The following is a 70998-nucleotide window of genomic DNA, read 5'->3' as shown; positions in this document are numbered from 1 at the left end:
TCACAGAATGAGGAGAAGCTTGCTTAGTACGCCGTCTCCCCCGTTCCTAAATATAAGTCTTTGTAGAGATTTCACCATGAACCACATGCGGATGTATATAGATGCATTTTAAGTGTAGATTCATTCATTTTGTTCCATATGTAGTGGAATCTCTACAAAGACTTATCTACTAGTAATAGCTAGCCCCCACTACTAGGAATTCTCTATCCTCTCGTTGAGCCACATCATCAAAATTGATGTAGACGTTAGTTGAAGTAAATCTGTCCATAATAGCCGTCTAATCTAGACATTGAGAGGCTCCGCACTAAGCCACATGCAAGCATGCAGAAATACCGTGGCACATGCATGTGAGTGGGTTTTAAATCAGATCAACATGTCTGCATGCAAGCATGCACCGGTAGCATGCATGTAAGTGAGCTTTTAAGTCCCATTAACATGTCAAAAAGAAAAATATAATCCCATTATGCAGTAGGAGTTGGCTGATCTTTTTTCCTTACATGGGATGATCTAAATGATGATGGGAGTTTATTTAGTTTGGCTACCACATTTGTCATGCGGTTATAGAGTTTTTTTAGTTCTATGAAATCGATAATTTTGCGCAGAGAGATATACCGCTGTTCCGCGGCAACGCACGGGGACTCATCTAGTAATATTTAGGAACGGAGGGAGTACTATGTAAAGAGTTAGGTGTCGCACGGTGATAGTGTGAGGTGGGCCATGTAATCACTGAGTCTGTGTGTTTTCACTGCTCTTGCACACCTCCGCTGTAAGAATGGAGAAAATTGTAATCTAGTAGTAGTACCTCCTTTCACCGAAAGCGTGGGACATCTAGAAGTCCTACCACCTCAGTAATAAAGACCAATGAGCCGTCAAATCACATAGACCCAGCAGTAAGTTGGACGGATGAAGCAACCATCACTCTTGTGCCAGTGAGAGGTCGCGTCCGCTCTACCCGGGCATGAATGCAGCACCGATTCTTTAGAGCGGCGCTGACCTTTTCAGGCCGGAAGCACGCGGGGGCGATGGAGGGGCTTTGGGTGGGCTAGGCTGGTCAGGAGCGGGCGTGGCAGTTGTCCGCATGTCCCTACCGGACACGCCCGGAAACGAGAGGATGCACCGACTCTCGCGGCTAAAATCGTACACTACACAACATCTCTCTGTAGGAGTAGGTTGATATGTCCCTCTCTCTAACACACACACATGTTGTTAAACACACACACACACACACGCACACACGCACACACCTTGGTCCCGTTGCACCTTCTAACGTGACTTATTACACCTAGACGGAGGGAATAGTAAGTATACGATGGCACACTGACTTAAGTCGAATACAAGTGCCCAAAATTTGTGTGCATGTTATAATAAGGATTCACTTAAAATAGTACGTGAGTGAACAGAGGGATCAATTGGACAGTGTTCCCGAGCAGTAGTGAGATGTGTGAGGTAAGAAACACCGCTGGCGCTTTTAATTTTTCTTATTAATTTGTTTGTTTCACCCTCTGACTGGTGGGACCCAACGTACTACGTGGAGAGAGGTAAGGTGACTAAGGCTGCATTATTTCTGCACCACTGTGGATAGTCTTACCACCAAAGCCACATGACACGATTATGATTGAAATCCCAAGGACTCCCACACACAAAAAAACACGGCATGCTTGTCACACGAATGCAGGAATGTATAAAAGGTTATTTCCCTCTCGTTGAACATAATGGGAGGGTTGTGTAGCTGGTTAGCCTGTTCACTCATCAAACTTGAGGTCTCGGGTTCGATAACTACACTTGAGCATAATTTGTGCCAGGAGGATTCTTTGACTGGTCAAAATGTTTTCTAGGGTTTGCACGCTTCACACTATCTCTCCAGTATATATATACACGCTGGAGCCTCAGCGCTTGTAGTTGCTCTCTTCACACTCTCTCGCCCTCTCCCGCTGGAGCCTCAGCACTTGTAGTTGCTCTCTTCACACTCTCTCGCCCTCTCAGATCTAAACAAGACTTCGTTGGCCTCTCTCTCCCCTCACTGCTGCTCAAAGAGCCGGCAGGATTCGTCCGCTGGGAAGGGAAGGAGGCTTAACGATGTCGCCATCGGTGAGGGACTACCAGCGCAGTTGTTCACTTTCCACCCAGCGGCGGCGCGGGAGGGCCTCCGACCCCTTCTTCTTCGCCGCCGTCCCATCGCCCACCGAACCACGCCCTAAGAACCTTAAGGTATAATTTACTTACTCCACATGCATTTCTCTAGCTGCATGTATACCATGAATCTAGGACGTGGTTCAAAGAGGAAAGGAGTGGGGGAAAGTAGTGGGAAAAGTTGTATATAGCATGAATCTAGGACGTGGTTCAAAGAGGAAATGAAGGGGGGAAGTTGTATAGCATGAATCTAGGACGTGGTTCAAAGAGGAAAGGAATGGGGGAAAGTTGTATCGCATAAATCTAGGACGTGGTTCAAAGAGGAAAGGAAGGGGCAAAAGTACTAGTTCAAAAAGGAAAGGAAGGGACAAGGCTGTATAGTTTGAGCAGGACTAGATTTGCTGCGCTCACATAGGGAAAGGTGTCTAAAGATAACAAAACTGGGACCAACACAAATATGCTCCTTGGTTGTTTGTTCTTTGTTGCAACAGACTGTGCATGACCACAGTACATTGGTAGATGCACATGGTGCTGGTGCGTCCACTGTCCCGTGCAACTCATTAGCTGTTGTTAATCTAAGGCCATGTTTGGTTAAAAACTCCCTAGTACCTACCGGCTTGATTCCAGGGACTAAACATGGACTAGAGGTTATTAAATGACATGCTAAAATACCATGTTACCCCTAGTAATGAACTAATAGAGACAAGGTGCGATGCGTGGCAGGGGCAACTGTTGGAAAAATTCCCAAAAAGACTCCCTCGGGGTCTTCTTTCTTTAGTCCCAAATGCCCACTTTTAGTCCCTAAAAGTCCCTCCTGTTTGGTTTAGATGGGACTGACATGGAGTTTTTTTAGTCCCTACACCAAAATGTCCCTGTAAACAAACACCCTCTAATAATGCCGCTGGAAAATTGATGCAATGCCACAGTTAAAAGCAAATTACATGTTTAACGAATTTTATTGTTAATATAATCTCTATGTTAATATTAATCAATGCCACCATTTGAGAAATGCTACTGTCTTGCTTTATTTCCCATTTAGATAAGGTAGATGCTTCTTTTTGTTGGCTTCTGTGTCATCCACCGTTATTGACCACTAATTGTTTCCTTTGCACCTCTGTGTAAACAGAGTTATCTACTTCACCTCGTTGCCATTGTGACCTTTTGTTGCACTACACAGAACACTTTTGTTTTAAGAGTGTTTTGTGTAGTTCAACCAAAATGTCACACCGACAACGTTGCTTGATTGCTTGATCTTAGTGGAACTACACAAGAAGATATCTTACTTCCTATCCGTTAAGGAAAATTTGGTTCAGATCTTCTTCTTGTGAGTTGTTTGAATTCCGCATCATGAGAGGTCAGTACTAGCCTTCTTTCACATGATTCTGTAGTGTGCTTTCATATGTTGTGCTACTTGTACGATAATGTTGCTTGATTTTAGTGAACTGCACAAATGGAGACAAGACTTCCAATCTGTATGTGCACCGTAATATCCCGTTGAGGTAAGATAAGGATATTTCACAACTGCTGGCCTGTATTTTTCCAATTTCATCAGAAAATTAAGTTTAGTACTATACTTGTGCTCCCTAATTGACATGCCAAATCTTACATTGAAGGCGGAGCTTGTCTGTTATTGAACCAAGTGATGAAGGGGAAGAACAAGTGGAAGAAAAACAAAAATCAACTCCCGGTGCTGTAATGAAGCACTGGAACTGTGATGACACAAGTAATGATATAGTTTTGCATCTTAATTTATTGCTATGGCTAGAATGAGCAATTGTTTTGCCACTTATTTGATGCCACTCTTAATGTAATATGTAATTATCTCAACTTGTGCAAACAGGGATCTTGTTTGAAGATACCATATATTTTAGTGGAACTGCACAAGAAGATGTTGGAAACATTAAACTAATCGAGGAGTATATAGTAAGCATGGCCACAACCGTAGATAGCAACAGATGGTTCCGGAGAAGTGCTTCATCTGTATGCTCTACACAATAAGCCTCTTGACAAAGGTTGGTACTCGCCCACTGATTTCATCCATATAATTGAGCTTTGTCATCTCTATTGGTGTTGTGCTACTGTTTAGATACTGTGATGAAGAAGTGATATTGTCCTTGAGAAGTGCTTCATCTGTGTTGTTTTAAATATTTCCTTTCCTTTTTTTGAGCAAATAGGGATGCTAGCATTTAGTAGTCCTCTTGTCTTTGCACAACAGGATCATCTTCCTCTGAAGAAGAATATGGAGTACGTGAAGTGACTAGTTCCGGTTATGCCAGGATGAAGAAGCCATGTCTATCTTCTCATCAGAAGGAGTAGTTGAAGGATGGTTACATTACTCCCCACAAGACCAAACTAACTTCAGCTCAGAAGGACTGACAAATCTCCATTTTTTGCTGTGATGCGCGAGTACAATGTTGTTCTAGGATTCTTTCTGGTGAGTTCCATTTTTCTAAAAGTGTGCTCTACATGGACCATGTATGTGCCTGCTGAAACTGTCAATTCATAGTACAGTCTTCTTTATACTAATCACTTTTTTGTATTTGTGTAAACAGGGGTGCTCAGCTTGATTTCAATGGGAACTACACAAAATGTTCATGAAGACATCGAATTATTCATTTCCACCACAAGAAAGGAGGTGCCAATAAGTTCAAGGTGTTGCAACATATAAGGGTGAAATCATACAAGCTACGCGTGAATTTGGTTGATTTTGGTGGAACTGCACAAAAAGAACAGCTGGTTTATTTAGCACGAGGCGCCATGTCAATGTCCGAACTGATGGCAAACCCTGCCCATTCCACAATCGTAGGCATTTGATATTTTGGAATGGGACAACCTTGTAAAATTTTGCTCATTGATTTTAGCAAGACATGCGTTTGATATTTTCGAATGGGACGCCCTTTGCTGTCAGCAGCGTCGATCAATTTTTTTCTTTATTCTTTACTTGTGAAGTAAATATTGCCTCTGACATGTGAGTCGCTGAGATGCATAATCATCGATTGTTTTGAATGTTCTCTACGAATTGCCAGGCCTGTGTGTTTGATTGCAATGTACAGAAACGCTAAAAAGCTGCTCAAACTCTTTGTACTCCTTCTGTTCCTTTTTACTTTGCACATTGTGAAAGTGCATACTTTTTTGTATAAGATTGGTCAAAGTAGAGATACTTTGACTGCAGACAAAACTTGTATGCAGACTAGAAAGGACCGGAGGGAGTACATGTGAAACTGCTGCAAACGAGGTGATCACCCTGGGAATAATGCTAGTACGTATTGTTTTGCATGTTCATCCAATGCTAGTGATACAGGAATTTGAACTAATCGAAATAAATTCATTCATACACGGTCGGATTTCATATAAACATGCCGGATTTCATTACATTTCATACATTCTTCAACTAAAAAGGGGTGCGCTGGAGGTATAATTAATTAACCGAAGCTACCCACCTGTGTCCCGCTGAGCCGAATAGAAGCTTCGGTGACTTAACTATAGGTGCAGTTGCGTAACTGACATGTGGCCTGTTGGGCCCACGTGTCAGTCAGCCAACTGCACCAGCAGTTAAGTAGAAGCAGTGTTCTTCTCCAGCGCAGCTCTCCGACTCCACGTCGCCGCCAAGAAGCTAACCGGCCGTCAATGGTCAACCCGCCTAGCTTGGCTTCAACTGGAGGGTAGCAGCGGTGGCCTTACTTGGACCCGAGCGGCGGCGACCTACCGTATTCTACTCTTCCTCGTTTTCTATGTGGCGCGGCCTCGGCGGAGCCGGCGATGTCCTCTGTCTCGTTGCCGGCAGGGCGGGGCCTCGGCTGAGCCGGCGATGTCCTCTGCCTCGTTGTTGGTGGGGTGGGGCCTCGGCGGAGCCGGCGGTGTCCTCTGCCTCGTTGTTGGCGCCGCGGGGCCTCGGCGGAGCAGGGCCTCATCGACGTCAGCGGAGCGGGGACTCGTCGGAGCCGGCATTGTCCTCTGCCTCGTCCTCGGTCTCGCCAAACAGCGCCTCGCCCGCTTCATCGCCCTCTTTGCTAGCCTCTTTGTAGGCGGCCGCAGCCTCCGCCACCTGCATGCGGTACCGCCAGCGCTCGAGGCGGCCCTTGCGTGCGGAGCGGTACGAGTCGAGTAGCGCCTCCTGCTCCGCCCGCTCCGCGAAGATCTCCTCCTCCGCCTGCAGGTGCTCCTGGAGGAGATGGTGGTTGTAGGCGGTGTCGGCCTGTGCCTCCCGGAACTGCTCCTCACACATCTGCCTCACCCTGTCCATATATTGGGCACGGGCCTCGCCGATGGTCATGGTGCAATGCACCGGCGAGGATGGCGCGGAGGAGGGGGTTGGCGCCGGATCGTCGACTACCATGTTCTCCATTGGGACGTCATCGTCCTCTGGCTGCCTGCCGGCCAGCCGGTCGGCAGCAATGGCTGCCATCTCCTTGTGGTCCGTCGTCCGCCCGTCCCGAAGAGCGCTGGAGTGCGAGGAAGCCATGGTGGGCAGTAGTGGTGTGGACAGGAGAAAGGGAACGGATGCGGATGACTACGACTATGGCCGGCGCAGCAGTTTATATAGCAATGGTGGCCGGGCGGAGGGACGGACGTGTGGCACCGGAGTAGCCGCCTCGGCAACCGCGTATCATTAATCTGGGAGGTAGATGGACGGACGGATGGCACTTGTGTCATTTGAAGGCGGAGCAATCGCCTGCACCGGGAAGCAGGGCGGGCGGCACTAACTATTTCGGGCGAAAAGCGCGCGTGGGCGAGGAGATGACTTTGCTTGGAGAGGATGACAATGGGGACCCACCAGGTCCATAGCCTCACGTACGCAAATGCCTCCTTATTATATATATATAACTATAATTTATTTTGCTTCCTCCTGGTTTCCTGACATGACGGTCCCACAGCATTGTCAACCTATGTAGTACTCCCTCCTTTCCGGTTTATAGGGCTTATCTCAAAATTTTAGTTTTTCCATTTTATAAGGCTCAATTTGGTTGTTCCCCATCACATGTTCAGACTTCAAGGTGCATTAAATCATTGCATGCAAGTATTAAGAGAAAACTGACCAATGCATGCATGCATGCATTGCAATTAATGCATTTGTAAACATAATTTTTTGAGGAAAACAAGAGCATTAATTGCGTGCTTTTGCAAACTACAAAAAATATTCCACCACTCATCATCTATCTTGGTTGGTGAGATTTTTGAATTGAGCCTTATAAACCAGAAAGGAGGGAGTAGTCAATCAATGAAAGAATTGCACAAGAAGCGACAAAAAGCTGGGACCAAGCAGCTCGAGCAGTATTTGTGTTTTTGAGGTGTGAGCACTGCAGAGTTTTTCAATGTTTAGCCCAGATATTAATTTTTCTCCTTTGAACAACGATGAAAACATCGCTGCAGGTATTAACTGGGCGGGCTATGGCCCGTCTAGCCCAGGTAGATATCCAACCCTGATATTAAATTATTTTTTTCAAGCTGAAAATGGCTAGCCCAGCTATACTTTTTTTTAGGAATACCCAGGCAAGGTCAAGTTGTTATTCTCCGCCCCGCTGGGTTGCAAATCTTTACTAGGAGGGATGCATTAGGCTTAACAAGAAAATGGGCTTTAAGAAATAATAAATGGGATGTAATTATAAAAACTGGGCAGTAACTATAAAAAAATGCACCAAACACGTGATTACTTTATAAAATATTATTTTTGGATATTGAAAATTTCAATTTCATTAATTGTTGCGAGCACAATGTTTCGTTGGATTTTTACGTAATATAAATTTATATTGAAATTTTATTTAATCTGACTAGAAATTTCGGGATAAAAATATTTCGGATCCCATCAAAATGTGGGAAATTTTATTGAATTCTGTTTTTGAACGGTTGGTTGAAATGGGTTGTACTTTTAACAAACTGTAAATGGGTTGTAGTAAATTCCATTAGAATTCAAAAATGGGCTACACATTCTTACAAATCTCAAATGGGCTATAAGTTCTCTGCCACACACTTCTGGCCTTACTAAGTTGACGCATCCCCTAAAAAAACAGAGTTGATGCGTATGCAAGGCTTTGTTAACTTATAGTCAACACACGGTTCTAGCAGCAGTGGCCGTTGGATGTCCATCCAACGGATGCCGTGCTTCTTCTTCAATCTCGGATATTCTAGCTTCACCCGCCCAAAAAATGATTCCTTCCCCTGACATCTGGGGCGCACCGTTTTGGAAGCTGACCTGTGGGCCTACTAAGTTGATGTACCAAGGGCTTTGTCAACTTAGTCAATATAAACGATTCTAGCTTCAGTGACCGTACGATGTCCATCCAACGGCCGTCGTGCTTCTTCAATCTTTGGTCTTCTTGCTCCAGCCGCCCAAAGTAGCGCCGGTCGTGCCGCCTGCTCCTGCCTCCCATGGCCGGCTGTGCTGCCGCGGAGGCCTCACCGCCCCCTACTACTTCCACCGCTGGTCAGGCCATCCCTCCACTCACCCACACCCCTTGTTATTCTGCGGCGACGGCAGCGCAGCCGAACTAGTGAACCCTCGTACTCCTCTCCGCGTGTGCATCCACTGTCGCGTCTTCCCCGGCTCCGCGTCGTCCCCTTCCTAGGCCTCGCCGTCGTCCATCACCCTGGTGCTCTCAGCGCGGCGTGGTCAACGTGGTCAAGGAACCACTTCCATCGGACGTGGAATGTATGTGGAGAGGCTGACAGTTGGGTCCACGGCAGCCGCAAGGAAGTGCCTCCTTATTACGCGCAAAATAATTATTTCTCCACCTGACAGCGGGGACCCACCGGATGGGCCACCGTATTTCGCAAAAAAAAATGATTCACCCCTTGACTGCTGGGACCCACGAGCTACATCTTCGGACGCAAGTGCGTCCGGGAAAAAAACGATTCGCCCCCCTGACTGCTGGGACCCACCAGCTACATCTTCGCACGCAAGGAAGTGTGTCCAGAAAAAAAACAATTTGCCCCTCGACTGCTGGGACCCACCAGCTACACCTTCGCACGCAAGGAAGTGCGTCCGGGCAAAAAAATGATTCGCCCCCCTGACTGCTGGGACCCAGCAGCTACACCTTCGCACGCAAGGAAGTGCGTCCAGGAAAAAAAATGATTCACCCCCCTAACTGCTGGGACCCACCAGCTACATCTTCGCAAGCAAGAAAGTGTCTGATAGTCGGGACCCACCTGGTCGAAGCGTACGTAGCATTGTCATTCTGGTCGCGAACGTGTACGTATATACTGATCGATGTAGAGGCGCGCACGTGTCGTAGTAGAGGTGCGCACGTGTCGTAGTAGAGGCGCGCATGTAGCATGTACACGTATGTACAGTAGCCAGGGTGCAAGAAAGAAAATACGGCCACATATGTGTACATACGGGCAGGGTCTCGAACGCCTACTCGCGCATACGTACGGCCAGGGCTCATGTACATGGCTGGGTCGGAACGGAGAAACAGCGTCGTTGTCGTGTTCATGGGGAGGCAACGGAATGCATCGTGTTCATGGGGAGACAACGGAATGCGTCGTGTTCATCGGGAGGCAACGGAATATGTCATGTTCATCGGGAGGCAACGGAACGCGTCGGAGCCAACCGGCTGGGTCGGAACGGAATGCGTGGTCGTGTTCATCGGGAGGGCTTGGACGAAACAGGCGATGGAAACGAGGCCTGGCGTACCGTAGAATGGAGGAAATGGACCTCCTACGGTCGAAACGGGGGTCATGTTGATCGGAGGGGTGTGGCGTACCGCAAAACGGAGGAAACGGACCTCCTACGGTCGAAACGAGGGTCCTGTTGATCGGGAGGGGTGTGGCGTACCGCAAAACAGACGAAACGGACCTCCTACGGTCGAAACGGGGGTCCTGTTCATCGGGAGGGGTGTGGCGTACCGCAAAACAAGACTCCACGGGATACTGCTCATCTCCACCGTCGACCTCATCCAGCCTCCACGGGCTACCGTCGACCTCCTCCAGCCTCCATGGGCTCCTGTTCAACCAGCCTCCACCGCGCACTACTCCACCGGCTACTGGTCAACCACCCCTCCACCGTCTACTGTTCATCCAGCCCTCCACACCACAGGGTCCTGTTCAATCACCCCTCCACAGGCACCCCTCCACCATCTACTGTTCATCCAGCCCTCTACCACACCACGGGGTCCTGTTCATCCAAAGGCAATGCCACCGCTCACTGTTCATCCAACCCCCCCCCCCCCCCCCCCCCCCCCGCAACACTCACTGTTCATCCAATCGATCGGCTTCAGTTAGCAGCGGTAGCGAAGGAATCGCTCGATCGGGTTCAGTGATCGCTCGGGTTCAGTAACGCGTAACCTGCAGTGCAATCGCTCGGGTTTAGTTAGAGCCCAATGCCTCGCTCGGGTTCAGTTAGAGCCAACGCCTCACACACACGCACGTACGTGTACGAGAGAAACGCGCATCGCTCGGCCCCCGACCTCCCACCGTAACCGGTAACTCCTCGAAATTTTCCTCGCCCTCGCTTCTACCATGGTTTTTTCCGTCATGGACGGCCCAAAGAATGTCATGCAGCTGTGTCTCCGGCCCGCCCAGGACGAAAAGCCCATTTTCTGTCATGATTTTTGGTCATAGAAGTAGGAGCCCACCACATCTATGATGATACCAGGTTTTGTCACAATTATCGTCATAGAAGTGTCATATCTATGACAGGAAAAAATCGTTCGGCCCAAAATGTCACGGATGTGTCTTTTTTAGTGGTAATTGGACACGGATACCCCGAAGACAGCGAGACAATAAATCAAGACATCGGGGCTAGCAAAGCCCCTCAGTCCACACTACCATGATGGCTGCTGGCTGCTGGCTGCTTACTGCTCCACCAGGCCGGCTGATGGATGCCGACTGCTGGCTGCTGACTGCTGGCTGCTGACTGCCCGTCGCCCCTGCCGGCTGCTGGCTGCCGACTGCTTCACCAGGCCGGCTGCTGGCTGCCGACTGCTGGCTGCTGGTTGCCGACTGCCCGCCGCCCCTGCCGACTGCTGGCTGCCGACTGCTCCACCAGGCCGGCTGCTAGCTGCCGGCTGCTGGCTGCCGACTGCTCCACCAGGCTGGCTGCTGGCTGCCGGCTGCTGGCTGCCGACTACTCCATCAGGCCGGCTGCTGGCTGCCGACTGCTCCAACCAGCTGGCTGTCCGAAGTCAACTGCAGCCTGACGTGACCCCGGTGTGACGACCGTACCCGGCACTGTTCACGTGTCACCCCAGCCATCATGTACAGTGTCCCTTGTCCCTGGGCACTATTTATGAAGTGACCCAGGGGACAAGGATGACACCCCATCATGCCACTAGCTAGCTAGCTACCATGCCTAGATGGCTTACATCCTAAGCTAGCCCCCACTATATATAGCTAGCCATCCATCCATCCACACACTCTCATGGGTCTCACGCATGAGCACACAAGCACCACCACGACCACTCCATTCAGCCACTAGCTAGCCACTCTCTCACTTGTGCTCATATGCATATACGAGGCCAGATGCCTACAGCACTGACCTCAGATACAGCTCCAGGAGCACCCTGTACCGGATATACCACATATATACTCAGACATGCAGGAGTAGGGGTGTTATCTCTTCGGAGAGCCCCGAACCTGGGTAAACTAGCGCGTGCTACTCGCATACCCGTCCCTGAATAATCCGGCAGCAGTCTTGCCCACGCACTACACCAACTTGTGGCATATGTCGTCCTGCACCCCCCCCCCCCCGGTGAGAATACCACGGCATTTGGCGCCCACCATGGGGCGGTACTATGCCACCGCGCTGCTACTAGTTTCGTAGTCTGGGCAGGACCATCTTCGCCATCACCGTCGTGGCGTCGCGCTGTCTCTCCGGTAGCACTCAGGGGCTCGACTTTGACCCGCCCCCGGAGTGGCCGCGCGGGACGGCGCGTCCTTGTCGTCGGCCTCGCCGCCTTCGTCACCACCACTGCAACGCCGGCGGCCGTCCGCGCGCGCGCCACGCGCGGGGCCTCGCTTCGGTCGGCCGCATTCATCCATGCGCCGCTTGCATCCGTTCCCCTCCGCGTTGCGCTTTGCTCCGGCCGGAGCGGGCGATCCACTACTCCATATACCATCTATGCAAGCTAGCTAGATGCTAGTCAACAATGGTCAAACCATTAGTCATACCATAGCCAGATCTCACCTGTACACTAACCAGATACGCCCCACTCTACGCTGGCTCGGCCCGGCCTCCGCGCATGCCGTCGCGCGGCGCCACGCCCGCATTGGCCAGGTCGCTCCATGGCCAGCCGCCCGCCTGTTCCGCCTGCATCACGTCGTCCCGCCGCTGCGGGTCGCATCCTTTGCCCACGTACGCTCGCGCGCCGCCCGAATGGCCTTGCTGCATCGCCTCTGTTGCCCCGCGCCCCCGCTTGCGTTCACCCCACGCGCGCGTCGCCCAGTTCGTCACCGCACCTCCAGCAAGAACGCGTGTGCGGCCCTACCCGCGGCCGCCTGGCCGCACCCGCCTGCTCCGCGCCCGCCGGCTTCTGCCGCCCGCCCGGCTCCGCCTTCGCACCATGCCGCGTCCGGCTCGCCGCCGCTACCGGGTCCGGCTCCGCCAGGCCCAACGGCGGAGACAGCAGGGGACCAGCAAGGGCCAAGGCCCGGGCCAACATGCCAAAAAAAAATTTAGAGCAGCGATCTTTTGTTTCAGAAGTTGTGTGTTATGCTGTTCTGGGCCTTGTGGCCCTTCCTAACCGATGAGCAACAACAAAAGTGGCACAATGAATCCTGTACAAGGCTTGGCTTTTCTCTAGTGTTATTCTATCCCAATTCCCAAAAGCTAATCCCAAACACAAAGAGGCAAAGCCACCCTCGTCTCCCAGCCACACGTGATTCCTCTTCCCACCTTTCCCTTTCCTTGGACCCCCTTTGCTCTGCTCATCCATGGAGACAAACCACTAGCCCCCAAATCTCCTAAATCTTTCTAGTTGCTCTCTCCTGTAGCTGCTGCAGCGCCGCCGGTCGGCTGGACGACTCATCTTTCTTCAAGCCGCTGCAAGCACACAAGAAGAGGTACATATTCTTGATTTGAGATCCCTCTTTCTCTGTCTCTCAGATCTGAAATTTGTTCTATAATTTTTGTTTGGCTTTTCAATTCTCTAAATTGGATAGTCTTATAGTGGTCTGTTTTTATTTTTCTAGGGTAACCGGTTGTCTCCATGGCCAAAAATAAAAGAAAGCTTGCAACACTACATTCTTTTTTTGAGAAGAAAAGAAGAACTGATGATGTTCCAGAACAGATTAATTTGGTTGATGCCCCTCCCTTGGTAGATGAAGAAGAGCAAGTAGATGAACAAGAACAAGTAGAAGAAACTCCAATATCAACAACACCACCTCAGGTTATGAGAGGGAGAGGCAATGATGATTCTACTATTTTGGTAGTCGAAAGAGAACCAGGTCTGCGGTGCCAAATTTCAGATTATCCTCCTAACGATCAAGAAAAAGCTCGAATGGCATATATAAAGCATGGGGCATATCATTTTAAAATGGATGAGTATCCTCCCGATGAGTCAGTGACCCATCCACGCAAGTTTCAGTATCATTGGTTTAAGAGCTTCCCTTGGTTAGAATATTCGTCGGATAAAGATGCAGTCTACTATTTTCCATGTTTTTTATTTTGTAAGAAGCCACTTGGAAAGAAAGGATCTGATGTGTTTACAGTGAAAGGATTCAAAAAATGGAAGAGAGTTAATGACGGAGAGAGATGTGCATTCTTAACTCACATGGGAAAGGACAGTAAATCTGCTCATAATTATGATGCAAAATGTTATGATAATCTGAAGAATAAGCCATGTCATATGGAACCATTAGTGGTGAAGCAAACAGATGGGGATATCAAAAGGAATAGGCTGCGGCTTAGAGTAACCGTTGATTCACTACGGTGGTTAGCATTCCAAGCTTGCCCCTTCTGAGGACATGATGAAAGTCTTGATTCGAAGAACCAAGGTAATTTCCTTGAAATGGTGAAATTGATAGCTTCTTATGATGAGGAAATTGGTGCTGTAGTGTTGGGTAATGCTCCAGGCAATGCTAAGTACACATCACCTACAATTCAAAAAGAACTTCTAGGTATCATTGCTTCTAAGGTGCAAAGTGAAATCCGTAAAAAAAAATAGGAGATGTTAAGTTCTGCTTGCTTGTTGATGAGTCAAGAGATGAATCCAAAAGAGAGCAAATGGCAGTAGTTATTCGTTTTGTTGATAAACCTGGTTTCACTCGTGAGCGTTTTCTTGATATTGTTCATGTTGCTGATACATCTTCGGCTACTCTAAAAGAAGAGATATCTTCTGTTTTGGTTCAACATCAGTTAGATGTGAACAATATTCGCGGCCAAGGATACGATGGTGGTAGTAACATGCGTGGAGAGTGGAATGGACTACAAGCAAAGTTCATGGAGGAGTGTCCTTATGCATATTATATCCATTGTTTTGCTCATCAGTTGCAGATAGCTCTTGTTGCTGCATCAAAAGAAGTAGCCGATGTTCACAACTTTTTTGATCATCTTGCTCTTGTTATCAATATGGTTGTGTCTCCTAGTAAGAGACATGATGAGTTGCAAGCAAATCAAGTTGCTGAAATGGAGCATTTGATTGAGCTTGGTGAGCTTGAAACTGGAAGTGGGGCTAATCAAGTCGGAACTTTACAACGGCCTTGTGATACTAGGTGGAGTTCACACTATGCTTCTGTTTGCAGCCTTGTGAAATTGTACAAACCAACATTTTTGGTACTTAAAAGCATTGCAACTTCTAAAGGATCTGGTACTTCACCTTCCACACAAGCAAAGGCTTCTGGTGCTGTTAAGTTGATGATGTCTTTTGACTTCATATTTATTTTGCATGTCATGAAAGAACTTATGGGAATCACGGACATGCTATGCAAAAAGTTGCAACAAAAGTCTCAAGATATTGTGAATGCCATGGATGATGTTAAGACTACCAAAATGTTGATCCAGGAGCTAAGAGATAATGGTTGGAACAAGCTTAAAGCTGACGTGCTTTCATTCTGTGCCAAACACGGAGTTCAAACACCACATTTCAGTGAGTTATATGTGGGTTTCATTAATTCTCGTGCGGAGGATGAGACTACAGTTGAGCACCATTATTGCTGTGACATTTTCATGGTTGCTGTTGATTAGCAAGCACAAGAGCTGAATTGTAGATTCAATAAACAAGCAACAGAGCTTCTCATCCTCTGTACTTCCTTGGACCCAAAAGATTCATTCCGTTCATTTAACATAGATAATATATGTTCTCTGGCTTCAAAGTTCTATCCTGCTGATTTTAAAGAACAAGAAATGAATAATCTAAGATGTCAGTTACGACATTATGAGAATATTGTACCCACAAGCCCAAAGTTTCAGAATTTGACAACTATATCAGAACTTTGTCAATGACTTGCATCTAGTGGAAAATCAGATGAATATTACTTGATTGACAGGTATCTAATGTTCTCTGTTCCTGTATTGGTTGATTTATTCATTGCTAAAAATTCCAACTACTTCTTAATGTACAGACTCATTCGGCTTGTTCTTACTTTACCGGTTTCAATGGCAACGACTGAACGTGCATTTTCTGCCATGAAACTTGTGAAGACAAGGCTTCGGAATAAAATGGAAGATGGATTTCTAAGGGATTGCTTGCTAATTTATATTGAAAAGGAGATTGCTGTTGGAATATCAACAGATGCAATTATAGATGAGTTCGATGAACACCACGTCGAGTGCCATTTAGTTGAAGGCCTGGAGCAAGTTAGTTTCTCTATCTTCTATTATCTAGATTTTTCTTTTGTGTGATGTACAATTGAAAATTTGCATATCCTCTTGTATCAATGGTGAATGGTGGTGATCAATGAAAAATATTATGCTATTACATCTGCTTCACTGTCTTTTTGACCAAAAATTTGTACGGAAGTGTTGCTGCCTTCAGTCGGCCCGTGTTATACATTTTTCCTGGCTCCGCCACTGGCCAGGCCTCTGCTTCGACCGTGCCCGGCCCTCCTCATCATCGGCTGGCTCTGCGCCCGGCCATGCACTAGCGCTTGCCGGCTCTACCTCATCTCCGCCGGCATCATCCGGCTGCCCACGACGCCCAGCCTCTCTGCGCTCGGTCGGCTGCTCCGCCTCGTGTCCCGACGGCCGGGGCCCCGCCTTCGCCTCGTCTTGGCCTCCCCATCGTCCGGATGGTGCTTCGCGAGGCCCGTGCGCCAGCTCCGCCACCTCACCGCCTCAACCATCCGGGTCCTCCACCGACTGGTGGCGCCTGCAGGCCCTCCGCGTCTCGGCCGCCTGCTCACCCCGCCCGTCCATCCGCCTCACCGGCGTCGGCCTCCCGTGACGCCGACTTCATGCATCAGCTCTGCCCCGGCGCCTCCGTCCAGGCGCGCCTGGCCGCCTCCGGGGCCCCGCGGCCTCGCCCCGCACTCCCTGGCCGCTTCGGCCGGCTGCCACCTCGTGCTGGCTCCGCACGCCCCTACCGGCTCCCTCCCTCTGCGCCTCGGTCGGCTCCCGCCCCTTGCGCCCTCGGGCCGGCTGGAGAAGAGAAGAGAGAGAGTGAGAGGACGGCCAGGACAAGAAAGAAAAGGGCCGCCTGCCCAATCGTCGGCGGGAAGAAAAGTCAAGCACCGATTGACAAGAAAGGAAAAGAGGACTGGCTGACCAAGTGAACAGTTGGCTGCTCGTGTTTAAAAAAAGGGGGAGAGAGAGAGTCCGGCTGCTACAGCCGGCTAAAAAAGGAAATACCGTGTCCGGCTCGAGAGAAAAGAGTCGGTCTGGCCAAAAAAAGAGAGACTCCGCGTCTGGCTGCCGACAGCCGGCAGAAGATAAAAGAAAATGGCGCTGCCAGACGCCTCGACACCTGCCCGGTCGAGCCTGACCGGTCGGGACCCCTTCGAGTACCCAGATCTGGGGGGCTACACCCAGCAAGTGCGCTGATGCAACCCCGCGAATAAGAAGACTAAGTAGTTGCCGGGAGATCCAGCCCGACTGCTCAGCAGTTGGCCCAGATCTCGGGGGCTACACCCAGCGGGTGCGCTGACGCGCCCCCGCGAAGAAGAAGACAAAGTAGTTGCCGGGAGATCCGGCCCAACTGCTCAGCAGTCGGCCCAGATCTTGGGGGCTACACCCAGCGGGTGCGCTGACGCGCCCTCACAAAGAAGAAGACAAAGTAGTTGTCGGGAGATCCGGCCCGACTGCTCAGCAGTCGGCCCAGATCCCAGGGGCTACACCCAGCGGGTGCGCTGACGCGCCCCCGCGAAGAAGAAGACAAAGTAGTTACCGGGAGATCCGGCACGACTGCTCAGCAATCGGCCCAGATCTCGGGGCTACACCCAGAGGGTGCGCTGACGCGCCCCCACGAAGAAGAAGACAAAGTAGTTGCAGGGATATCCAGCCTGACTGCTTAGCAGTCGGCCCGGATCTTGGGGGCTGAACCCGGCGGGTGTGCTGACGCACCCCCGTGAAGAAGAAGACAGAGTAGTTGCCGGGAGATCCGGCCCGACTACTCAGCAGTCGGCCCGAATCTCGGGGGGCTACACCCAGTGGGTGCGCTGGCGCGCCCCCACGGAAGATCGCAAACAAGAGAAGAGTTTTGTCCAGCTGCTAGCAGCCGACAAAAGAGAAAAAGAAGAAAAAGGGCGCTGCAAGACGCCTCGCCGCCTGGCCGGTCGAGCCTGACCGGCCGGGACCCTCCTTCGAGCACCCGGGGGCTCGAAGGCTACACCCAGCAGGTGTGTCGGCGCACTCCGCGAGCGCCGAGCCGCACAGACTGTCTTCGGCAAACTCCGCCTCGGCTACACAAAAACCAATGTGAGCTCCTCACCCGCATATTTTTTGCACCACGCAAGCACAGATAACTCCGAGCGATGCTCGGGGGGCTATCTCCGCATTTCATTTCAGTCGCATCACTGTTCACCCCGGCGCCAACGAGAGTTGGCCCGGGGGCTGGCCGCTTGGCCTGAGACGTTAGTTCCCGCAGACGGCTTAGCAGCGTGTGCGGTACCAAAGGCCCGCTCTTAGTCACAGACCGCAGAGCGGCTGTCCGGCTAGCAAGAGTGAACGCTGGAGGCCACCCACACGAAAAACATCCGGGAAGAAAAACAGATCGGGCGATCCAGCCGTTTCCTTTACAAGTATCTACTCGGTTGAATCTGCTCCCAGACTCTGAGTACTGTACACTCCACTTCGCGGCCCACTCTCAGCCACAGACCGCATAGCGGCTGTCCGGCAAGTAAGAGCACAAGCCAAAAAGCAGAGGGAACACGAAAAAGATTAAGGGGGCTCGGACGAAACTGAGTCAGCACCCTTCGCATAAAACTTGCAATGCTAAAAGCAAACATTTGATATATCTACGTGACTAACTTCGTCCTTTTCATGGGCATTTCCATGAACACTCGCCAAAAAACCTCCGCCCAACTTTGCCAAGTTGCCCAGAGGCTTGGGGGCTACTGTCGGAGTAATTGGACACGGATACCTCGAAGACGGCGAGACAATAAATCAAGACATCGGGGCTAGCAAAGCCCCTCGGTCCAAACTACCCGACCGACTGCTGGCTGCTGGCTGCTGGCTGCTGACTGCTCCACCAGGCCGGCCGCTGGATGCCGACTGCTGGCTGCTGACAGTTGGCTGCTGGCTGCTGACAGCCCGCCGCCCCTGCTGGCTGCCGACTGCTCCACCAGGCCGGCTGCTGGCTACCGACTGCCCGCCGCCCCTGCCGGCTGCTGACTGCCAACTGCTCCACCAGGCCGGCTGCTGGCTGCCGACTGCCCGGCCGCCCCTGCCGGCTGCTGGCTGCCAACTGCTCCACCAGGCCGGCTGCTAGTTGCCGACTGCTCCAACCAGCCGGCTGCCCAAAGTGAACTGCAGCCTGATGCGACCTCGACGTGACGGCCGTACCCGGCACTGTTCACGTGTCACCCCAGCCATCATGTACAGTGTCCCTTGTCCCTGGGCACTATTTATGAAGTGACCCAGGGGACAAGGATGACACCCCACCATGCCACTAGCTGGCTAGCTACCATGCCTACATGGCTTACATCCTAAGCTAGCTCCCACTATATATAGCTAGCCATCCATCCATCCACACACTCTCATGGGCACTCACACATGAGCACACAAGCACCACCACGACCACTCCATTCAGCCACTAGCTAGCCACTCTCTCACTTGTGCTCATATGCATATACGAGGCCAGATGCCTACGGCACTGACCTCGGATATAGCTCCAGGAGCACTCTGTACCAGATATACCACATATATACTTAGACATGCAGGAGTAGGGGTGTTATCTCTCCGGAGAGCCCCGAACCTGGGTAAACTAGCGCGTGCTACTCGCATACCCGTCCCTGGATATTCCGGCAGCAGTCTTGCCCACGCACTAAGCCACCTTGTGGTATATGTCGTCCTGCACCCCCCCCCCTGTGAGAATACCACGACAAATAGTTTGAGACAAGAATGCATAGATAGCTAGAGAAGGTGCTTAGCATTCTCGTACATCCACTTGGCCAGAAAAACCAAGACAATCAAAACAACAAATGGATGTCCTCGAATGAAGAAAATATGCAAATCAACATGCTCACACAATAAGATAGCAAATGAAATATGTGTCAAACATGCACAACAAATTTTAGCATCTATCAAGCAATTGGCGATGACTAGGTCATCTATATATGAGTATATTGACTTAGGAGTCAAATGACAACATTTGATCATAAGTCATACTCATCATTTAAGCACAAGTGGGGTTACCACTTTTACATAAAGCATTAATGTGTTCACACCATTAGATGCTTTAGCTCAATTTTTAGAGCAAAGATCCCCCCTAGATGTGATATCCCCCAAGGAGGGATTAACTAACCTTGGGTTTTTTCAATGATGACTTCATGTAGATAGTGAAGATGTGGATGCTCAATGTTGATGTAGTCCATCAAGAGTTCGGAGCAAGCCTTTGGAGTTTTGCACTTTCAATACCTACATGGGTTAGTCCCACAAGGAACATACAAGGATATCCATAGACATAGAGTGAATAGCACATATGATGATGTCCATGAATGCATTGAGTTACCTTGTCCCTTGTATTACCAACAAGAGGGTTTGTGATTCCATGAACTAGTGCAAGATGTGAAAGTTGGTTGCACAAGTACTTGCCTAAATGAATATGAGTGAAATATGTTGGCGGAGTCACCCTTAAGAACACTCTAGTTCTTGTTCTTTGGGACCCACATCAACTTGATTGGAATCCTTGGAGTTGTAGTTGAACTTGATGAAGTGGAGCTTGATGAAGTCTTGGGAACCCACTTGACCATGGCTTTAGGTGCTTCTTCAAATGAGTCAATCTCTTCTTGAAGTTTGTCCTTGCCTTTTAGCGTGCGGTCTTGTGGCAGAAGATCATCTTGATCTTGTGTTCCCTCAAAATAAGTGGGGTCATACTTCTCTTGTTGAGGAACAAACTTCGTCTTGGGGTATTAATCTTCTTCCCATTCAACTCCATTGGCATTGAACTTTCGTTCAAAACCAACACCTTGATTCTTTGAGTTGCTTACTCCCGGCAAGACTCTTGTAAGCACCTTTATCTATAATTCCCTTCAATAAGCCATTTTCTTGCTCAAGTATAACTTGTCTAAGAGAATCATTGGTGGAATCAAGAGAATTACTAGAAGCAACAATATTGGATTTAACATGGTTATTGTTTCTAGAAGAAGAATCTTTCTTGCTCTTGTTACTAGGTTTAACTTGTGGCATGTAAGTAGACAATAGGAGATGTTTGGCAATGTAATAAGAACTCTTCTTTTGAAAATTGTCATTGATTTCTTTTAGAAACTCAAGCTCTTGCTCTAAATTTAGTTTCTCGAAGCGTAGCTTCTCATGAGTTCTTAGGAGCTCTCTATGATCCTCTCGAGTTGTTTCATGGGCTAACTTAAGAGTGTTTAGTTATTTAGTTAAGCGCTCAATCTCCTTAAGCATTTTCATTCGTTTCATCTTGACTATTATGATTACTAGCAAGTTCATTATAGCTCACATCACTAGTTTTATCAACAACCAAATCATCATCACCTAGAAAATCATCTTCATCACAATTGAAATCAAGATACTTGGGATGTGATACCATGGGGCCTTTAGCCATGAAGCATCTTCCAATTCCTTCATTTGGTGAATCAAATATGTTGTGGGAGTTGGATGATAGTAGTGCAAGACCGGCAACACCTTCATCTTGAGTATAGTCGGAGTCGGAATGATAGCTTCTCTCGGAGTGAGTGTTAGAGTCAGAGCCGGAACCCATTCACCAACATGATCTTGATGTCTTCATCTTGTGTAGCTCTTTGATAACTTGCACTTCCTTTTCGAATCCTTGCTTCTTCAAGAGGGTCTTCGTTCATAACGATCATCTATACTACTTCTCTTTGTATGAGGTGATTAATCTATTCTACTTCTCCTTTTTGGTGAGTCTTCTCTTTTCTTGTAGGGAGCCGTACACTCATTGGAGTAGTATCCGGATCTTCCACAATTGTAGCAATTACGATCACTACTAGAAGATCTTTTCTCATTGTAGGACCTTGACTTGGAGCTTCTATCTTTGCTTCTACTCTTGTAAAATTTGTTGAAGTTTTTCACCATTAGACTCAATTCCTCATTGGAGACTAGCTTGTCACTTGATATTGTAGGAGCATCACTTGAAGCTTTGAATGCACCACTTGACTTGTTGTGGAGCTCTTCCTTATCCTTGACTGACATCTCATGAGAAAGCATTCTATCAATGACTTCCGCAGGCTTGAGATCTTTGTAATTGGGCATCATTTGGATAAATGTGCACACTTTATCATATTTTCCATCCAAGGCTCTAAGGATCTTCTTGATGATGAACTTGTCGGTCATTTCTTCACTTCCTAAGCCAACAATCTCATTTGTGAAGAGAGCAAGCCTAGAGTACATTTCAGCGACTCCTTCACCATCCTTCATCTTGAACTTGTCAAGTTGACTTTGAAGAACATACAACTTGGATTCCTTGAAGGAGTTGGTACCTTCGTGCATATCAACCAAAGTATCCCAAATTTCCTTTGCATTCTCAAGGCGGCTGATTTTCTTGAATTCCTCGGGGCACAATCCATTGAAGAGAATATCACAAGCTTGAGCATTGTATTGCAACATCTTCAATTCTTCCGCGGTCGCTTCACAATCCAGTTCTCTACCATCCTCAAAGAATTCACCTTGCAAGCCAATGCAAACAACAACCCAAACAGCGGGGTTATGACCAAGAATATGTATTTTCAACTTATGCTTCCAACTAGCAAAATTTATACCATCAAAATATGGACCTCTACGGTGATAGTTACCCTCACTAGACTCCATACTCTCCTAGGTTGTGAAACCAAGGCTATGGTCACCAAAGCAATGGAAATCAAGGCCTATGGAGACCAAAGCTCTGATAGCACTTGTAGGATCAAAAGTGTGTCTAGAGGGGGTGATTAGACTACTTAACGAGATAAAACCTAACCTTTTCCCAATTTTAGTTGTAGGCAGATTTTAGCAATTATGACAAGTCAAGAAACACCCTACACATGCAAGTCTAAGAGTGTAGCAGCGGAAAGTAAGGCATTGCACATGTAAGTAAAGGGGAGGGTTTGGGGAAGGTGGACGCAATGTGGACACGATAATTTTTGGCATGGTTTCGATAGGTGGTGCTTTCGTAAATCTACGTTGATGGAGACTTCAACCCATGAAGGGTAATGATTGCGCGAGTCCAAGGAGGGCTCCACCCACGAAGGGGCCACGAAGAAGCAACCTTGTCTATCCCACCATGGCCATCGTCCACGAAGGACTTGCCTCACTCGAGTAGATCTTCACGAAGTAGGCAATCTCCTTACCCTTACAAACTTCTTGGTTCAACTCCACATCATGTCGGAGGCTCCCAAGCGACACCTAACCAATCTAGGAGACGCCACTCTCCAAAAGGTAATAGACAGTGTGTTGATGTTGAACTCCTTGCTCTTGTGCTTCAAATGATAGTCTCCCCAACACTCAACTCTCTCTCACATATTTGGCTATCGTGGAAGAAGGATTTGAGTGGAAAGAAACTTGAGGAAGGCTAGAAATCAAGGTTCAAATGGTAGGAATGGAATATCTTGATCTCAACACATGAGTAGGTGCTTCTCTCTCATAAAATGAATGGTGGAAGTGTATGCACGTTCTGATGGCTCTCTTACTAAGTAAGAGGTGGTAGAGGGGTATATATAGCCTCCACACGAAATCCAACCATCACACACTTTTGACCCAACTCGGTGGCACCGATCAGGAATCTCGGTGGCACCGATCAGAAATCTCGGTGGCACCGACCTGTGTAAAAATATGAACGTTAGGAATCTCGGTGCGACCAACTGGAACAGCTCGGAGGGACCAATGTGCAATGGCTAGGGCAAACCTCGTCTTGGTGGCACCGAATGAATCAACTCGGTAGGACCGAAGTGAAGCAATAAGGCAACGGAAGTTGGCAAGCCATCTCGGTGGTACCAATTGCAAAACTCGGTGGGACCGAAATAATTGCAACTAGTAATAGAGCGTTGGCAAGGCCATCTCGGTGGGACCGAGATCCATATCAGTGGATCTGATTTTTAGGATTTGGTAGTGGCTAAGTCCAGATGAACTCGATGGCTCCAGATAGGAAATTTCAGTGCAACCGAGTTGGAATGTAGGGTTTGGACATATTTGGATGGAGAAAGTGGTTGAGGGTTTTGGAGCAATATCACTAAGCACTTGAGCAAAAAGATCATTAAGCAACACCTCATCCCCTTTTAATAGTATTGGATTTCCTATGGACTCAATGTGATCTTGGATCACTTAACCAAAAATGTAGAGTCTTGAGCTTTTGCCAATCCATGTCCTTAGCATTTTGAGGGGTCCACAATCACTAGTCCTTGCCATGTGAATCATTTAACATCCTGAAATCTTTAACTTGAATGGACATTAGTTCAATGGGATATATGTCATTATGAATTACCAAAACCACCCGAGGGATTAGTTGCACTTTCAATCTCTATCATTATTTTCAGGAAAGGAATCCTTTGAAGATATTTTCCATGGAGCTTGCCTCCCCTTGCGGTTCCGCCTCGGCCTCGCACACGTCCTTTGTGTGATGCAGCCCTGCCATCTGTCGGTGCCTCATAGGTCATGGGTCTAATTTGTGCTACCATCCATCTTTGCCACTTTTTGTCTTCCTCCTTCCACACCTCATCACCGCATTCCTCGTGGTTGTGCCCATCAAATTGCACACTTGTCAATAGAATGGGATTTTCTCATACTTCACAAGCAACATGTGCCTACCCACTCCTTCAATTGACAACACACGTGAATTGGTCAACAACTTCGTAGTTAGAACACGAGGACAAACCCTCACATAATCTCCCCATAGTATAGTGTTGACGGAGTTGTACCTCTATTACCTTCCCAATCATGCACGCCAGCTAATCAACCACCAAATCATGGCGACAGAGATTAGGTACCTTATGAATATGCCCAACACATATTGTCCATCCAGCATGATCGTCTCGGGATCAGCCTTTAATTCCATCGCAGTCCTCAATGGTCATATCGAATACCAAAAGATCCAAGGTCCCATGTGTATGACCTTCCTCTAGTCGCTTAAACAAACATCTAGAAATGAACAAGTTTTGTCCCGCCTCACAAAACTTTGGCGTCTGGGCCAAACCCCACACAAACTTCATTGTATCAGAAACATCGACAAACTGGAACCTATGTTCTTGTTGACCCTCGTGATTACCATACATGTAGCCTTGGCCTTAAATTCCTTTGCCTCCTCCTTTCCGACCATGTTACTTCTTGAGCTTGCGTTGATTTTTTTCCTTGAAGAGGAAAGGGTGATGCAACAAAGTAGGAGTCACAAGCAAGTCTTTCCGACCGTATTTCTCTCAGTTAAGAACCAAGGTATCAATCCAGTAGGAGTCACAAGCAAGTCTCCAATCTATGCACCTGCACAAACTAACAAACACATGCACACAACGCGAACAAGGGGTTGTCAATCCCTTCACGGTCATGAACAAGAGTGAGATCTAATAGAGATAGGTATAAAAGATAAATAAAAGAGCAAACTAAAGTAAATATAAATAAATTACATCAAAGTATTTTTGGATTTTTTGCTTTATAGATCTGAAAATAAATGATGGAAAATACACCCGGAGCCATAGGTTTCACTAGAGGCTTCTCTCTTGAAAGAAAACATACGGTGGGTAAACAAATTACTGTCGAGCAATTGGTAGAAAAGTGCATAGTTATGCCGATATCTAAGGCAATGATCATGAATATAGGCATCACGTCCGTGACAAGTAGACCAAAATGATTCTGCATCTACTACTATTACTCCACACATCGACCGCTATCCAGAATGCATCTAGAGTATTAAGTTCATAAGAACGGAGTAACGCTTTAAGTAAGATGATATGATGTAGAGGGATCAACTCAAGAAATATGATATAAACCCCATCTTTTTATCCTTGATGGCAACAATACAATATGTGCCTCGCTACCCCTTCTGTCACTGGGTGAGGACACCGCAAGATTGATCCCAAAACAAAGCACCTCTCCCATTGCAAGAAAAATCAATCTAGTTGGCCAAACCAAACCGATAGTTCAAAGAGAAATACAAATATATCTTAATCATGCATAAAAGAGTTCAGAGAAGACTCAAATAATATTCATAGATAAACTGGTCATAAATCCACAATTCACCCGATCTCGACAAACACACTGCAAAAGAATATTACATCGGATAGAACTCCAAGAACATCGAGGAGAACATTGTATTGAAGATCATAGAGAGAAAAGAAGTCATCTAGCTACTAGCTATGGACCCGTAGGTCTGTGGTAAACTACTCACGCTTCATCGGAACGGCAGCAAGGTTGATGTAAAGGCCCTTCGTGATCGAATCTGTAACGCCCCGGAAACAACTTTCCATATTTGTACTCCTACTCTTGCCTTTTCTGAAGATGCGATACGATATTTCTTTTGTGGTTGAGTTTTGTCTTCGTTTTGCATTTTGTTCATGTCATGCATTTCATATCATGTCATCATGTGCACAGCTTTTGCATTCGTGTTCGTCTCATGCATCCGAGCATTTTCCCCGTTGTCCGTTTTGCAATCCGACACTCCTACGTGCACAGGCGTCCCCTTTTGCCTCTTTTCGTGAGCGGGTGTTAAACGCTCTCAGAATGGACCGAGATTTGCCAAGTGGCCTTGGTACACCACCGATAGACCGCCTGTCAAATTTCGTCCCATTTGGAGTCCGTTTGATACTCCAACGGTTAACCGGGGAACCGTAAAGGCCTCGTGTGTGTTGCGGCCCAACACCCCTCCAAAACGTCCCAATAACCCTTCCAAACCACTCCCATGTCCTCCGTCGTCGGATCACAATCGCATGGTCGAAAACTACACCTCATTTGGACACTCCTACCTCCTCCAACCTATAAATAAGTGCACCCCGTCCAAATTCGCGGTCTAACCCTAGTCTTCTTCCTCCTCGCGCCACCGGACATGTCCACCCGCACTGGACATGTCCGCCGGACACGTCGCCTGACCAATGGGGTCGCGCCACATCACCTCCGCCGCCTCCCTCCTCCACTCCACGGGTGCCACGTCACCGACCCCGCCGTCGGTCAATGCCCACCACCGCGCGGGCCCGCCATGCCCAGATTCGACCCGTGCCGGTCCGAACCGGGCCCGACGGAGCCCCGCGTCACCGCCGCCCGGTCGCCGCTTCGCCCGCCTGCGTGCTGCCGCTCCTCCGTCGTCGGCCACCGCCGCCTCCCGCGACCTCGCCGGATCTGCGAGCCGCGTCGCCCAACCTCCGCTTGCTCCGGCCGCCGCCTCCACCACAGCTCCGCCCGGCCGCCACCCGCACCACAGCGCTCCTTCGCCGCCGCCGTCTCCTCCTCGCCGCGCCGCTCTCCGCCGGCCACCTCCTCCGCGCCTCGTCGGAGCCGAGGTTGCCGGAGCCGGATCCACAGCAGGGTGGATCAGATCCACCAATGCGACAAACCAAACAGTCGGATCCGTCCTGCACCGCGCCGTCCCGCTCCGCCCGATCCCGCATCGACTTTTTCCGGAGGTTGATTTTTCTCTAAGTCATTTTCCCCTCATATTGTATGCCCCTGTTCATTGCATCATAACTTCATGACCGTAGCTCCGTTTCATGCGCATGATATATCAAAATGTTCATTGAGATATTCTATTCATTTCATTACATTGTGCCATGCTTGTTTGAGTCCATCTTGATGCCCAAATCATCGATGCAAGAGTGCTATAAAATGTTTACTGCTGCTACTTATCAGTTTAGGGTGATTTGTCATTTTTGCCACATTTGATGTGTGCTTCATATGGGCATGAGCTCTACATGTGTTTTGAACTATGTCATGTCATATTTACAAGGGTGCTTGCCATGTATTTTTGTGATCAATGTGGTGACTAGAACAAGCATGCAAAGTAGCCTTCGTGATATTGCTGATTTCAGGGACTTCGGATTTTGCTAAGTCCTTGTTCTGCTGTTATTTTTATGCCATGTAAACATGATGCTACAGTGATATCCATGCTTGTTTTCAGTTGCTTCAGTAAGGATGTTTTGGAAATATGGTTATGCTATACCCATCCATGGCCCTGTTTGCAATTATGGAGTGCCCTAGTATGTCTTAATCTTGCTCTACTTTTGCTATAAAATGTTCCTGGCAGATTGTTTACATGTTGATCAATTTTGCCATGGTTGTTTCTAGTGATCCATGCATGCTATGAACTTGCTCTTGCCATGTTTAGCTTCATGAACATGTATTCTTGCTGGTAGTATGCTTATCTTGTCACGCAAGACTTTGTGATGAGTGATTTGAGCTCGCAAAGATGCCTTCATTTTTCTGTTTATGCCATGCTCTATTTTCTGCTAAGTCTGAAACTGTTAATAAAACTTGCTATGTTTACATGGTGCCATCATATCTTCTGTGCCTTGTTGGCTCATGATCAGTAAGGGTCTTTTGTTCTATGCATTTAGTATATTCATGACATGCCTTTTTCTGCTATGATAAGTTCCTTTAGCATGTTGTTTGATTGCTCTAAACATGGCCTCCTGATGTTATTTCTGGTATGTTAGTATTTTCACTAAGTCTGTGAAGCTGATATCTTTTGCACTTTTTCCATGCTTGTTTGAACCTGCTCTTGTGTGATTTAGCCGTAGCTCAGTGTTCATGTTTTGTCAAGCATCTTGAGTAGATCACTTCCATGTACTTTGTTGCTATGTTGGGGTGCAGTAGCTTAGTTTCTTGTTGCATTCTAGATGGCATCGTGCTGTTAATCGCAGAATTGTGCCATTCTTGTTTTGCTTGCCATTTGCAAATCGTGCCTCCGTTTCCGGTGATCTTTATATCGATTTCGACCGAAATCATCTCATCTTTCCAGTGGCACACTTGGTTTGCCAAGTTGATGCCTTGTTCACCATTTTCCTTCCGGAGCACGCATATGCATTGCATATCACATCTCGCATGTCATGCCATGTTTTGCATCATGTTGCTTGTGCATTGCACCGTGATTGATTGTTGGTCCTTTTCTTGTGTTCTTGCCTTTTGGTAGAGCCGGGAGACGAGTACGTGATCGAGGAACCTGTTGAGTACGCTAACGAGGAGCAAGCTTTCGTCAACTCTAAGAACATTGCAGGCAAGATAACCATACCCTCGAAATCACTTCTATCTTTGCTTGCTAGTTATTCGCTCTATTGCTATGCCGTGATACCTACCACTTGCTATATCATGCCTCCCATATTGCCATGTCAAGCCTCTAACCCACCTTTCCTAGCAAACCGTTGTTTGGCTATGTTATCGCTTTGCTCAGCCCCTCTTATAGCGTTGATAGTTGCAGGTGAAGATGGAGTTTGTTCCATGTTGGAACATGGATATTGTTGGGATATCATTATTATCTCTTATTTACTTAAATGCATCTATATATTTGGTAAAGGGTGGAAGGCTCGGCCTTATGCCTGGTGTTTTTTTCCACTCTTGTCGCCCTAGTTTCCGCCATACCGGTGTTATGTTCCTTGACTTTGCGTTCCTTACGTGGTTGGGTGTTATGGGAACCCCTTGACAATTCACTTTGAATATAACTCCTCCAGCGAGGCCCAACCTTGGTTTTACCATTTGCCTACCTACCACCATATACCTTCCCTTGGGTTCTGAGTGTTGGTCCGAAATGGGCAGCCTGCGGGGCCACCTCGGGGCAACTCGAGGGTTGGTTTTACTCGTAGCTTGACATGTCCGGTGTGTCCTGAGAAAGAGATACGTGCGACTCCTATAGGGATTTGTCGGCACATCGGGCGGCTTTGCTGGTCTTGTTTTACCATTGTCGAAATGTCTTGTAACCGGGATTCCGAGTCTGATCGGGTCTTCCTGGGAGAAGGAATATCCTTCGTTGACCGTGAGAGCTTGTGATGGGCTAAGTTGGGACACCCCTGCAGGGTTTTGAACTTTCGAAAGCCGTGCCCGCGGTTATGGGCAGATGGGAATTTGTTAATGTCCGGTTGTAGAGAACTTGACACTTAACTTAATTAAAATGAATCAACCGCGTGTGTAGCTGTGATGGTCTCTTTTCGGTGGAGTCCAGGAAGTGAACACGGTCTTGTGTTATGCTTGAACGTAGGTAGTTTCAGGATCACTTCTTGATCATTTATAGCTTCTCGGCCATGCTTTGCTTCTCTTCTCGCTCTCTTTTGCGTATGTTAGCCACCATATATGCTTAGTGCTTTGCCGCAGCTTCACCTCACTACCCTTTCCTACCTATAAGCTTAAATAGTCTTGATCTCGCGGGTGTGAGATTGTTGAGTCCTCGTGACTCACGGATACTTCCAAACAGTTGCAGGTGCCGATGATACCAGTGCAGGTGGCACAACCGAACGCAAGTGGGAGCTCGACGAAGATCTTGTTCGTTGTGTTGTTTCGCTTCCCGTTGATCAGTAGTGGAGCCTAGTTGGGACGATCGGGGATCTAGCATTTGGGGTTGTCTTCCTTTATTTTGGTTCCGTAGTCGGACCTTGATTGTACTCTGGATGATGTATGTTTAACTTGTATTTGTGTGAAGTGGCAATTGTAAGCCAACTCTTTATCCCTTTCTATTTAGTACATGGGATGTGTAAAGATTACCCCTCTTGTGACATGCCTACCATGCGGCTATGCCTCTAAGTCGTGCCCCGACACATGGGAGATATAGCCGCATCGTGGGTGTTACAGAATCCCCCTCCGGCAGGGTGCCGGAAAAGGCCCCAAGATGGGATCTCACGGGAACAGAGGCTTGCGGTGGTTGAAAACTATTTTCATGGATGCTTCTGATGTTGGGGGAATATTTGGGAATTTACAGGGCAAAGATTAGGGTTGGGGGACTCCCGAGGGGTCCACAAGCCAAGGGCGCGCCCTGAGCGCTTGTGGACTCCTCGTGAGTCTTCTGACCCCTCCCCAAGTCTTCCGGGTGTCTTCTGGTCCAAGAAAAATCATCGCGAAATTTTTATTCCGTTTGGACTCCGTTTGATATTCCTTTTCTGTAAAACTCAAAAACAAGGAAAAAAAACTAGCACTGGGGTCTAGGTTAATAGGTTAGTCCCAAAAATAACATAAAATAACATATTAATGCACACAAAACATCCAAATAATATAATAGCAATGGAACAATCAAAAATTATAGATACGTTGGAGACGTATCAGACCACCACATCATTGAGTTCACCATCAAGTTGTTCTATGTTTTTCAGCATCTCCTCCACATCAATCGCATACCTCTTCCCTACCACCGATGGAGAACTAGTCTTTGCTGGCATCGCCAGGTTTGCCCACCAGACTGTCGTCTGCAGACATTGGCACAAAAAACACCGTCCCTGCATGTGAGAGGGGGCGATTTGGTAAAGATCAGTGTACCAATCTCGTTCCATCGGTGCAAATCGCCAACCAGTGGTGTTTCTATGTGTTGGCTATGAGGTCCGTTGATCCCACAACTTTTGAGGAAAATAGCCTAAAACATTGTGCATCTACTGTACACTGTGAAGAAAAAATATCAAAAAAATAGCAATGACCCAACAGATTCTCGAGGTTGACTTCGCCACTGTCGCCAACGAGGGAAAAGAAACCCTAAATGAGGAGGTATGTGGCTCCTAGGCTATTAGATCTGCTATGCAATCCATTTGCAGAATCATCTGTTAAAAGTCCTTTTTCAGGGGAATATATGCTCAAAGTTCTAGAAGGATAGTTTTCAAGGGGAAAAGTGAAGCCCAAAAATTGAAGCCATGTAGGCAATTGGGCTTGTTTTTGAAAAAAAAAGAGGTACTAATGAGAGCAACTAATTGAGCAGCGCTCCTTCGGGAGCCTCCCCAAGAGTCATTTGGGATGGACTGAGAGCGCGCCACTTGTTGCGCTTTGGGCGCTCCCTCTGAATTTTGTTTTTATTTTTCCACGCGTGTTTTTGGTTTTTTAGATGGTTTTTTTGATTTCCCACCTATCTTTCTTAGCTTTTCGATAAAAATCGAAAAAAATATTTTGCGTGAAATAACGTGTTTTTTTCTTTTGCTTTCGCAAGGGGCGCGGCCGTGCCTCCCGAAAACAAAAAAAACATTTTTTTTCCTTTTGCTTCAGTGAGAGGCATGTTCGTGCCTCTCGGAAACGGAAAAAGCAAAAAAAAAATTTCTTTCATGAGAGGCATGATTTTGCTTCCGTGAGAGGCAAGGATTTTTTTTTCTGTGTGAGGCACGGCCGTGCCTCTTGAACACGAAAAAAATGCATTTTCTTTTTCTTTTCCATTCCGCGAGAGGCACGGCCGTGCCTCTCAGAAACGGAAAAAAAATGTTTTTTTCCTTTTCGCGAGAGGCACGATTTTGCTTCCGCGAGAGACACAATTTGCTTCGGCGAGAGGCACGATCGTGCCACTCGGAAACAGCTTTCGAAAAGGAAAAAACATGCTCCTGGTGTGGTTCTTTTGTGAAAAAAAAGTTTGTTAAAAATCTATGGGTCTAATTTTGAAGATCTCAACACAAGGAATTCAACATTGAAAATGAAATTTGAATGCACGATTTAAAAGATAAAACGTTTTGAATAAATAGATTAAAAAAAACTCTTACGTTACGACAAAGTGGCGCACATAAGATGGGAGTGATTACAAAGAGTGCTTCTTAATTAGTATTTCAGGTAGTAATTGGGCCTGTGTCAACCGCAAAAGAGTTACGGTTCTTCCGAGTTCGAGATCTCACTTTGGAGTTATCGACAAAATTATAGCTATCAAAAAAAAAACCGGGCCCATGGCGTCAGAGACATGCGGGGTCCCCATGTGAAAAAATCGCACTATTCCAACTCCAATACTCCATCACGCTGTACCTCCGTGCAGATATCCTGGTCCAGGGCGCACGTCCATCTCCCATGCCCGCACCCCCACCTGAACTGGACTCCCTCAAATAACGAGCACCCCGACCAACTCCATAGCCGGGGCTTCTCCAATCAACGCAGCCGGCCAGCGCGCAGCTCCCGCCCACCCTTCCCCCGTCCCCGTCTCTTCCGCCTAGGAGCAGCCGCCATTGCCGGAGCCTTCGGAGGAGAGGAAGCAATGGGCGCGACACGCGCGGACGCCGACGAGAAGGAGGAAGGCGTGATGACGACGGACTTCTTCTGGTCGTACACGGACGAGCCGCACGCGTCGCGCCGCCGGGAGATCCTGGCCAAGTACCCGCAGATCAAGGTGCTCTTCGGCCCGGACCCTCTCGCCTTCATCAAGGTGCCGTGATCTATTTCCCAGTCTCCTTTTAGATTGAGATCTTCCGTAGATCGACTTCTCTGCTGGTTTAAGCGTGGATTTGTTTTGCTTGCATTGTGGTGGTGGTGGTGGTCGTCTCGTTTTTATTCCTTCAGCTTTTTTCCCTGCCATATGCCCAAGCAGTTAGATTCCTAGCCTTAAGTTTCATTGCAGCAGCTTACTTTAACAACTTCCAGAAAAAAGCCAGTAAAAAATTACTCTACTGCTGTATTTTCTTGTCTGATTAACTGGCCACTCATCCCAAACGGGTGGCTACCCTTTTATCTTAGGAAATAAATGAGATGATGCATAGTGTAGCACATTCATGCGGTGTAGCTTCACTGGATGTACCGTGTATCTTCTGTATTCTAGTGTACTTGTGCGCGTTCACTGAAGTGGAATGTCGTCCCGCGCAATCTTCCTAGTCCCTTCTTTAGTACTCCTACTATACAGCGGACTAACATTTTGTTTGGATGCAATCTAATGCAATGTTCGTTGGCCTGAGCAAAAGCCTGGTTGTTACATGTCCACATCTAGATCATGGGCTCCACATCCAGGTCTCTAGTGATGTCGCTCTTGATGACTGCAAGTCCAGGAAGTAGGAGTTTGTGTGGACCGAATTAAATTTCTGGTAGACTGAAACCGGGCAACTTTCTGTACAGGCAAACGAATTAAGATGTCCACAGACTTGGGTATTATGGTGGAAAAGAGATAAATCATCAATAAGAAGAACACTTAGAGATAGGGGGGCCATCATGTTTAATGTTGCAATAGTCTGTAGTATTTGCTACCACTATTCTGGCAAGAAATTATTAAATTATCTGGCACTTTGTTGGCCTCAGAGTTCTGCAGAATGGTCCTGAATCTGTTATGTCATGCTTTTCTTGCCTGAAATGGTTATTGTGTTTCTGTACGACTGCACTACTGCACCTCTGCATCTTCCCTTTGTAATTGTCAGAACCAACTAGGTGCTCTTCCTCTGTCGTTGCTAATGTGAGACTTCAGCTTCATGTGCAAAGTTGGTGCTTTTCTGTTCGCGTGACCAACAGTTACTATGTTGGTCTTTGAACTTCTCACTTGCAATGCACCTTGGCAAGTCATGCTGGCAACTTGAGTTAGCCGTATAATCTCATGCTAAAACTTATATCTCACGACCCATGTAGGAAAATAGGGGACCTTGTTTTGTTGGACGTTGATGTTCGTAATATTATGATTAGTGAGTTAGTCCCTAAATTAATTGGAGAATCTGTATGTGGAAACTTCTCCGATCATCTTTGTGTGTGAAAATAACACCATAAAAAACAGCATAAATTCTAATTTATTACTGATATATTTTCATATCCGTCTGAACTTTGATTGCAGATAGCCGCAGTTGTTTCACTCCAGCTATGGACCGCCACGCTCCTGCGCGACGCAGGCTGGTCCAAGATACTGCCGGTCGCTTACTTCTTCGGTTCCTTTCTGAATCACAACCTCTTCCTCGCGATCCATGAGCTCAGCCACAACCTCGCCTTCGCCACCCCATCCCTGAACCGCTGGCTAGGCATCTTCGCAAACCTCCCCATCGGCGTCCCAATGTCGGTGACATTCCAGAAATACCACCTGGAGCACCACCGGTTCCAAGGCGTGGACGGGATCGACATGGACATCCCCAGCCAGACGGAGGCGCACGTCGTAAAGAACACCGTCAGCAAATCCATCTGGGTCGTGCTCCAGCTCTTCTTCTACGCGCTCAGGCCGCTCTTCCTGAAGCCGAAGCCTCCGGGCCTGTGGGAGTTCACCAACCTGATGATCCAGGTGGCGCTCGACGCGGCCATGGTGTACCTCTACGGCTGGAAGTCGCTGGCCTACCTCATCCTGTCGACGTTCCTTGGCGGTGGCATGCACCCGATGGCCGGCCACTTCATCTCGGAGCACTACGTGTTCAGCCCGGAGCAGGAGACCTACTCGTACTACGGGCCGCTGAACCTGATGACGTGGCACGTGGGGTACCACAACGAGCACCACGACTTCCCCAGGATCCCCGGCGCCAAGCTGCACAAGGTGAAGGAGATCGCGCCGGAGTACTATGACAGTCTGAAATCATACAGGTCCTGGAGCCAGGTGATATACATGTACGTCATGGACCAGACGGTCGGCCCTTTCAGCCGGATGAAGAGGAAGGCGCCCAAGAAAGATTTGTAGAAGAAGCCTCTGCCTGTAGATTAAGTTTTGCCACAGATAGCTGTTTTAGATGATGTTTTACTCCTGAGCGCTGGGCCACTGTCTCGCTGAACTGCTGAACTGTTAACTCGGAAGGCATTTTGCTTGTGTGTTCAGGGAACCGGCACTTGTACCAACTTGTTGCTTCATATGAACTCTGCTGTGTATTTTCCGCTGGAGCAAAATTTTCAGATTTTGTAGTATGTTTTTCGAGAGTACACATATTTTGTAGAGTAGAAACATATTTTGGAACCATGTGGTAAGCCCAGGTGTTTGGTCTTTTTGTTTTGCTCGGTCCGGTGTTCTTTTTCTCGAATACGCACAAGCATGCTTATCATATATTGATCTCGGTCCGGTGTTCTCGGTTCTCCATTATTTGGTCTTCAATCTTCACGGGATGGTCTTTGGTCTCGACCGTACAGACCAAATTTCATGCTACAACTCAGATTCATGTCCATTGCAATACATGTGTATTCAAAGGGACTTCAGCAGGTAAGTGTAACATGTAGGTTAAAAAAAAAGAATTCACATGACGTGTACGTAGCAGGTGTATTCAACAAGAATTGTGCCATAAACATCTAGGGAAGACAGGGGATTGTGCCAATTATGCTGAGCATCCAAATAATTTGCTAATTCGGTCTATCGAGGTTATTTTGTCATCCAGAAAAGAAGACGATCCGGCGAATTTAATTCATTCTTCTAGTTTTGACGAGTGATTTTATTTTGGTCTTTTATATATATTTCAGTTTATATGGGTTAGGTCTTTGGTTTTATGCCCAGGCTTTTGTGTAAGCAAGGCAATTTTAAACGATGCTTGGGTGTATTGACACTAACAAAGGCATGACAATGCAACATCTCCAAGAATTCTTTAACCTTAGGTCTTTCACCTCATATCACTCTCCATGTGGACCAAGATGATACCATCACATGGAAGTTGACGAGCTCCTCTCGCTACCCCACGGCCTCCTCATGCAAGACACAATTTGTCAACGTCCCGGCACCAATATGGAAGGTTTGGGCCCACCTAAGTGCAAGATCATTGGATGGCTTATCATCCAAAATCGGGTCCAAACGACTGATCGTCGTCTTATGAGGCGTGGGTGGCCAAATTGCGGCCTATGTACGCTTTGGAAGAGGGAGGTGGAGATGGCAACTCACTTGCTTCTCCATTGTTGGTTATCGTTGAGAGTTTGGCGATTGGTAAAAATATTGGCTTGGCCTTTATTTTTTTGACCCCAACTCATGGCTTGGCTTCGATGATGTTCGATCTTCGTGTGAATCACTTGGTGCACAATAGGCTGGGAAGGCGCAAAGAAATGGCTTCGCTCACAATGTTAAAGAGAATTTGGAATGAGCAAACCCTAATGCCAGTAGAGTAGACTTTTGCTTTGATCGGAAGAAGAAGAAGCGCTACTATTTGTCAACAAAATCCGATCCACTCACGCCCACAAAGTACAAGGTCGCCGGGTTTATGTTGCGAATGCCCTTGGCCACACAGCAAAAACGTGGGCGCTGAACGCGCAAGCGTAGCACTCCGCACTCGTCATTTTTTTTTCCTTTTATAGTAAAGTTCAGATTACGGGGGGCGCCGTCGGCGCCCAACATTCCCCTCGCCGTCGACGCTGCTCGCTCGTCGGATGGCATGGTCACCCGCGCCGTTGCAGGATGGTCTCTCACAGCTGCGAGTGTGGTGGCACGACCGTGCCAATGTGCTGGTGCATATGCTCGATGGATAATGCCAAGTGGAGAGCTTACCGAAAGAAACGCGCGTTCCACGCTGGTAACCAAGAGAAGAGGGTCTACATGAGCGACGGCGATCCAAGTCAAAGGCCACCTCGAGAGCAGGGTATGCATGATTCTTCGCCGACGTGTCATCGAGCAAAATATCTAGCCAAAGTTTCCCATCCCAGGACCCGCCTCCTTTGTTTAGAAACCAAGGGAGGAGGAAGAAGAAGACCAGACGAACGGGGAGAGGGCCGGAGCAATCGAAACTACTACACGTACGACCATGGCTTGTCCGATTTGGTACGATGCAACATCCCAGCCGTCGCTGGACTTCGAGTCCAACTAACGTACGGTTTGATCTGCTCCGTCGGACAGAATTCGTACGTGAACTGTCGTACGTATAATCCGGAGTAATTGCACACCACAGCCGTCGTTGCCAGCTGGGCCCCCTGAACTGCGCCGATGCGTTGGCCACATGTCACGCCTGTCGCCTTGGCTCCGCGCTTGGCGCCCGGTTCGTTGCGCCGTTGCTGGATTCCGGAGCACATGGACCAGCCCTCCTTCAAAAAAGCGACGACAGACTTGAGAACCGGAACAGCAGCGCGCCAGCACCCGTTGACAGCTGGACCCAGTGAGCTGTGCCCGTGCACCAGGCCCACAGATCTTCTCCCCGCCCCAACTGCTAGTATACCACGCTCCTGTTTGTGAATTGTTTTTTTTAGGTTTTAAGTTTATGACTTGTGATTCAAGCTGGTTCCCTGGCAATCCATCCAACCATCCTTCAACCGCCGCCGCAGCCCGCAGGTACACCACACCTCATGCTTTACAGCTCAGCCTCCGCCATCCGGCTCAGGTCCACACGCAAACGCGCACCGGCTAATATATATCCCCATTCCCCAGTGCTAGCCCACCACCATCCGCACGACATTTTCGCCACCCAACCCGGCAAATCGCCAATCGCCGTCGTCTTCTTCTTTGTCTCCTCCAGCGAGCCACAGCCCACAGGAATCCTCTCCGACCAAGAAGAGAAGAGAAGAGAGAAGGGATGGGAGGGTTCCAGCGGCAGGTGAAGGAGCGGACCATGGAGGTGAAGGTGGCGGTGCTCAAGGGCGTCAGGGTCGTCGGCGACTTCGGCAAGAAGACGTGGAACAAGGTCAAGGCCATCAAGCGCTGATCGATCCATCCATCGCATCTCACCCGATGTGTGCTTCGTTCCTTCGCTCCAGTCCACTAGTTGCTTCATGTAGTACTGCCTGATAGGATAGCCGTCTGGCCTTGTGCTCTCTTTTTTTTCGGTTGTGGTTTGGTTGTGATTTGGTTTGTTGGATCTGTTTTGAGGCAGCTTTTGATGCATGTGAAAAATTGTCTGTCAGTGTGATCTATATTTAGCCCTGTTTTATATCTCCTTGATTATTATTATTATTATTTCGCCTTCTTGTTTTAATTCCTTCCCTCAAAGTCATGGTGATTTTCTGATAGATTATATTTGTGTTGTTGAGACGCTTTGGTCATTTTCCGCCTAACGTCACATAGGTCATCAAAATGGCTATCAGTCGGTTTCAAGAAGAGAAAAAATGGCTATCTGCCACCTATTTCATCTCGCGCCTTTCACTGTTACACCATTTCTGAAACAAGACTAAAAACTTTGATGATAGAAACTCATTGTTGCTTCTCTAATCAAGCATATGAAAGGTGGTTGCTTCTCGAATTCACTTCCTGTTTAATCTATTCACGCATAAGAAAGGTGGTTGCTTTTTGCATCGCAATATTCTTCATACCTAGCACAACGTTAAAACAAGCCAAACTATGCTGCCGCAGCACTAAAAGCCAACAGTCGCGCGCATACCCTCGTACATGAATATAGTTTAGTTTAAAAGCTGATAACCTAAGGGTTAAAGCGCATCATTGAAAGCCCCAACTCATGAGTCACTGGGCACGAGTTGCCACACCAGGCGACAAACAATGAGATGCCTATGAATTCAGAAAAAAAAAAGACAATGAGATGCCTATGGAACTGTAATAGAAAACCTTCGAAAAATCTTACAGCTCAATGTGCCAAACTGATGCATACAGCACAACTTGTTGAAACTAACGAGCAAAATTTTCAAAATTATACAGTACAGGTACAGTAGCAGCATTTTCCAAGCCAGCCCAATATACTTTTTGTGCAAATAAACTGCGGTACATCACAGTATGTTGCACATGAAGATGTATGAGAAATAACTTCTGAGAAAATGGCATGTCTGTCCACAAGACGCCTATTGAGGGGGAGCATCAGGATCCAACCTTTTCTGGATTGCAGCTGCGGCCTGGTAAAGAAAAAAAGCTTGGCATAAGTAGTGCGCATTTTCCATCCAACTGAAATTTTAGTAAGGGTCGGAATGAGGGCATTACCTCGAAATTGCCCAACTTGTACTGTAACATCATTTCCTCACGTAGAAGGGACTGCTGCTTCATCGCTTGAGCCTGATATGAGGAGCAAAACAAGAATAATAATAGGTTAATTGATTGATTGAACAAAAAGTGACTTTCATGCAAACCCATACTAATGTTTGGTGTCTGCATAATAATCTATTGCTGATCGTATCATCAGAAGATAGTGCACAGCCTAGCAGGATGTAAGCACAATTGCAGTCATATGTTCAATAGCACACCTAACAAAAAACCTGGATTAGGTAAACCTTACAAAGCAACACTCGGGGATTCCCAGCTATTGTACAAGGGAAGATTCCAAAAAACAGGACGATGCACCTATATAACATAATGACCGAGCACATGGCAGTGGTTGAGGACTTGAGGTCATAACCTCATAGGTTCAAGCCCACAATAGTACATATGTTCCCAACAGAACAGAAATATGAACATAAATTGGTGCCACTTGGCATCAAGCAACCGAGTGAGTTAGTGCCCAAGACAGAACTTACAACTGCGTTTCATTCATGGATGACTTAACACGTCTAGGATACATGAAAGAAATTGTATGCTAACGATGCAACAAAATTGGGCAGCCTGCACGGTCAAACTTATGCAGTCAATGAGACACTTTTTAGTGTAGATATTGGACAGAACAAGAGACACTGCCAATGAGCATTCTAAAAATAACTCCCAAGTTCAGAGGATAAACTGAAGGATGGGAATAGGAGCAGAAAAGAAAAACTGTGATATTCTAACCATTCCAGTTTGCATGGAGCGTTTTAGAGCTGTCACTTCTTCCTCCTTTCGGCGTTCACGTTCTTGCAACAGTTCTAACCTGCATGATTTTTTTACAGAAAACTGTAAGCCAATGATAAAAAAGGTGATAAACTCTGAAACCAATTAATACAGAAAAATTTCGTAATTGTATTTCTGTGGAACATTGCATGGCATAACAGGCTCACAATTTGGAGTTACTGTGACATAGTAATTGGCTACAAAAACAATTCGATTGCCCGAAATGAGTGGAACATAGGCCGGTTAATAGTTTATTACCACAGGTCTACAGGTAAAGTAAACTTCAGTAATTTACACTGAAGCATTTATGGTGTCCCATGCTCTGTTATTGCAGGTATACAGACCCAAAATATGTGCATGTCCACATACCGTCGTACTTCCTCATCATTAAATACTGTACGGACTGCTACCGAACCCGCATTCTTTAAACCATTCCTTTTTTCTTTCTCCATCATCCGTTGATGGTAAGCATCTAAGTCATAATATCTAACAAGAGAACAAAGGAGGAGAAACATAAATTCCATTAGCAAATATGAATATATATAATAACAGTCTATGAAAAGAAACGTGCATTACTTTTTTGATGGGAATGTAGCTGTGTTGTGGTCTTCCATGAATCTGATATGCACATAAAGATGTATGTTAAACTCTTAAGTAATTCCAGGGTGATATTTTATAAGTTCCAGAAACTCAAGTAATTTCATGGCAGCACAGTAACATACTCCTTGAACATTTGTTTTTCTTCCCAATTAGCCAGTGCCTCCAAATTAACCTGTGGGCGCATTACCAAAATTTATAAAATTAGCAGTGACATCATAAGCAAGAAAAACACTAAACAGGACTGAGAGTAAAAAGCCTGAGAGCATGACACTAAGCTAATGAGCAGTACCAATCAAGTAACACAACATTTGTCTGCTCTATATGACCTGATAAGTGAAAACAGAACTAGAATAAGAGAAATTGGGCATAACCAAAATAAGATCCAATAGAGCAGCACAATTTGAAAGAAACTCTAAATTGGGCATACCAAAAGAAAGAGGGAGAACAAATATTGTGTTTTGTTAACTTAAGCTCCAAACACTCACCGACCAATGAGCAACTAACTTCACGGCGATGAAACTTTTTGCTGAAGACAATAAATAAGGTCTACTGAAAGAACACTAGTCCTGGTTCCTAGATAAATATTTCCTTTGGGGCTAATTAATTGGCCCAGCACCATGTAAAACAGTGGCATACGCCTTGTTTACACTGACCCTTTTTTTGCATGCACATAAGTTATCCATGTTTCTATGAAAGACAGCATCAAAAGAGCTATAGAAATACATATACCTGCTTGACTTCTAATAGCCATGCGGTGAACTCTGGACGCTTGTTCCTACAGAACATATTGCATGGTTCAACTCATGAGAATATAGTACAGTAGTTGAAACATTAAAAAAGTATTAATTTGGTTGTCTACATTCTAAACTCACGGTCTCAGTCACGGGGATTCATCACTTAAATTTGATGTCATCAAATCAATGATTACAGAATGATTCTACTTCTGACTCGCATTGGCCATGCAATGGTGTTTGCATATGACAATTCAAAGATTTCATATTTATCACAACCTAAACAACTGACAAGATAAATACTTAAAACAGAATTAAATCGATTACCAATAGGGTTGCGAGTGGCAGCGGACAGCCCATGGGCCATTCTCCCCCCACCCCCCACCCCCTACCCCAACCCACATGGAACAGCTAAGTGGACATTTGCGACAGCCGCTTATGTTAAGTGGCTAGGTGCAACCATCCATGAAGCCACTGCTGCTCACACATATCAATATCCAACTTTGAGGCATTAGGATAAGTTTAAGGCACAGATGATTATCATAACAGATTCCCACCATATCATAAGATCTGTGTTCTTGAAAATCAGCACTTCTCCAAATCCAGAAGACAGATGGAATTCCAGGATTATTCTTTTGGGCAAAGACTTAGGTCACTCACCCATCGCCACTATCCGCGAGTAACACACTGGCTCGTCATCAGGCATGGATGGTTGTGCGGCCTCATCGCTAGGTTTATGGCACTCACATAGAGGTGGTAGGGCTCTCCAATAAGAGGATGTTTCCGTCTTCCGTGCTCATCTTTTGCTCGATTCTTTTTCCAATTTGTGGCTGATGCATGCTACCTGGTCGCAAATCCAGGAAGCTTGGAGAAGGAGAAGCCAGCTACGGCTTAGAGAGGATGTGGAGAAACAAACAAGTGATTTATCTGTCATTTTGCTCTGTTATTGTGATTCTATATAGCTGCAAGAATCAGTTACTATTATGAACTTTTTGGTTAGTGAGAACGACACAAAATTTTGTTTTATTTACAACATAATGGTTGTGAATATTTTTCAGTATTAATACAGTCTGCACTCCAGGTGTGATGAATTGTTGATTCATGCAATATATCAGCGTGTATGAGTGGCAGTAGCAAACTGTGCAGTTGTGCTCATCTATGATGAATAGGTGATAGATAACACTTTGGCCAGTGATAGATCAACATACTAGCTAGCCCTGGAGAAGATCAGTCCACAACCATCAGCAGTTTCAGGGATTTCCATTGGTTTGTGCAAAATTGTTTCTAGTTTGCAGGCTCAACGAATCCACTCATCAAAGGCGACAAAGAAGGTGCGTGCTGCAGGCTGCGACATAATGCAAAAATCTTTGCTGGGCAGTGCGGCCAAGCATAGCACCACCGCAACACAACGCACCTTCATCCTTAACTAACATAGCCTCATGCAAATCTACCAGACAGATATGAATTTCATAATATTCTACATCTTGGCTTGTGAAAACCTAAAACTAAGAAATGATGATCTAGAAGCAAAAAAGAAGAGCTAAGAAGCAAGATCCTCACCACATATCAACCTCACGGATGATGCCATACTTGCCCCACGAGTTGGTCACTGCAGCCTTCTTCCCCAAATCCTTCTTCTCATCCTTCCTCTTCTTCTTCTTCTTATCCTTTTCCCTCTCCTTCTCCTTCCTCTTCCTCTTCTCCTTCTCCTTCCTCCTCCTCCTCCTCTCCTCCTCTTCCTTCTCCTTCCTCCTCCGCCGCCGCCTCCTTCGCCTCTCCTCCTCCTCCTCCGACTCGCTTTCCGACTCCGCGCTGGAACTCGAGTAGGACGACTCAGACTCTGACTCCGACTCCGACCCCGAGCTCTCGCTGCGGCTCCTCCTCCTCCTCCGCCGCCGCTCCTTCTCCTTCCTCCGCCGCTTACGCCGCTCCCCCGAGTCCTCGTCGGAGCTCTCGCTCCCCTCCTCCTCGTCACGCCTCTTTGACTTGCCATGGTGGCCCCGGTGTCGCCTCCCCTTCGAACGCCCCTCCTCCTCCTCCGCGGCTTCTAGGGATTTGCTGCGGCTGCGGCTGCGCGCCGCCGCTATCTCCCCCTCCTCCTTGCCGGCACCATCCGGGGCCGAGCCGTTCTCGTCCTTGGCCATGCCTACCCGCCCTAGGGTTTCGCCGTTTCCGCGTCGCGGAGCGAACGATCGAGAGCGGGAGCGAGGTGGCGAACGCGAGACGGATCGGCGGCTCGCGGAGTGGCGAGTGTGAGAACGAGATAGCCTGGTTGGTTTCCACAGGCCCAGTCGCCAGTGAACCGGTGTCACGCTGACAGGTGGGCCATACTCCTCCTGTACACGTATTCCTTCCTCCTCCTCCTCGCGCCCCTGTCTGTCTCCCTCTCCTTCGACCAAACCTCCCACCTCGCACCTCGCCGCCCGATCCGACGCGCCGGCGACCCGCCGCCGCTCTCGAGCGTCGCCGATCCGCGGCGCAGATCCCTCACGAGGTTTGCTCACCTTATCAGCTCGCTGGTGCAGGACTGCCACGGCTCGCCGGCTCTTGAATTTCAGCGCACGCGGATCTGGTGGGAGGAGCCCCGTGGGCGCCGCTGCCTTGGCGATGTCGAGGGTCCGGGACAGGACGGAGGACTTCAAGGAGTCCGTTCGCGTCGCCGCGCTCTCCCATGGCTACACGGAGGTGAGCTCGTATGCCAAACATGACACCTCGCACGCCTGCGCCATCTCTCCTCTGCACTGGAACCTAGTGTATCAGTTACTGCCTCAAGAACAGTCTCATCATTTACGATCCATTGTGTTGATTTTATTCTCATTTTCGCAGTCGCAATTGGCCGCGCTCATGTCGTCTTTCATCATCCGGAAGCCGTCGCCCAAATCGCCGTTCACAAATGCAGCAATCAAGACGGTAGAACTCTGCTCTTGCGCTATTCTGTTTTGAGCGCAACAGGAACCGAAGGCAATAGCCCAAGCTTATGGTCCTGATAGATTGTGGGAGCTTGCCAGTCTAATTGCTGGGTTCTGTCGGTGTAGCTTGAGAGCATCAGGGAGCTCGAGAAGTTTATAGTGAAGCACAGGAGGGACTATGTGGACATGCATCGCACCACGGAGCAAGAGAGGGACAACATTGAGCATGAAGTAAGTTTCAAGCTTACTCTGCATTGTCTGTTGATTTACCTTTTCTCCTTGTTTGGGGATTGATGTATTTATTCTAAACTGAGCTAGTTGCTAGATGATTCTTTGTGACAATAGCTTGCAACATGCCACATATGTATTACTAGTTGAGTTCCAGTTTGTCATCTTGTCTTCTTTTGCAATGTTATAGTTTTTTCTCAGCTCTTCCTTGATTACTTTAGAAATCGAGGATTAAATTTGTTACAGAGCATAGCAGCGCATAATTATTTATTATCTTTGTTGTAAAACTGTAAATATATGCAGTTTGTTAGGTTGTATATGCATCTTTGTATACTGTATCGACTATTGAGTTGACAATATAGTCATACAGGTAAGGACTGTGTGTTCTTGTAAATTTAGGTAATCGCTAAGTTCTTTTCTCCATTTCTTACTTAGCTGATTATTGAACATATTTTAGGTTGGTATTTTTGTAAAAGCATGCAAGGAACAGATAGATATCCTAAAGAACAGGATCCTTGAAGATGAGAGGAATAGAAGAGCGAACACATGGCTTGGCACAAGAGATGAGACTTCCCGGTTAGACTTGATAGCTCACCAGCATGGTGTGGTATGACTATTATGCTCCCCACTGTTCAGCTACTGCCAGATATTTACAGTGAAATACAGCATTGCTCTGATATTACTGCTTTTTAGTGTGTGCAACCACGTAGGTACTAGGCAGAATATAGTAGCGAAGTCTCACTGTCATGGTTATGTCCATTCGATCGTTCCTCTTAAAATGACATTTCACTGCCTGTTGGATTAGTTTAGTATTTCAGAGATTATGATATCACAAAAGGTAGAAGACATATAGAAGCATGATGTTGACAATTTTACTAGAATTAACAATTTTTCCTGTACGCAAAAACATATAGAAGCATGATGTTGCTCCCCTTTATCTCTGTTTCGGTAAAGTATAGTCGCTAATTTTCTCTGTATTTTCAGAAATTCCAGGCAGTCATTATACATGCGTTACTGAGCTGATATTTGTACATATTTCGGTGGATTATACTGAACGAGTCCTGTATATTATGCCTGTTTAGTACTGTAGAAGGATATGCATACCTTCAGTTGATATCATTTGGTGGGATAAAACAAATGCATCAGAACTTGATAGATTGTCCAGTCAATGCAGCTGAATTTGATTGTTAACGAACTCTGCTTCCTAGTTCAGATATGCATCAGGAAAGCTTCATGTAGGAAAATACATCACTCTGTTCTTTTTAAATAGCATTTTCTCTATATCAAATTTGTATTACAATTAAGTAATATTTTCTGGACTATCCTCTTTGTTCTGTATAGATTTTCTTATACTCACTTCCAATAAGATGTGTTTTGTTCAATAATTTTACCAGGTTTTGATTTTGAGCGAGCGTCTCCACTCAGTAACTGCACAATTTGATCGCCTTAGGTCCCTGCGCTTTCAAGAAGCTATTAATAGGGTGATGCCAAGAAAGAAGATTAAGAAGAAGCCAGAAATAAAACCTACTGAACCATCCAAGTCAAACCTTGTATTGAAATCTGATGTCTCGAAGGTTGAAGATCGGGAGGTATCAACTGCGCCCTTAAGAGTTCAAGAACAACTCTTGGACGATGAAACACGAGCTCTCCAGGTAATATTTGGATGGGATATAATATATACTCCCTCCGTCCCAAAGTAAGTGTCTCAACTTTAGTACAAAGTTGTACTAAAGTTGAAACACTTATTTTGGGACGGAGTGAGTACTAGGCAAAATTTGCCATGGGACACCATTATCTTGTGTCAATTGCTCAGATGCATTGCAAAAGCATCACCATTAGAAAAAACTGAGTCAAGCTATTTCAAAGTTGTACTAAATTTGTCTGCTAGAATACACTGCCATTGTTAAAATAATATATCTTGAGCTAGGAAGAGAGGAAAATGGCATTTCCGTTTCTTGCTTGACCGAACCAAGCTATTTCAGTTGATTAAAATAGTGTGTATTTGTGATATGTGTAGTGATATCAGCTGGTGAATTTTCTTAGAAGGAATGACATGTGTGTTGAAATTTGTTAAATTGCTCATGTAGGTTGGACCGTAGGAGATACGCGTAGTGGTATATGTGCGCTTGATTACTTGTGATATATGTGGTTATATCAGCTGGTGAATTTTTCTTAACAAAAATGAATACAAAATGGTGAAATGTGTAGGTTAAAACATGGCTAAATGGAGTGCAAATAAAATAAACGGATACACAAAGGAAATGAGAAATAGTGTCCTGAACCGAACGGCAAATTAGACCTTTCAGGTGTTTTCTCTCTCCTGATGATACTGCGTTTTGTGCTTTTGGCAAATTGCACGCTTTTGGTAACGGTACTGGGGAATTTGTATTTTTGTACTGCCTGGGCAATTGACACAAAATAATGTTGTCTCAGATACAATTTGTTATAAGTCAGCTTGTTTACTTTCCTGTAACTCTTGGCTCAGATGGAGTTGACCAATCTTCTTGATACTGTCCAAGAAACGGAGACAAAGATGATAGAGATGTCAGCACTTAATCATCTTATGTCAACACATGTTCTACAGCAAGCTCAGCAGATTCAATATTTATACGACCAGGTATGATATCTGTGCAACAGTTTAAGCCAACATCTGGTTGTTATTCAAGAGAAGAGACTAGGACATCTCTAGTGAAAGTATCAGTTCTCAAACTCTTGAAAAAATTCAATTGTAGGTGGCATAGGATATATCCATTCAAATTTCAATAGCAAACTAGGGTTATTCATGCGGAATCAAAATTTCAAAACGCAGCATATTCTTGGAGGATAATAAGAGACAACAGATAATAGCATATAAAAATTCAAATCCTACAATGAGATGGTAGTAATAGCATTTGAGCGCACAACATTTGCTTATGTCCTCCAAAGTCTCTAAAACGTCTTATATTTGTTTTCAGAGCGTACATGATTATGTATATGTTGTTTCTTATCAACTGAACCTTCAACAGGATCCATCCAATAAGAATTTTTCCTTTTTTATTTTGTCTGATCTAGGAAATCGTCAATATCTTTACTTGATAACCTGCCAAGTTCAACAGGACAAAAAAAGTCATTGCCTTAAGAAAAAGGACACAAAGTTATCTGATTCGTCTGTATAAATTACGAATGACTCGTGATAAGTTTTCAGTCGATCTTTGCTTCTCCTCTTACGGCACATCCTATGCATTTTCTCAGGCAGTGGAAGCAACGAACAACGTGGAGCGTGGGAACAAGGAGCTATCCCAGGCGATCCAGCGGAACAACAGCAGTAGAACCTTTCTCCTGCTTTTCTTCTTTGTTCTTACTTTCTCTGTTCTGTTTCTTGACTGGTACAAAAACTGAATTAGCAGCTCATGTAACCGTACTATTGCGCAAATGGATTGAGCTATTGATGTGTCATCTCTTGTGGGATGATTATCACTTGTCATGCATATTGGTCAGTGTTACTCTGTTAAGATTCTAAGATTTTGCCGCCGTTGGCAAACATAACCAGTATAGTTCCTCTTTTGAACACATATAATCAGTATAGTTCAGTACACCGCCGAGCACATGGAAGGTGGTATCTACTACGATGCACATGACTTCTCCTTGCACCGTGCAGAAAGATGCAGTTGGGCAAACACTTGTCGATAAAAGTAGGGCACGGCTACTAATTGAAATGTCTCAACATAAAAAGAAAATTCTTTTCTGATGCGCAATATTCTTCGTGTCATTCAATTTGCAAATCTACAATGTGCATTTTGAGATGTTTTGAAAATGTACGTAAATGTCAACACATTCATTGCACAAACAACGAATGGGGAGATTCGTAAACGTAAATCCAGTAGCAGCAAACCACCAACCAATGCAAAAACAATGCAGATTCTGGAAATAAAACCCAGACTGAGGAAATTTTGCATTACTTGGTAGTGACAGATGCAGGCAAACCAAAACAGGCCATCTGCATGGTTCAGGTAATGGAGTTCCTGGTACTGAGGCAAGACAAGAATGAAATTTGCATTTCACCTCCAAGTCTTTCATATTACAACTCTATATATCAGCATGATTTAGACGCATGCTTATCGATAGAGACCGTTAAGAGCATTAACCATTCCTTACGCTCTCTTCATCACTATATAAGTGACACCCATTCATTAGTATCTTGCCTTCTTTTTCCTCGAGAGGCAGTATATCACGCCTTCCAATATATACACAAGCCGTATACCGCCTCTTCAGTTCAGAACAAGAGTTTCTCACCCTGCTTCAGAACAAGAGCAGACACAAGACCACAAACACGAAAAGGAAGAACCAGATCTGGTGCAGGGACCTCTCCACCTCCATCTGCTGCCTCCTCAGCCGGGGACCCAAGGTGTGGTCCGCGACAGCGTAGGGGCTTGTGTAGTACATGCTCGGCGGCACCTGGCCGCGGAACGCCCACGGAAGCACTGCCTCTGCCATCCCTCCAAGCACCCCTCCGGCCGTCGAGTGGATCAGGCCACGCCCCATTGGCGAAGGAGGGTAGACAAAGTCGAATTCAGTGGCACCAGGATGGTGGTGGTGCGCATGCCGCAGTGGCCGGAGCGGAGGGCTGGGCTCCACGTTGTGATGGTGCCGGTCATCATCGATGCTGCTTTGTGCGTGCTGGTGCGCAACATTCTCCCGATGCACCGTTGGCCGTCGAGGAATGGCCATGCCATCCAGTGATTTCTTCGAGCTACCACCACGGCCATAGAGCGGCACGAGGCTGTCAGCAGATAGTGCGGCCTTGCACACAGGGCACTGCTGCCTTGCTGAAGTGCTGTTGGCACCAGAAGCTGATACCACCGATGGGCGCAGCCACTCATAGATGCAGGGCCAGCAGTAGAGATGGCCACAGAGAGTAACAACTGGGTCTGCAGCGAAGTCGAGGCAGATGTTGCAGTCAAAGGAGCCGCTTCCAGCGGTCGCGGCTGCAGGCATCTCCCCACTGATGTTCTTCATTGGCTTGTTATCGGACACTGGAGGTTGGTTTGTCATGGCAGCCATGCAAACCTGGTCCATTCCCCCACCTTCCATAACAATCAGGATGCTATCTGTCGCAAACAATTCTGGTCGAAGAACTCACGGTACTGCAATCAAATAGAAATAGAACGAGAGGTCAGTAGACAGTAGGAACACATGTAATAGAAAGGAGAAGTCAGAAAAGTGGGACTAATCATGAAGCTGTCAAGGCGTTTAAAATGTTGATAACGTGTGAACACACCTATAACCATGTGTTTAAGGACTAGATAAACACCAAGAAAGAAGAGTTGGAAGGCACACAGCAAGCAGCCATGTAGTGCTTAGTATATATCCTAAAATTCGAGGGAGAGGGGGTGTACAGACACGGCTGCCTGCTAAACAACAAAGGGGGTTCAGATAACAGGCAGCATCAAGGCCCACGCCACATCATCCTGTCCTGAGGAGTCTATCCACTCACATTAACAAGTGTGAAAAGTGGAGCGGATGTTAGGTAAAGCCCATGGATTCCATGTCGATGTGCCAGAGAGTAACTATAAGCACTCCAATTACCCTTTTCGCAAGCAATGGACTGAGGACTCCCCACTGAAGAACCCACCATCTTTCTCAGCAGGCTGAGTCAATAGCTGTGGATGCTCTGATTTCTTTAGTAATAATTAGTACAAGGGCTACAGATGCTGCATTCTGTCTTTATCCTCTTTGTTATTCCTAACCCTAAGCCACTTTAGGTTGTACTGACATGCCATCCTAGCATATCTTCCTGGGAAACCTGAATCACCAGGGAAAATGAAACCACTAGCTTATGCCCATCGTGTCACGCCGCAGTATTCGACTGCCCCCATGCTCAAGGCAAGAGCCATGAATGGCGGCTTAGAGTTACCTCCGGAAGAAAGGCATGGAACACAGTTTGCATTCTATAATATGCATCCGTGGTTTTGCATAGTTTGACTAAGCCAACGTTTGCAGGTGCTGGCCAGAAGATTAAAGCTGATCCCAGCTACTGTAATTGAATATTCGGCGCTATTAGCCATGGAAGACCAAACAAGCCGATTTGACTAAACCAAGGAGGAGCGGGTGGAGAGGCGGAGATGCCCCGTCCCAATCTTCGGCATAAGCTTCCGTAGCACGTTGATCTTTCTATGTGGTTGTGGGGTTCCTCTCACGATTGAATCATTGAAAAACAACAACAGGTGGGGATCGTGATGTGCACCGCAACAACGACGGATTAGCTAAATGGCTTGGCATATTCGAGGGGGCCAAGTAGACCAAAAGGATCATCATTTAACATATCTAGTGACCACAAAAAAGAATATTAGCCAAGAGATAATGGCGCCCTACTGTGTTAGGATCGGGAAACAGGGGATTAATTGCCCAGCAGCGTCAGTGGAAATATCCCAACCACCATGGCCCCATGTGTGCAAGTACTACTAATTTTATATACTTACTTATATTAATATACACAAGTGGACTTCGGTAATGCCTTCCTAATTTAAACACGCATCCTTAATTACATATAAGTCACGCACATATCAAACCCAGAGCACAACTTTTTCCTATACCACAGCAAGAACGGATACTAGCCAACAGAGTAACTGAAACCGATGTGATCCTTCAGAGACAAGCTTCCAAGCACACAGATCTGCTGCGTTTAATTGTGCTGTCTACCACTACAATTATTATGCGCGCTGTGAATTGATGCTGCATATAATGCAATATTGTACAACCAAACACGGTTTGGCAATTCAATGGGCATTGAGCATTCTACTGAACATGCCCACAGGATTTCTTTTCCTCCACTCCAAGTAAGATATTACTAGGCTCTACCGCTGTATCCAATCTCAATGCAAGAGAGAGGAGTTTGCCCCCAAAATATCTAGCTTCGGTAGGCAAAAGCAACGGAGCATGGAGGAGCAGGCATAAAATGTCCCCGGAGTCAATACGAGGAAAACGAGTTTCGCATCCCTGAATTCGTAAACACGGCGATACGGTCGGAAGGATTGCGCCCCCTGATTTCACAGAGGAAATGAACAAGATAAATCCTTTCCCTAGAGAAACAGGGCATCACCACGGCTAATTTGACAGAGAGGGGGGGGGGGCGGGTGGCTAAAACATCGCGAGAGCTTCTTCCTGGAGAAGCACCGCCGGGCAGCTGGTGCCAAGGCGGCGGCGGCGAAGCTAGACACACGCGAGCCACGGAGCCAACCCAGCTCAATTGCAGCATCCGAGAATCCACCACGAGAAACAATCCCGCGGCGCACAACGGTGCTAGAATCAGGCAGAGGACGCAATCTACACCGCCCAAAAAAATCACAACAACAACAGCAGGACGGAGAAACAAGGAGCTTGATTTGAACCGACCTCGGAAGGGAATCCAATCCGCACGCGCGCGCGCCGCCGCCTCCGAGGATCGAGCGAGGGGGGCGAGGACCGATCGGCGAGATTGCGTCGCTGCGGTGCGGGCTGCGGGGGGTGGGGGGCGGGCGGAGGAAGAAGATGAGGGAGGTTAAGAAGGAGGTGGGAGGTGGGATGAGATTGGGTGTCGACGTCACGTCACTTGCGGAGGGGGCTAGAGAAAATTATATAGAGCCGGAGACCGACGGGGGCAGAGGGGAAGTTGGCCGTCCGATCATGAGCGGACGGCCGTGATCAGCCCGCGGGGGCGCGGGACGGCGCGCGCCGTCCGTCGCCTCCATCGGACGGCGCGGAGGGTCTCCGACGTTGCTTTCGGTGCGAAGCTTCCGGTTGAATTTGTTTTGCCGGGATAAGAGCCGAGGACGGCGGCATCGGTGCGAGCGAGCGAGCAACGGAAAAAGGATATGGCTTCGAGATTCCGCTGGCTGTTTGATCGGCTACAGTAGCTAAGACATGGTAGAGTTTCAAAAAAATGAAAGAAAAAGGCTAGGCAAGACATGGTGTCCCTGTAAAAGAAACCTAGATACCTGGTTCTTCTGGACGGAAGAGAGCTAGGCATGAAATTTTGGAACAATTATTTATGGTGCCCGGTAATTTGGTTTATTTAGTTGAATTAAGGCGAAAAGAGGGTAAAAGGGATTTAGTTTATTCAGTTGAATCAAGGAGAAATGACGGTCGAAGGGATTTAGTTCATTTATTTGAATTAAGGAGAGTCTGAAAGTACCTTCAAGGCTCCAATTTTGCATCCCTAGAACTAGAACCACCATGTAGGTTGTTTCTGCGAAATATTAGCCCGCACCTAAGATTATCCACACTGAGAGTAATATAGACGTTAACATCGCATTTATCTAGACAAAATAGATAATGTGGCATGTAATTAATGAAGAAAAAGAGGCATGTGATAACATAGCTAGTTACTGTAACATCACACATATTAAGAAAAGATGAGTCTACAATATAATAAATGAGGTAATGCATGACACAACACATATGTTACTACTCATTATATAGATAGTAACATAGACTAGTAACATATGCATGTTACTACTCTAAGAGCATCTCTAGCAGACCCCGTATAAGTGGTCAAACCCGTTAAATAACCGTTTTTTACAGTTCGAGTCAAAAAAACGAGTCCGAAAAGACCCCTTAAAATCGTCCGACTCTTAAATTTTTTTAAGGGGCCCTATAAACGCGAGCCTAAAACCCTCATATCTATAGTTTTGAGGGCAACTTTACTAGGGCCCTGCATACCGGTCAAAGTTGATGGTTAAGGAATCTTTACTCCCGCCAACGCCATGAAGTTCACCCGCCCGCTGGATGCGAGCAAGCTAGCTAGACGGCCACGCTAGCTGAATCGATTCGAGCTAGCTAGCTAGCTACGGCCGAGTTAGCTAGCTAGCTGAGTCCGGCCACGCCGCCCTGGCCTCCGCTCGCGCGTCATGGTCGTCCCGCGTCTCTCTCATCTGTTCGTCCACCGGCCTCCACTCTGGCGGTGTCCTCCTCATCCGCACGTTGGTCGCCGGTTGATTTCAAATTGGCGTGAGAAGAGAAAGAGAAAAAGGTATATTCGGAGAATATTCTTTTTACGGGTTGATATACGAGGTCTGAGTCTCACCTCGTCCGCGTCGTCCTGCATATGCACTTTTTCACGAACTACAAAACATTTATGTGGGTTGGGATTTTATGGGGTCTGTTAGAGATGCTCTAAGTTACTCCCCATTGTGACTAGTCTAAGAACATCTTCAACGAGCATGCATTAAAATGGGGCATGTTACGTGTCCGTCGGCGTCGGCTGATCTTTTTAAAAGATCAGTCGGGTCACAAGCTGTTAGATTTACCGTATCAAGCAGCTGAACGCACCTCAACTATAGCAACATATGTCATGTTGCGGAATTGTTTTTGCCACACATGTCTTGTTGCGGAATATTTTTGCAACTGATGTTTTGTTGCAATTTTTTTTTGTAACTGAAGCCCTGTTGTAGAAAAAATCGCAACCCAAGTTTTGTTGCAAAACGTAGACCCGTCGTAGAGCATCGCAACACTACATATGTTTCGAAATCATAGCACCTGTTGCAGAATCAAGTCCAGCAAAGGATCGTATGCGAGACCTCACTTGGACGCGTGTCATGCAGGGGAGGTGGCGGACGCAGCCGCTGTGATCGGTCGGGTGATGGTAAGTGTTTCCCTGCATTAAAATGGAAATACTAAAGATTCGGCGTGTCCACAAACAACGGATAGGGGCGGTCCTCTAACCCTATGCATCAAATGTCGGCCTACATTCAAACAGACGATTCATGAACGAACGAAATTAATGAAAACCAGACAAATTTAAGCAAGTTACATATTACATGCGACCCGGATGCTATTTAATAAGTTTAACTAAAATACTCAAGGTACTAGACGATGACCTCGTATGCATGGCCTCTGAGGTCGTCGTGATCGTTGTCCTTCCAGCGACGAATGACCTCCCAGGGATTGCAGCAACCCTGATTAGCTGTCGATGCGCACTCACGGCGAAGCTCCTCCACCTCGTGCATACAATCTACCAAGTCCGGATTGCGGCGATGGTTTGGCAAGGATTGCGGGCCACGCAGCCCGCCATTGCCCTTGCCCTTGTCGATGAGGGCACAGACAATGCGCCCGGACTCGGCCAACCATATCTTGAGAAGTTGGTCGCGCTGGTATCAGGAGGATGTCTACGCATAGGTCCTAAGACCTGTGACACCCCCGGATATTTAAGCTACAGTGAACCTCGCTAATGTTGCCACATCACCTCGATTACTGTTGGTAAACTCACGTTAGATTGAAACCGGTTCGAATTCAAAAATTCAAAATCAGGCTAACGATAAAAGTTTTCAAACATTGAAACAAAATGTTCGAAGTGTGCAGTTAAACGCCTAGGTAATTATAGTGCGGAAAACACCTTTTCAAAAAAAATGCCTAAATACATTAAAATGAAATAAAACAGAAAATAAATAAATAAAATGAAAAGAACCAAAAGAAGAGGGAAGAACCCCCTGCTGGGCCAAGTGGCCCAGCTGGCCTCCGTCGTCCGAACGGGCCGGCCCAACCGCGACCATATCCCCCTGGACCCTGAAACCCTAGACCGTCGCCCCCCACTTCCCCCGCACGATTCCCCCTAACTCCCCACTCCTCTCCCCTCCTAATCCGATTTGGATCGGGCCGAACCCGGCGCCCCAACGCCAACCGCCGTCGCCGGGGGCGTCCCCAACTCCACGCCGGGCATCCCCGCCCGAGCCGGTGCTTCCATTGCTCGACGTTGTCTCCCTCCTTCCCGGAGGCCCTCTCGCCGCGACGCCCTCGCCTCTGCGTCGACCTCGGCGAACGCCGCCGGCGCCGCGCCGTTCGCCACCGTCCTCCTCATCTCACTGCCCCACCGGCCACCCCGAGCCCACTACCAAAACCCTACGGTCCCTGTGAGCACCCCTCTCCTCCTCTCTCCCTCGCGCGCCCGCGGCCTCCTTCCCGCGGCTTCGCTGGCCACTGCTGCGTCCGGCGCTCGCCCCGCCCAGTCAGCTGCTCACTCCTGCCGCGCCCCTGCCACCCGCGTCTGCCTGCCTCCTCTGCCGCTGCGCTGCTCGCCCGCAGCTTCGCCGCGCCCGCGTTGTGTCCCTGTACTCCTCCCCAGTCGCACGCGCGCACCGCCTTTGTCCTGCTCGAGCCCGCCTCCGCCAGCCGATTCTGCCCCTGCCCTACGCTCCCCTGTCGCAGCTCCCACCAAGCCACAGTCGCTGCTGCGACGTCTCCGGCCCTCGCTCCTACCTCTCCGCTGCTCCCTGTCGCCCCCGCTCTGCCTACCGGTCCGCACCGCCGCTTGCATGCTGCTTCCGGTGCCCCCACAGCCCGTCCTCGCCGCCGTTTCGTCGAACTGCTCCGGCCGCCGTCGAGGTCGGCGCCCCCTGGTGGCCTCAGGCCTGCACGCCCGGCGCCCGTAACCGCGCCCGGGTGCATGCGCCCAGAACCGCAAGCCCAGCACCCGATTAGCCCCCCTGGGGCCTATGACAAGGGGGCCCCACGCCCCTGGAACGATTTAAAAAAAAGAATTAAAAATGTATAATAATAAAAACAATTAATTAATTAATCATGTTTAATTAAACTAATTAAATATTAGTTACCTAATTAGCTACTTAACTAATTAAGTACTCCCTCCGGTCCTTTTTAGTTCGCATATAAGATTTGACTAAAGTCAAGCCTTGTAAAGTTTGACCATCTTTGTAGAAAAAAGTGTCAACATTCACAATCTAAAATCAATACCACTAGATGTGTCATGACTTAAAGTTTCATATTATATAACTTTAGCAATGACAGATGTTGATATTTTTTCATATAAATACGGTCAAACTTTGTGAAGTTTGACTTCAGAGAATTCTAATATGCAGAGTAAAAAGGACCGGAGGGCGTAGTCACGTACTAGTGGGGCCCACCCCCAATTAATCCTGGTTAGGTTAATTAAAATGTGTCGCTGACACGTGGGACCCACCTGTCAGGTTGACCAGGTCAACAGTCAACGTTGACTGCTGACGTCATGCTGACGTCAGCGTGCACTGTTCTGGATAATGTTGATTTAAAATAATTAAATAAATCCTAAAAATGATTTAAATTTTTTAAAATTAATATAAAACAAACCGTAGCTCGAATGGAAAAACCGTGTACATGAAAGTTTCTTAGAACGACGAGACGAATCCGGATACGTAGCCCGTTCATCCGCCACGCATCCCTAGCATAGCGAACACGTAACTTTCCCCCTCTGGTTCATCTGTTCGAAAACGCAAAACACGGGGGATATTTTCCCGGATGTTTCCCCCCTTCACCGGTACCATCTCATACCGCGTTAGGGCACCCCTAGCACCGCTACTTGTCATGTCATGCATCGCTATGCATCTGTTTGCTTAATATTTATTGTTTCTTCCCCCTCTTCTCTCGCTAGACACCGAGACCGACGCTGCTGCTACCCAGTACGACTACGGTGTTGACGACCCCTCTCTCTTTCCAGAGCAACCATGCAAGCCCCCCCCCCCTTGATCACCAGATATCGCCTACTCTCCTCTATACTGCTTGCATTAGAGTAGTGTAGCATGTTACTGCTTTCCGTTAATCCTATTCCAATGCATAGTCCATTGTTGCTACATCTGTTGTTACCTTTACCTGCAATCCTAAATGCTTAGTATAGGATGCTAGTATTCCATCAGTGGCCCTACATTCTTGTCCGTCTGCCATGCTATACTATCGGGCCGTGATCATTTGGGAGGTGATCACGGGTATATACTTATATACCTTATATGTGATACATGTGGTGACTAAAGTCGGGTCGGCTCATAGAGTACTCGCAAGTGATTCCGATGTGGGGGCTGAAGGGGCAGGTGGTTCCACCCAGGTAGTGGTGGGCCTGGGTTCCCGACGGCCCCCGACTGATACTTTGAGGCGGAGCGACAGGGCAGGCGGAGACCACCTAGGAGAGAGGTGGGCCTGGACCTGGTCGGCGTTTGCGGTTACTTCAAAATAACACGCTTAACAAGATCTAGGTATTTGATCTGAGTCTGGCTACTAGCCTATACGCACTAACCAACTACGCGGGAACAGTTATGGGCACTCGACGTCGTGGTATCAGCTGAAGCCTTCGTGACGTTAGCGACTGAGCGGCGCCTGCCGGGTTGGACTGGAATGCCTGCTCTTGTATAAGGGAGGCTAGATCTGCTCACCGGCCGCGTATGCAACGTGCAGGTGTGCAATGGGCGATGGGCCTAGACCCCTGCGCCATAGGATTTAGACCGGCGTGCTGACCTCTCTGTTGTGCCTAGGTAGGGCTGCGACGTGTTGATCTTCCGAGGCCGGGCATGACCCAGACAAGTGTGTCCGGACAAAGGGGATCGAGTGTGTTGGGAAATGTGGTGCACCCCTGCAGGGAAGTTAATCTATTCGAATAGACGTGATCTTCGGTAACAGGACGACTTGGAGTTGTACCTTGACCTTATGACAACTAGAACCGCATACTTAATAAAACACACCCTTCCAAGTGCCAGATACAACCGGCGATCGCTCTCTCATAGGGCGACGAGGGGAGGATCATCGGTTAGGATTATGCTATGTGATGTTACTTGGTGAACTTACCATCTACTCTCTTCTTCTGCTGCAAGATGGAGGTTGCCAGAAGCGTAGTCTTCGAAGGGACTAGCTATCCCCCTCTTATTCCGGCATTCTGCAGTTCAATCCACATATGATACCCCCTTTTCCATTTGATACCAATGCATAAATACGTAGTGTAGCTCCTTGCTTGCGAGTACTTTGGATGAGTACTCACGGTTGCTTTGCTCCCCCTTTTCCCCATTTTCTATACTCGATTGTTGTGACCAGACGATGGAGCCCAGGAGCCAGACGCCATTGTCGATGACGACTACTACTACTCGGGAGGTGCCTACTACTACGTGCAGCCCGCTGACGATGACCAGGAGTAGTTTATGAGGATCCCAGGCAGGAGGCATGCGCCTCTTTCGATCTGTATCCCAGTTTGTGCTAGCCTTCTTAAGGCAAACTTGTTTAACTTATGTCTGTACTCAGATATTATTGCTTTCGCTGACTCTTGTGTCTTCGAGCTTATGTATTCGAGCCCTCGAGGCCCCTGGCTTGTAATGTAAAGCTTGTATTATTTTAATTTGTGTCTAGAGTTGTGTTGTGATATCTTCCCGTGAGTCCTTGATCTTGATCGTACGCAGTTGCGTGCATGATTAGTGTACGGTCAAATCGGGGGCGTCACAAGTTGGTATCAGAGCCGACTGCCTGTAGGAATCCCCCTTCCAAACTCCTTTGCCGAAGTTGAGTCTAGTCACTGAAAAACTTTTACTAACATGGTTGTGTGCCTTACGGGCCCATGTTGCCATTTGGGTGGTATTAGGATCTTTTACTCCTCGTCTATACTCTGGGACTCTGGTCTCTCTTCTATTTGGGTTAAATGATTTTGCTAACTCTAACTCTAGGTTCTCATAAATACTTTCTCCCGAAGAGCCCCTTCATTCCAGATGATGGCCTGCTTCACCATAAGATTCCGAAGATACTCCCCATTATTCTCTCGAGACCCTGTGCCCACCACTTTTGCTATTCCCGACCACCGATAAATCCTTATGGATAACTGCTTACACTTTTCGTTCTTACCTTTGTTCCTAGTTTCCCCTGTTACTACTTGATACCCTGGAAAATTCTTCGATAATTCGAGAATCCTTTGTGCCCACCGCTTTGCAGCTCTTTGCCACAGACATACCCTTACGGATAATTTCTCACACTTATCGAGTATCCGCTCATCCCCGATTGATTCATGTATTTCACAAAAGTCTTTGAAATACTATTCGATCCCCGAAAATCCTCGACAACATATTGCTCTTGAAATTCTTGTTTGCTTGCATTGTGATTAACCTCATAAGTCCGGTAATCTTATTGGCATCCTTAGTCATTATCAGTTTGAGTTTGTTGAATCAATATGTTGCGAATGCTCGCATTCCTTAATCAGATCCTTCGTTTTGTCCTTCTGGCTCAAACATCATTTTAAACATGAGTTGGATCTCAACCAATTAAATTTTGCCATCGATTGTACCCCTAAGGCTATTCAATTTATCCATCCCTAATCAGAGCATTGCTTCTGATCTCTTGTCTTGGAATTGATAATTCCTTTGCATTTGAACTTTGAGTTAGTCGATTGTTTCTATAAACTGATCTCCTTGCATTCCTTCTTCCTCTGGTTGAGTACCGATGCTCACATCAGATCCCTTGTGGACCACCAAATCCTTTGTTGGATTTTATCCGACAGCGTCCTTCATATTCTATAAGCTTGTGAGCCTTTCCTCGGATACATAATGCCTTTGGTAAATTGTATCCTCTGCTTTCTCCAACATGCTCTACTATCGAGCTTGTGATATTTATTCCTGAAATTGTGGTATATGCTCCTAAGATGCCTCGATGGGTTGAACCTATGCCTTCCCCCAAACCGTATGAACCCGAAAGTTTTCACGAGTCATACTCTTCTGTTATTTCGCCAGATAAAACTTCTACACTACAACCTCATCAAAAGCGGGAAGTAAAATGAAAGGTTATGCATTGAAGAAGTGGGAGTCGACCTTGAGCCCCTGTGTTCATGCCCATGGACTCGATGTGGAACTTATCATCGAAGCTTCTTATAAATGATAATGATCCCCTTGTTATAAGTTCGTCCTGTATCTATGTTTGGTCCTTTGCAATCATGGTTCCGACCATATTTTCTCCTTAATACCATTTCTCAGACAAGTTAAAGCACTTGTCTTTTGCTAATCAATACACCAGTCCAACCTCTACTTTGATCTACTGTCGAGTATTACCCTCTGGTATCTCGAGAATATCTAAGAACCGTGTTGCATCTTATGAGTTCTTCATCAGCTATTATTTCTCACCAATTCCAATTTTTCATGGGTTTTGAGTTGTTAATCGCTCAAGAACACGGATATGTGAACCAATTCCACATTCCGGTATGATAACTCTTAAAGTAATTTTCGTTGCTTATGAGTTTAGTCCTTCAAGTCATTCCTAGCCTTATCGACTATATCATTATCGTGCAACTTTTTAACTGTGCTATCTGGTCCTTCTTTCCGAAGCACAATTTTTTACGATGAGCTAAGCTTACGCCGGCTTTCCTCGTCATATCATTTTGCCTTGAACAACAAGCTTGATTTCTAGTTTGGGTCATACCCTTGGTTCCAATAACTTTTCGCTTCATCATTCCTGGGACTTGATGTCATCACCGGTCGGTTACATCTTCATGAAATCTCTCGACTAATGTGTCATATCATCATCAGCCTTTCGAGCTCTTCCAGGATATCAATTGAATTCATGATGAGAAATATCATCCTTGCCCTCGATGATTTGTGTTATCATTGATCACCTTACTGCCTTCCCTCGAACACAAACTTGTTCGTGTTTTGTGTTATACCTTGAGTTCCTTGTTATCAAGCATTTGATCTTCTTTACCTTGGAGTATTACCATCTTTTATGTCAGGAATGTCATGAGAATTTCACCACCTCTTAAAAATTCTTGGTATTGTGATACTTCTCACCAGCACCATTCCTTCTTGGTCCCAATGTTGATTCTAACCGGAATAACTGTTGGGGAACGTAGCAGAAATTCAAAATTTTATACGCATCACCAAGATCAATCTATGGAGTAATCTAGCAACGAGGGAAGGAGAGTGCATCTACATACCCTTGTAGATCGCTAAGCGGAAGTGTTCAAGTGAACGGGGTTGATGGAGTCGTACTCGTCGTGATCCAAATCACCGGAGATCCTAGTGCCGAACGGACGGCACCTCCGTGTTCAACACACGTACAGCCCGGTGACGTCTCCTATGCCTTGATCCAGCAAGGGGAGAAGGAGAGGTTGGGGAAGACTCCATCCAGCAGCAGCACGACGGCGTGGTGGTGGAGGAGGAGTGTGGTACTCCAGCAGGGCTTCGCCAAGCACCACAAGAGACGAGGAGGGAGAGGGGTAGGGCTGCGCCAAGAAGGAGATGTTCTCGTGTGTATGGCAGCCCAAAACCTCAAGTATATATAGGGGGAGGGGAGGGGCTGAGCCCCCACCTAGGTTTCCACCCCTAGGGGTGGCGACCAGCCCTAGATCCCATCTAGGGGGGCGGCCAAGGGGGAGAGAGGGGGGCGCACCACTAGGTGGGCCTTAGGCCCATCTGAGCCTAGAGTTTCCCCCTTTTCCCTTCTCTCTTCGCCTTGGGCCCTGGTGGGGGGGGGGCGCACCAGCCCACCTGGGGCTGGTCCCCTCTCACACTTGGCCCACGCAACCCTCTGGGGCAGGTAGCCCCACCTGGTGGACCCCCGGGACCCTACCGGTGGTCCCCGTACATTACCGATAGCACCCGAAACTTTTCCGGTGACCAAAACAGGACTTCCCATATATAAATCTTTACCTCCGGACCATTCCGGAACTCCTCCTGATGTCTGGGATCTCATACGGGACTCCGAACAACATTTGGTAACCACGTACATACTTTCCCTATAACCCTAGCGTCATCGAACCTTAAGTGTGTAGACCCTACGGGCTCGGGAGTCATGCAGACATGGCCGAGACAACTCACCGGTCAATAACCAACAGCGGGATCTGGATACCCATGTTGGCTCCCACATGCTCCACGATAATCTCATCAGATGAACCACGACGTCAAGGATTCAATCAATCCCGTATACAATTCCCTTTGTCCATCGGTACGATACTTGCCCGAGATTCGATCGTCGGTATCCCGATACCTTGTTCAATCTCGTTACCGGCAAGTCTCTTTACTCGTTCCGTAACACATCATCCCGTGGTCAACTCCTTGATCACATTGTGCACATTATGATGATGTCCTACCGAGTGGGCCCAGAGATACCTCTCCGTTTACACGGAGTGACAAATCCCAGTCTCGATTCGTGCCAACCCAACAGACACTTTTGGAGATACCTGTAGTGTACCTTTATAGCCACCCAGTTACGTTGTGACGTTTGGCACACCCAAAGCACTCCTATGGTATCCGGGAGTTGCACAATCTCATGGTCTAAGGGAAATGATACTTGACATTAAAAAAGCTTTAGCAAACGAACTACACGATCTTTGTGCTAGGCTTAGGATTGGGTCTTGTCCATCACATCATTCTCCTAATAATGTGATCCCGTTATCAACGACATCCAATGTCCATGGTCAGGAAACCGTAACCATATATTGATCAACGAGCTAGTCAACTAGAGGCTTACTAGGGACATGGTGTTGTCTATGTATCCACACATGTATCTGAGTTTCCTATCAATACAATTCTAGCATGGATAATAAACGATTATCATGAACAATGAAATATAATAATAATAATAACTAATTTATTATTGCCTCTAGGGCATATTTCCAACAGTCTCCCACTTGCACTAGAGTCAATAATCTAGTTCACATCGCCATGTGGTTAACACTCACAGGTCACATCGCCATGTGACCAACATCCAAGAGTCTACTAGACTCAATGATCTAGTTCACATCACTATGTGATAAACACTCAAAGAGTTCTGGGTTTGATCATGTTATGCTTGTGAGAGAGGTTGTAGTCAACGGGTCTTGCCATATTCAGATCCCTATGTATTTCGCAAAACTTTATGTCATATCGTAGATGCTGCTACCACGTTCCACTTGGAGCTATTCCAAATTGTTGCTCCATTATACGTATCCGGTATCTCTACTCAGGGCTATCCGGATAGGTGTTAAGCTTGCATCGACATAACTCTTTACGTCGAACTCTTTATCACCTCCATAACCGAGAAACATTTCCTTATTCCTCTAAGGATAATTTTGACCGCTATCTGGTGATCTACTCCTAGATCACCTTTGTACCCTCTTGCCAGACATGTGGCAAGTCACACATCTGGTGCGGTACTCAGCATGGCATACCGTATAGAGCCTATGACAAAAGCATAGGGGACGACCTTCGTCCTTCCTCTTTCTTCTGCCGTGGTCAATCTTCGAGTCTTACTCAACTTCACACCTTACAACTCAGGTGAGAACCCCTTCTTTGACTGATCTATTTTGAACTCTTTCAAAAACATGTCAAGGTGTGCGTTCTTTGAAAGTATCATCAGGCGCCTTGATCTATTTCTATAGATCTTGATGCCCAATATGTAAGCAGCTTTATCCAGGTCTTCCTTTGAAAATCACTCTTCAAACAACCGTTTTTGCTTTCCAGAAATTTTACATTATTTCAGATCAATAATATGTCATCCACATATACTTATCCAAAATATTGTAGTGCTCCCACTCACTTTCTTGTAAATACAAGTTTCTAGCAAACATTGTATAAACCTAAAAGCTTTGATCACTCCATCAAAACATATATTCCGATTCCGAGATGCTTGCTCTAGTCCATAGAAGGATTGCTGGAGCCAGCATACCTTTTAGCATCCTTAGGATCGACAAAACCTTTTATTGTATCACATACAACTTTTCTTACGAAAACTGGTAAGAAAATTTGTTTTGACATCCATCTGTAAGATTTCATAATCGAAAAATACAGCTAATGCTATCATGATTTCGACAGACTTAAGCATCGCTACGGGTGAGAAATTCTCATCGTAGTCAACTCCTTGAACTTGTGAAAAGACTCTTTCCCACAAGTCGAGCTTCATAGACGGCAACATTACCGCCCACGTCCGTCTTCTTCTTAAAGATCCATTTATCTCAATGGCTTGCCGATCATCGGGCAAGTCCACCAAAGTCCATACTTTGTTCTGATATATGGATCCTATTTCGGATTTCATGGCTTCTAACCATTTGTCGGAATACGGGCCCACCATCGCTTCTCCATAGCTCGTAGGTTCATTGTTGTCTAACAACATGATATCTAAGACAGGATTACCGTACCACTTAGGAGTAGTACATATCCTTGTCGACCTACGAGGTTCGATAGCAACTTGATCCGAAGCTTCATGATCACTATCATTAACTTCCTATTCAACAGACGTAGGTGCCACAGAAAACATCTTTCTGTGTTGCATCATTCTCTGGTTGAAATAAAGGTTCGACAACCTCATCAAGTTCTATCTTCCTCCCACTCAATTCTTTCGAGAGAAACTCCTTCTCGAGAAAGGAACCGTTCTTAGCGACAAACAATTTACCCTCGGATCTGAGATAGAAGGTATACCCAACTGTCACCTTTGGGTATCCTATGAAGATGTGTTTGTCCGCTTTGGGTTCGAGCTTCTCCGGCTAAAGCCTTAAGCATCGCAGCCCCAAACATTAAGAAACGACAACTTTGGTTTCTCGCCAAACCAATGCTCATACGAAATCGTCTCAACGGACTTAGATGGTGTCCTATCTAAAGTGAATGCAGCTGTCTCTAATGCATAACCTCAAAATGAAAATGGTAGATTGGTAAGAGACATCATAGATCGCACCATATCTCATAGGGTTCGATTACGACGTCCGGACACACCATTACAACTGTGGTGTTCCAGGTGGCTTCAACTGTGAAACAATTCCACAATGTCTTAAGTGATTTGTCAAACTCATAACTCGGAAAATCCCCTTTTGATCAGATCGTAGGAACATGATCTTCTTTGTTATGATGATTCTTAACTTCACTCTGAAATCGCTTGAACTTTTCAAACGTTTCAGACTTGTGCTTCATTAGGTAGATATACCTATATCTACCCAAATCGCCAGTGAAAATGAGAAAATAGCGATATCCACCGCACGCTTCAATTCTCATTGGATCACACGCATCAGCATGCATGATTTCCAACAAGTCACTTGCCTGTTTCATTGTACCTGAAAACGGGGTCTTAGTCATCCTGCCCATGAGGCATGGCTCGCATGTGTCAAGTGATTCAAAATCAAGTGACTCCAAACATCCATTGACATGGAGTTTCTTCATGCATCTTACGCCAATATGACCTAAGCGGCAGTGCCACGAGAAAGTGGTACTATCATTATTAACTCTACATCTTTTGGCGTGAACATGTGTATTACCACGACCGAGATTCAATGAACCATTCACATAGGGTGCATGACCATGAAAGGTATCATTCATGTAAACGAAATAACCATTATTCTCTAACTTAAATGAATGACCATATTGCAATGAACATGATCTAATCATATTCATGCTCAACGTAGACACCTGATAACATTTATCTAGGTTCAATACTAATCCCGAAGGCAGATGGAGCGTGCGATGGTGATCTCATCAACTTTGGAAACACTTCCAACACACATCGTCACCTCGCCCTTAGCCAGTCTCCGTTTAGTCCGTAGCTTTTGCTTCAAGTCACCAGTAATAGCAACTGAACCGGTATCCAATACCCAGGTGCTACCAGGAGTACTAGCGAGGTACACATTAATAACACGTATATACTTTGTTGAAGTTGCCAGCCTTCTTATCTACCATGCTTTTGGGGTAATTCCGCTACCAGTGACCGTTCCCCTTACAATAGAAGCACTTAGTCTCGGGTTTGGGTTCAACCTTGGGTTCCTTCACTAGAGCGGCAACTGATTTGCCATCCATGAAGTTTCCCTTCTAGCCCTTTCCCTTCTTGAAACCAGTGGTCTTATTAAACCATCAACACTTGATGCTCCTTCTTGATTTCTACCTTTTGCGGTCTTAAGCACCGCGAACAGCTCCGGGATCAACTCCATCCCTTGCATGTCATAGTTCATCACGAAGATCCAGTAGCTTAGTGATAGTGGCTAGAGAACTCTATCAATCACTATCTTATCTGGAAGTTTAACTCCCACTTGATTTAAGTGATTGTAGCACCCAGACATTCTGAGCACATGCTCACTAGCTGAGCTATTCTCCTCCATCTTGTTGGCAAAAGAACTTGTCAGAGGTCTCACACCTCTCAACACGGGCATGAGCCTGAAATCCCAATTTCAGCTCTTGGAACATCTCATATGTTCTATGGCGTTTCAAAACGTCATTGGAATCCCGATTCTAAGCCGTAAAGTATGGTGCACTAAAATATCAAGTAGTCATCAGGATGTGTCTGTCAGGTGTTCACAACATCCACAGACGACGTTGTAGGGGTTTGCACATCGAGCGGTGCATCAAAGACGTAAGCCTTTTGTGTAGCAGTGAGACACTCCTCGGACTACGGACCTAGTCCGCATCAGTGCTTACAATATCTTTCAACTTGGTCTTTCTCTAGGAACGTATTGAAACAGGGAGCTACAACGTGAGCTATTTATCTACAACATATTTGCAAAGACAATTTAGACTATGTTCATGATAATTGAGTTCATTTAATGAACTCCCACTCAGATAGACATCCCTCTAGTCATCTAAGTGAAACATGATCCGAGTCAACTAGGTCGTGTCCGATCATCACGTGAGACGGACTAGTCAACATCGGTGAACATCTTCATGTTGATCGTATCTTCTATACGACTCATGCTCGACCTTTCGGTCTTCCGTGTTCCGAGGTCATGTCTGTACATGCTAGGCTCGTCAAGTCAACCTAAGTGTTTTTGCTGTGTAAATCTGGCTTACACCCGTTGTATTCGAACATTAGAATCTATCACACCCGATCATCACGTGGTGCTTCGAAACAACGAACCTTTGCAACGGTGCATAGTTAGGGGGAACACCTTTCTTGAAATTTTAGTGAGGGATCATCTTATTTAAGCTACCGTCGTTTTAAGCAAATAAGATGTAAAACATGATAAACATCACATGCAATCAAATAGTGACATGATATGGCCAATATCATTTTGCTCCTTTTGATCTCCATCTTCGGGGCTCCATGATCATCGTTGTCACCGACATGACACCATGATCTCCATCATCATGATCTCCATCATCGTGTCTTCTTGAAGTTGTCTCGTCATCTATTACTTCTACTACTATGGCTAACGCTTTAGCAATAAAGTAAAGTAATTACATGACGTTTATGTTGACACGCAGGTCATAAATAAATTAAGACAACCCCTATGGCTCCTGCCGGTTGTCATACTCATTGACATGCAAGTCGTGATTCCTATTACAAGAACATGATCAATCTCATACATCACATATATCATTCATCACATCCTTTTGGCCATATCACATCACAAGGCATATGTTGCAAAAACAAGTTAGACGTCCTCTAATTGTTGTTGCAAGTTTTTACATGGCTACCATAGGTTTCTAGCAAGAACGTTTTTTACCTACGCGAAAACCACAACGTGATATGCCAATTTCTATTTACCCTTCATAAGGACCCTTTTCATCGAATCTGATCCGACTAAAGTGGGAGAGACAGACACCCGCTAGCCACCTTATGCAACTAGTGCATGTCAGTCGGTGGAACCAGTCTCACGTAAGAGTACGTGTAAGGTCGGTCCGGGCCGCTTCATCCCACGATGCCGCCGAATCAAGATAAGACTAGTAACAGCAAGTAAATTGACAATATCGACGCCCACAACTGCTTTGTGTTCTACTCGTGCATAGAAACTACGCATAGACCTAGCTCATGATGCCACTGTTGGGGAACGTAGCAGAAATTCAAAATTTTCTACGCATCACCAAGATCAATCTATGGAGTAATCTAGCAACAAGGGAAGGAGAGTGCATCTACATACCCTTGTAGATTGCTAAGCGGAAGCGTTCAAGTGAACGGGGTTGATGGAGTCGTACTCGTCGTGATCCAAATCACCGGAGATCCTAGTGCCGAACGGACGGCACCTCCGTGTTCAACACACGTACAGCCCGGTGACGTCTCCTACGCCTTGATCCAGCAAGGGGAGAAGGAGAGGTTGGGGAAGACTCCATCCAGCAGCAGCACGACGGCGTGGTGGTGGTGGTGGAGGAGCGTGGTAGTCCAGCAGGGCTTCGCCAAGCACCGCAAGAGACGAGGAGGGAGAAGGGTAGGGCTGCGCCAAGAAGGAGATGTTCTCGTGTGTATGGCAGCCCAAAACCTCAAGTATATATAGGGGGAGGGGAGGGGCTGAGCCCCCACCTAGGTTTCCACCCCTAGGGGTGGCGGCCAGCCCTAGATCCCATCTAGGGGGGCGGCCAAGGGGGGAGAGAGGGGGGGTGCACCACTAGGTGGGCCTTAGGCCCATCTGAGCCTAGGGTTTCCCCCTTTTCCCTTCTCTCTTCGCCTTGGGCCCTGGTGGGGGGCGCACCAGCCCACCTGGGGCTGGTCCCCTCTCACACTTGGCCCACGCAACCCTCTGGGCAGGTAGCCCCACCTGGTGGACCCCCGGGACCCTAGGACTTCCCATATATAAATCTTTACCTCCGGACCATTACGGAACTCCTCGTGATGTCCGGGATCTCATCCGGGACTTCGAACAACATTCGGTAACCGTGTACATACTTTCCCTATAACCCTAGCGTCATCGAACCTTAAGTGTGTAGACCCTACGGGCTCGGGAGTCATGCAGACATGGCCGAGACAACTCTCCGGTCAATAACCAACAGCGGGATCTGGATACCCATGTTGGCTCCCACATGCTCCACGATGATCTCATCGGATGAACCACGATGTCAAGGATTCAATCAATCCCGTATACAATTCCCTTTGTCCATCGTACGATACTTGCCCGAGATTCGATCGTCGGTATCCCGATACCTTCTTCAACTTCTCGTTACCGGCAAGTCTCTTTACTCGTTCGTAACACATCATCCCGTGATCAACTCCTTGATCACATTGTGCACATTATGATGATGTCCTACCGAGTGGGCCCAGAGATACCTCTCCGTTTACACGGAGTGACAAATCCCAGTCTGATTCGTGCCAACCCAACAGACACTTTTGGAGATACCTGTAGTGTACCTTTATAGCCACCCAGTTACGTTGTGACGTTTGGCACACCCAAAGCACTCCTATGGTATCCGGGAGTTGCACAATCTCATGGTCTAAGGAAATGATACTTGACATTAAAAAAGCTTTAGCAAACGAACTACACGATCTTTGTGCTAGGCTTAGGATTGGGTCTTGTCCATCACATCATTCTCCTAATGATGTGATCCCGTTATCAACGACATCCAATGTCCATGGTCAGGAAACCATAACCATCTATTGATCAATGAGCTAGTCAACTAGAGGCTTACTAGGGACATGGTGTTGTCTATGTATCCACACATGTATCTGAGTTTCCTATCAATACAATTCTAGCATGGATAATAAACGATTATCATGAACAATGAAATATAATAATAATAACTAATTTATTATTGCCTCTAGGGCATATTTCCAACAATACCAACAAGTGCACGGTGCTGCTTGTATTCTGTACTCCTAGCAACCCTATTGCATTGGAGTTAATGGTCGACAGATCATCCTTAGACTATTGGATAAGGAATCACCATTCTAACTTTGATCGTGCTACCTAAGCCCATATTTCGGGTGCACCTTTCAACCAATCTTTAACTGTTCATGTTTTCCTCGAGCATACCTCATTACATCATTTGTTCTGACAAATGTTGTCTCCTTGTTCGCATAATTGTGGAAATCCACCTTTTAGGAAATCTCGAGGATTGCCGCTGACTGCATTAGCTACCCCCTCATCCTCTCCTTATTTTAAATGATGAACTCTTGTGTCGGAACTCGCTCCCATAGTTCAATTCCCGAGAATCTTACATTGTCATCTCATCAATTTGTGTCACACCTTTTCTTCTCGGGTATCCTAAGTCCGAGGTATCCTGACACCAATCAGATCTGAATCTCGGTCAGATATGATGGTTGGAACATATTCCCAAGAGTTATAACATTGGTCTTTAACCCAATAAGCTGATGTCATCCTAGCACACCTGGTCAGAGGACCTATTGTTGTCAGTTTCCTATTTAGCAAGGTTAAACATTCTCCCATGAGGAAACCGTAAGACTTATTCTATATGTTGTTCCTGATGAATCCTTTGTGTAACCAAGTTCGATCCTTGCTTGAAGACCATGTCAATGCTATCTCGAAGCATGCCTGTGGTACTCCAATTTTCAATAAGAACATTTGAACCACAATGCTAAACTTTTCTTTATCAATTATCCAAACACCGTTGTATGGGTAATGTCATGAAATTTCTCTCCCCTTACCTAGAGAGTTTTCTACATTATATCCTGCCATGGATATCATGCTCTGCTTGTCCTTGGGAAGAATATACCCTTGAAATATGTGTTTAAACACATTTTCCTTTCCATTGTTCTGTTTAATTCGATAATCACATTTTCCTTTCCATTGTTTTGTTTAACCTTTCTTGTGGTCTATATGATCTAAGCAGCCATATTCTCCTTCTTACGTAAACTCCTCGGTGTACAACTCTGTCAGCAAGACCCTGTTACTATTGTTGATGACATTCCGGTAACCACCGATGGATGAGAACTTTTCCTATAGGTCCGCCTCGTTTCAACGAGCAGGAAAATGGTTCTCTTCGTCCCTCGCCCTTGGTACCAACGTTGTTGCCAACATAACCGACAGTCTCTTCTCTGACATGCTGGGCTATCATGATGCCTTGCTATCATGACCGTGCAAGATGTCAATGCCCTCCTACTTTAACCTCATGGTGGGCCCATAACCCACAGTTCCACAGGATCGAA

The 70998-nt window shown here is 46.8% G+C and overlaps 5 protein-coding genes across 5 annotated transcripts; 3 read left to right on the top strand and 2 right to left on the bottom strand.

Annotated features, from left to right (window-relative positions):
* Positions 1–32499: 32499 nt before the first annotated feature.
* On the top strand, positions 32500–35305 carry LOC125539059 (sphingolipid delta(4)-desaturase DES1-like). Its single transcript, XM_048702422.1, has 2 exons — positions 32500–32882; positions 34263–35305. The coding sequence occupies exons 1-2, from the start codon at positions 32715–32717 to the stop codon at positions 35082–35084; spliced, it is 990 nt and encodes a 329-aa protein (XP_048558379.1). The 5' UTR covers positions 32500–32714; the 3' UTR covers positions 35085–35305.
* Positions 35306–37696: 2391 nt separating this feature from the next.
* Positions 37697–38228, top strand: LOC125539058. Its single transcript, XM_048702421.1, has one exon. The coding sequence runs from the start codon at positions 37873–37875 to the stop codon at positions 37999–38001; it is 129 nt and encodes a 42-aa protein (XP_048558378.1). The 5' UTR covers positions 37697–37872; the 3' UTR covers positions 38002–38228.
* Positions 38229–38830: 602 nt separating this feature from the next.
* Positions 38831–43631, bottom strand: LOC125539055 (vicilin-like seed storage protein At2g18540). The gene is made up of 8 exons (XM_048702418.1): positions 42929–43631; positions 41367–41412; positions 40760–40809; positions 40614–40655; positions 40407–40523; positions 39999–40077; positions 39222–39293; positions 38831–39136 (listed from the first exon to the last, which is right to left on the bottom strand). Exons 1-8 carry the CDS (start codon positions 43510–43512, stop codon positions 39086–39088), a joined length of 1041 nt encoding a protein of 346 aa, XP_048558375.1. The 5' UTR covers positions 43513–43631; the 3' UTR covers positions 38831–39085.
* A 123-nt stretch (positions 43632–43754) lies between these two features.
* LOC125539056 (syntaxin-81-like) lies at positions 43755–47972 on the top strand. The gene is made up of 7 exons (XM_048702419.1): positions 43755–44053; positions 44195–44278; positions 44404–44508; positions 44963–45112; positions 45900–46157; positions 46991–47122; positions 47737–47972. The coding sequence occupies exons 1-7, from the start codon at positions 43976–43978 to the stop codon at positions 47881–47883; spliced, it is 954 nt and encodes a 317-aa protein (XP_048558376.1). The 5' UTR covers positions 43755–43975; the 3' UTR covers positions 47884–47972.
* Positions 47973–48513: 541 nt separating this feature from the next.
* Positions 48514–52069, bottom strand: LOC125539057 (E3 ubiquitin-protein ligase RMA1H1-like). The gene is made up of 2 exons (XM_048702420.1): positions 51877–52069; positions 48514–49628 (listed from the first exon to the last, which is right to left on the bottom strand). Exon 2 carries the CDS (start codon positions 49573–49575, stop codon positions 48784–48786), a length of 792 nt encoding a protein of 263 aa, XP_048558377.1. The 5' UTR covers positions 49576–49628; positions 51877–52069; the 3' UTR covers positions 48514–48783.
* Positions 52070–70998: the final 18929 nt, after the last annotated feature.

This window comes from Triticum urartu, chromosome 2 (genome assembly GCF_003073215.2).
Source record: "Triticum urartu cultivar G1812 chromosome 2, Tu2.1, whole genome shotgun sequence".
Taxonomy (NCBI): domain Eukaryota; kingdom Viridiplantae; phylum Streptophyta; class Magnoliopsida; order Poales; family Poaceae; genus Triticum; species Triticum urartu.
This window is presented reverse-complemented; position numbering and strand designations above follow the sequence as displayed.

What these genes read in the sequence shown, in the direction of transcription:
- LOC125539059 (XM_048702422.1), top strand. Translation starts at nt 32,715, where the DNA reads ATGGGCGCGACACGCGCGGACGCCGACGAGAAGGAGGAAGGCGTGATG. An exon ending in ACCCTCTCGCCTTCATCAAG is followed by an intron (nt 32,883 to 34,262) that starts GTGCCGTGATCT and finishes CTTTGATTGCAG; the next exon opens with ATAGCCGCAGTTGTTTCACT.
- LOC125539058 (XM_048702421.1), top strand. Translation starts at nt 37,873, where the DNA reads ATGGGAGGGTTCCAGCGGCAGGTGAAGGAGCGGACCATGGAGGTGAAG.
- LOC125539055 (XM_048702418.1), bottom strand. Translation starts at nt 43,512, where the DNA reads ATGGCCAAGGACGAGAACGGCTCGGCCCCGGATGGTGCCGGCAAGGAG. An exon ending in ATCCGTGAGGTTGATATGTG is followed by an intron (nt 41,413 to 42,928) that starts GTGAGGATCTTG and finishes TATGTTCTGTAG; the next exon opens with GAACAAGCGTCCAGAGTTCA. An exon ending in GGCTATTAGAAGTCAAGCAG is followed by an intron (nt 40,810 to 41,366) that starts GTATATGTATTT and finishes ATGCGCCCACAG; the next exon opens with GTTAATTTGGAGGCACTGGC.
- LOC125539056 (XM_048702419.1), top strand. Translation starts at nt 43,976, where the DNA reads ATGTCGAGGGTCCGGGACAGGACGGAGGACTTCAAGGAGTCCGTTCGC. An exon ending in TCTCCCATGGCTACACGGAG is followed by an intron (nt 44,054 to 44,194) that starts GTGAGCTCGTAT and finishes TCATTTTCGCAG; the next exon opens with TCGCAATTGGCCGCGCTCAT. An exon ending in TTCAATATTTATACGACCAG is followed by an intron (nt 47,123 to 47,736) that starts GTATGATATCTG and finishes GCATTTTCTCAG; the next exon opens with GCAGTGGAAGCAACGAACAA.
- LOC125539057 (XM_048702420.1), bottom strand. Translation starts at nt 49,575, where the DNA reads ATGGAAGGTGGGGGAATGGACCAGGTTTGCATGGCTGCCATGACAAAC.